The following is a 71,225-nucleotide window of genomic DNA, read 5'->3' on the forward strand; positions in this document are numbered from 1 at the left end:
ATAAGTCTTCCGCTATGTAATAAATACTCTGATGTTTTGTGACATTTATCTCTATACACTCTGTTATTATATATGTTGTCTTCTTGGCGCATGTATGAGATGCACCTGGCTTTGTCCCTTAAAGCCGGGTGTGACAAACCAGGCCACCTTCGTGTGGGTTGTTGTTGGTTTCCTTCGGCACTTCCCAGATAGCTACCAATGGCCATACCCTGTAGGCCACGTGCTCTTGAACTAAGTCCCTAGTCCCGATGAATGAGCAAACTATGGCGAAGGCCCTCTGGCATTCTTCGGCTGCTTCATCCATTTCCACCTTCGGTTTCCGGAGGCCGAAACGCTGCCAGATAGGGCGCATTATGATATCTTTAATATCTTCTCGTGCTTTCAAATCGTTCTTCACATAGAACCATTCCTTCATCCAGTCTCCAGGCCATCTCTTTCGAAAGGTTGGCACGGGACAGCTTGACCCAGATCGAGCATCGAAGCTATAACAGCCAAAATTGTTATGATATTGTTCTTTACCCCAGGGTTTCGTCTCATATAACAGCTCATGCATATTGCAGAAACTTTTTGCATTTGGCTCCAAACCTTGGCTCTTCACGGCCCATACGAAGATTCCCATCCTTATGATTGCTTCGGGGGTAATTTAATGAAGGCAGATTTCAAATATCTTCAAAACTTCAACCACGAAACTGCTTAGAGGAAATCGAAGCCCAACTTTGAAGAAGCTTCGGAAGATCACGACTTCATTTTCCTCAGGAGTAGGACAAGTCTTCTCTCCTTCGTCAGCCCTCACAATAGACAAATCCTGAAAGTATCTACCTCTCATATTGGCAAGATGGCTTTGTTTATTGGTTGATTTTCCAAAAACCGCATGGCTTGGCCGCCAGGGTCGATCTTCCGAGTCTTCCCCCCCACTTTCGGCATCATAATTGTCACTATCACCAGTATCTTCAGATAAACCTTCCAAAGTTTCCCTTGTAATCTTTTCTGTTTTTGTCTTTGATATTGATTCAAGAAAGCCAAGATTCTTCTCCTCAAGAAGGCTCAGCTTTGTTTCAGCAACAGCTTTCTTATCTTCAGACATCTTCGGAAACACTAAAAACCGCTTTTAAAAGCCGAAGCTTAAAAAACTTACAAATTAAGCAAGTCTTGTTGCGCAGGAGCTACATAACTGAGTAATCAAAAGCAGATGGCAAAGAAAGCGTACCAAATGACATTGCGGTGTGCTCTTATTTATACATCTGGCGTATTGAGAACAGGAGGGCCCCGCTTGACATTGACTGTTTCTATTCTAGCAAGAGGAAGGTGTTTTTTCGGACCTTCGGCTTAGGGCCTTCGTCCATATCGCAATCTGAATTTATTATTCTAACAAATTAATATTGCGAGGGGCTACTGTTGGGGGCCTTCGGCTTCCGAAGGTCCTCAAAAACATGATTTGACAATGTTTCTGGAGTATAATACATGAGCAGGTACCTTCGGACACGAACCCTTCGGACAAGTCAAAATTGATGTATGAAGAAACATAAAGAGAACGAAGGATGGAATAGAGCCGAAGCTGTGCGCAAAGAAGCTTCGGCATGATGGCAGAAAAGAGGAAACCGACTTAAAGAGGAAAAGACTATTTAGACCCCGATAGATTACTATAGAGTTATTATCAAAAGCAAAGGGCCTGGATGTAATCTTACATGGGCTACGACCCGTGCCTATAAATAGGTGAACAGTACTCTCGTACTGTTCACGCTGACTTGGCATTTGCTTTTGCATCACGCTTGTACTTTTACCTTCTTTCAAGTCAAAGGTATTTTTGTAACCCAACGTCATTCTTATTCTTCTATAACAATAAAATAAAAATGAGTTGATAATAATACATAACTATTCATGTTATCTTTTATATTCCATGTAATTCCCTTTTCATTATGATATGTAATGTTTATGAAGGTGTATCCTTCATAACCTTCGTCCTAAAATCATTATATCTCAAGGGAAATAATGCTTCGAAGGACGAAGGACTTTAACGTTTAACATTTTTTGTGTTACCTTGTTCTTAACTCTTAGCATTTGAGAACAAGTCCCCAACAGATGTGATTACAACAGATTTGAACTAAAAATATGATTTTGACCCATAAATTGAACTAATTGCAATCATCTAAATATCATTTACAATAATCTGAATTAAACAGATCCATACAACCGAACAGCAACATATTTAAACTAAAAATATGATTTTGATCCTACAAACCCTGATCCATTTGACAGCAACAACTTGAGAAGAGAAGAAACATATACAGAAACATAAACAGAAAACAGAATTAAACAGAAATTCAAGGTATATGAACAGAAACATAAACCCTCATATAGACATATTTCTGTGAATTAAAACCCTCATATACAGACAATTATGAGAAGAAATTCATATGCTTTGACATCTATTACTGTGAATTAAAACCCTCATATACAGTAATCACATCTATTTGACAGCAACAGACATATTTGACCCTTGAGTCAAGGTATATGAACAGAAACATAAACAGAAAACAGTGATTTCAGAAACAACTTGAGAAGAGAAGAAAGAACATAAACTGCATAAACAGAATTAAACAGAAATTCAATAGCGCAAACACTGCAGAATTACATTAACTGAAACTGACTCAATAGCGCATTAAACAGAAATTCAGTGCCACTAGACTCTTCAATGTAAGTTGGCTGTTTCATTAAACAGAAACTGCTGTAAAATACCATGAGACCTGAAACAGAAACTGAAACAGTAACACCAATTTCTCATGAAAAGTGTTTGCCTCAGAAATTATTATCAATTAAATCACTTGATCAACTAATGAGAGTAATACAATAGATTGCCTCAGTTTTGTATGAATAAACACATCATTTGACCATACATGGGAGAACATAGGGCAGGTGGAGAAATCTGATTAAAGGATAGAGTATGTTTGGTTGCCTGACCCAAGAAGAAAACTAAGAGCAAGGAAAACAAAGTAGTAAGTCAACATCCCATGAATGGTCATCAGTCAAATATATTTCATCACAGGCAAAATTCACAAAATGAGCAAGGAAAACAAAGCAACAAGTCATACTCCCTTGATTGATCATCATTATAAAACATATCATCATAGGCAAGTAAAGGCAACAGTTCAATATAAAATCATCACAGATAGGTAGAAAAGTCTCAGAATTATTAATTATCATCCACAGTTCCAGATTCAGTGCCATAGGCATAGAGCAAAGTATTAGGCATAGATCAAAGTACTACGCATAGAGCAAGGTATTAGGCATCATAGGCATAAGACTGGTCTGCTCAAATCTTTGCAAGGTGCTGCCTTAGCCAAAGCACACAGTGTTTAGGCTCCATCTTCACAAAGCCATCACCTTGCCTTTTGTTGTCCAATAGGTAGGTAAGGCAAGTCATCAACTCCTCATCAGTGAAACCTGGAATACTCATGCAAATTTGATACAGATCAGGGTGGACATCTGTGGTCTGGACTACAACAGGTGCTTGGACAGCTTCAGCCAATTTGTTCACAGCTCCAGTAAGCCCTGTCATAATCCCCAACTCTTCATCACTGAGTCTCCTTTTCTTTCCATATGATCCATAGGAACTACCAGCACCAGCACCACTATGAGAAGGGCTGGCACCAGCAGAACCAGAAGCAGTAGTACCAACAAGACATGGTTCTTCAGATGCACCAGCACCTTCAGTGACATCCGAGATGGTGCCAAGGGGCTCATTTGAGGCCATGGCATACTTGCCAGTAGCCTGCCCAGCTCCAAATATAATTTGCATCTGCACATAGTTTTCAATTGCCACATTGGGGAATTCAGCATCCTTTGGGTTGTCTTTTGTATGGCCCAGCAGATGTTCATCATCAAGGATGATTGTAAATGTATTCTCATCCCAATGAGCACCGCTTAGGTCCTTGAGCCTACAAACCCTGATCCATTTCTGACGCCACTTCCTCAAAGGATTGTAGACCTGGGTTCCTGTGACTTCTTGGCCACTGAATTCAGTTAGTGCCTTGGCAACAGAGTTGACATGGACCTCCTTGAACCCTTTATCCGTTTTTACTCCTTGCCCAACCAAGTCTGCAAACTTCCTCAGGATAAAGCCTGACATCACAGGGGTTCAGCGCATGGCAGTCCTTGAGGTACTACCAGCAGCAACTTGCTCAACTTCCATAGTCTATATAAAATTGAAGTCAAAAGAAGAGGTAATGAAATGGCATCATAGCATCATATCTAAGAATCCAGTTGTGAAGGATGGTGCATGCTAACACAAGCTTAACTTGTGTCAGATATGGATGAAAAGGCTTGTTGTATAGAATCTTGAATCTATTCTTCAAGGCACCGAAAGCTCTCTCAATTGTTACTCGGAGGGAAGAATGCCTTAGATTGAAGAGTTCTCTTGGATTGAGTGGATGATTTCCTCCACCAAATTCTCTTAGATGATATCTTGTGCTACGGTAAGGAGGTAGAAATCCAGGTCTAACAGCATAACCAGCGTCAACTAAATATAATTTTCCTAGTTCAAAGAATTCTAGTTAGTTTGATTGTGAAGTAATTTAAAATCATATTCAAACATGTCATGGAATTACCTGGTGGCACAATGAGGCCATCAGATCTTTCCAATGGATCTGATAGAATCAAGGCATCATGAGCTGAACCTTCCTAGCCAGCAAGAACATAGGTAAATCTCAAATCAAAATCAACAGCTGCTAGAACATTTTGTGTCGTTGTGTGCTTTCTACCCATAAAGGCTGCTCTCATTGAACTAGGAACCCTAGCCAATACATGTGTGCCATCAATGGCACCAACGCAATCCTAAATGTTAAAGTTAAAATGATTAAAACAAAGACAATACTAACAGATTTCAATTAAATGGTTAATGTGCAATCCTAAATGGAATGGAAAGTACCTTGAAGTACGGGTACCATCTTCTACTAACATGAATTTTGGGATGGACAGAGGTGGAAGGAGGGGTGATCATCTCAGTGCGTAGCTCACCAATTGCACTTAACACCTCGTGAAAATATCTACTGATAGTCTCAGTAGATCTTCGGAAGGTGAATTTGAGAACTCTAAACCTTTGATTATGACCAACAACATGTAGAAACATTGCAACTTGTTCTTCTATAGAACTGTGAATACTATCCCTTAGCAAGTGTCGAGACCGAAACAAAGCACAAAGCTCAAAGAAAAGGACCTTAGACATTCTAAGCAGCTCCACACATTGGATATCATCAGATTCATAGATAAATCTAAGATTTGCCTGCCTCTCAATGTCCCTTTGAAACATTGGACCATATGTGACGCGAGGATGAAAGAGTCTACGTGTAAGGCATGCAAACAGCCAACAAGATATAGCAACAACCAATGTCGATGCTCTCAACTTCAGCAAATGACGATTTGGACCCAACATATCTGAATAAATAAGATAAGGGAATTGTTGAATGAGAAAAAATTGTACTCTGCTTAGATTGAAAAAAAAACAAGCCAGGGTTGCTACATCTAATGATGTTCCTCCAAACTGGCTTGGTAACATCACTGAAAAATTGCAGTCTGCTCAGATTGAACCAAAAAACATCACTGAGAAATTGAGATCTGCTCAGATTGAACCAAAAAACATCACTGAAAAATTGTGGTCTACTCAGGTTGAAAAAAAACATCACTAAGAAATTGTGGTCTACTCAGATTGAAAAAACATCACTGAAAAATTGTGGTCTGCTCAAATGTACAGAAAACATCACTGAAAACTGGTCCTAAGCTCAGACTTTACATAATTTCATCACTGAAAAAATGGTCAGAATATAAAGAAGAGAATTATGGAGGTAGCAGCATAATATAATGCATTAACTACCTGCATAGTATAAAAAGAAGATAGTTATGGAGGTAGCTGCATAATATAATGCATTAATCCATTAAATTAAACAAGACAAGAGGCTACAGAGAGGGAGAAGAAAGGAGGAACAAAAGGTAAGATTGTTGTAAGGGAAGAGGAAAACAAGAATAGATGAAGGTAAGAGGGGGAGAAGAAAAGAGGAACAACTAGCTACTTAATATAATAGACAGATTATGCTAGTTGCATAATCCATTAAATTAAACAAGACAAGCATGACAAACATGTTAAATTCAGTTAAGTCAATAAATAAACACATCACTGAAAAGTTCAGTTAAGTTCAGTTAAGTTCAGTTATAATTGAACAACATGCTACTTAATATAATATTGAAAAGTTCAGTTAAGTTCAGTTAAGTTCAGTTATAATTGAAAAGTTCAGTTATAATTGAACAACATGCTACTTAATATAATATTGAAAAGTTCAGTTAAGTTCAGTTATTATTGAAAAGTTCAGTTATAATTGAACAACATGCTACTTAAAATAATATTGAAAAGTTCAGTTAAGTTCAGGTAGTCAAGAATATTGAAAGCACATCACTGAAAAGTTCAGTTAAGCACATCAGTAAAAAATTCTATTGATTGCAGATATAAAGAAAGCACATCACTAAAAAGTTTAGTTAAACATGCTCAAATGGCTTTCTTACAGTACTGACAGAACCTTAAAACATCACTGATGAATCATACATTGTCAAAAGGGTATGTTTCCTATTTATTCTGTAAACAGATCTAGACAAGAATTTAACGAGGAATACTAATCAGATATACTAATCAAATATATAAACAAAGACAAGAGTTTGGTACTAGACAACAGATCAGCAAGGCAAGTATACTAATCAGATATATAAACAAAGACAAGAACTTTACGACAAACGAGAAGATCACAGATCAGTAATCGAGGGAACTAGGAGGACAAACGAGAAGAGAAGATCTAGAAGGGTACTAACCTCAGAAGAGGGAGACGACACAGCTAGGGTTCACTCGCAGCTGAGAACCGATCGAGGTCGTAGGAGAGCGATCTAACCTGAGAAGAGGGAGACCACACGGCTAGGGTTCGCTCGCAGCTGAGAACAGATCGAGGTCGTAGGAGAGCGATCCTTGCGAAGCAGATGAAATCAAATGAGAAGATAAAGCAGATGAAAGTAGATGAGCAGCCAAGAAAGGGGCTAACCTTGCGAAGTAGATGAAAGTAGATCGACAGATCGACAGATCGAGCTCGTCCGCGGGCGCGGTGTCGTCACCACGGGTGGAGAGAGATGACGGCGGCGAGCCCGTGAGCACGGTGACTGCGAGTGAACCCGAGAGGCGAGAGCGAGTGAACCCTAGAGAGAGGCGAGAGCCGCGGCGGCGGCGGCGAGTGGCGAGAGAACCCGAGAGGAGAGTGGCGAGAGGAGATAACCCTAGAGCCGCGGCGGCGGCTGCGAGTGGTCTGAAGACGAGAGCGAGAGGAGAGTGGCGAGAGGAGAGAACCCTAGAGCCACGGCGGCCAGACTCACTTGCGAAGCAACTTCTCCGCGTTCGAAATGGGTCTGGTCGTGCGCTCGCTTGAGACAGGCTTGTGCGCTGGGCCAAGCAACGAAACATTGAGACATTATTTCAAATGGGCCTAGTTGTGCCCTGGGCCAGGCAACCAAACATACCCTTTGTGTCTCCTTTTTCCACCTAACAATTGACTAGGATAATGCCCGTGCGTTGCAACGGCACACGATCATATTTAATAAGTAACTTCAATAATTCATTTAGACGAAGAGTTTACCTTATGTGTATTTCACTTGCATACATGGGAGTCCGTGAATTAGTACATGACATCACGATCACGATAGTGGCTTCGATCACTGTGCTCGCGTTCTAGCTCTCTCACAATTTAATAGGCAAGTGTATTAGCATATAGTACACAGAAATTGTAAAGGGAGCACTACAACAAGTATCTGCCTGTAACTATGTCATTGTCTCCACAGATGGTAATGAAGTAAGTGATTTCATACATGACATTTAACTTTTGGGCAAAATAACATGATATAAACATTCGCAAAGTTAACAGAACTTGTTAACAAGCATGATCAGAGACCAGAACTTGCTTTCCAAAATGCAGGCCACAGTTAAACATGAGTCATAGTAGTAGGTGACAGTTTCAGCTGTCCAAGACCAGAACCAACTGATATCCAAGTCCAGAACCAAGACTAACTTCTACAAACATTTAGAATAAAACTGGGTTGCTACAAACATTTATACTAAAAACGAGAACACACATTTGGAGTGAACCCAATGGTATCCAAGTACAGAACCACACATTTTGAGTGAACCAACTGCTGTTGCATGGCACAGGATCACACATTTCAGATTTCAGGAACCAAATTGCAGTTGTACATGGCTTGGATCTTCTTCTTTGGAGTTATCTTTTTCACAGCTCTCCTTAATTTCCTAGGTGGGGACAGTGTTGAAACAACCTATGTTGCACATTCCACCGGTGGCACAAGTTCATTCACAGGAGGCACTGGTACAATTTCAAGTGAGGAAGATGGAATGCTAACAAGCTGCTGTGAGGAAGAATCCACACTTACTTGGGGCTGCTCAGCAAATGGCTCAGGCTCTTTTGGAAACCACTTTTTAGTCATGCATCTTGATGTACCAAAATGTTTGTAAGAAACTGCATCAAATCAGTGTTCATAAGAAACATAATTTCTCTAGTGTAGGTCAAACATAAACTGCAAGGTATGATTTCATATCACTTGGGAAATGTACCAAATGCTCCCAATGGAACATCAACATGATCATGTTAAACTGCATCAAGTACATGTTATCTATTATTTTAGTGAAAATCTGAACAACACACAGAAGAAACATGGGTGAACTTTTGCTAGCCAAGCTATACAGAAGCTTATTTGATCATGTCAAAAGAAAAGAGAAGAAAGATAAAGATAAGTTATATGTACCTACTGTGTACTATGCAGACAGTATATAAAAGTAGAAAAGATCGCTAACCAATCATTTTACCCCACAGCTAAGCTAACTGCTTGAAGTAGCGGCGGTGGTGGTCGAGCGTGGGCTGAGGCGGCAGCAATGGCTAGGAATCAGATAAATAATTAAGATTGATAATGTTATTGTGTAATTACTACAGACCTCTAAATTGGTCATGTTATATATATAAAGAGAAAGAGAGTTTCGGTATTCTCACCTCGAGAAGTTTCTTAGACAGTTTCAGTATTCTCACCTCAAGATTGTGAACAGGTTCACCCCTGTCTCCCTCTCTAATACCAGGCACCAACAATAGCTTGCAGCCCATCCGTTCTCAATACTGCTAGCAGCAATAGCAGCCCATCACCAAGGAAAAAATATTCAACAAACAAAGCAATACAATAATTGTGCAACGGATAAAATCTTTCAGTTAAATTTTGAATAATATCTTTTGAACAAACACAGTCTAGCGCAGATGAGCAGTCTGCTGACCTGATTGTGCCTCATTGCCATGCTTGCTTGAGATGTTATTATGTCGTGGTGCTGCATGGTAAGGATCCATGGATGCATGTTGACAGAGATGTGTGGTGCTGAAACAATAATCACTATTAAAAGTCAATCTAGCTATAGCTACACAGCATGTTGTATGCATGTGGGTGAATAAATGGAACAGCAAGAGCTCCTAATTTTATCCTCATCAAGAAGTTCTTCCAATGTGAAATTTTCTTTGTTCAGAATTGTATCCACCTGAAAAAAGCACTAAGTTAGCACAGTTAAGAACCTCTCTTTAACAATAAATGAGGAAGAAAAAAACGCAAGGCCTCCATGGTTGAAGCTATTTGCAGTGACTACTGAAAGAATAAGAATGATTCACGTTGACAGTGGTCAAGTTTGGAAATCACTTCAAAAAAGAAATTAATTTCAGATACATATCAAATTGTACACAAAAATAGCACTGAAACTAAATTACATATGTCACATCATTTTTAGCCCCCTGATGTACCATAAAGGTAAAGAATAAAATTAACAATTTGGTTGGTCGTTGACATGATTTTCAGTTGGATCATACGGTCTGCTTTGTATTCACAGTGACAACATCCTGATCTAAATAAGGAAGTATCCACCATAAGAACTACTATTTCACATTGTGTAATTGGAAACGCATGGGCTTAGAGAAACATAGCATTCTCCAGGATGATAGATTGTACATGTATGGTAACAAAGCTTATGAATGACTGAATGAACACAATTTTCTAAACATGAGGCAAACCTGTTTGTGATTGATTGCAAGAGTGAAGAGAGCTGCAGCGACGAGCTCATTCCTCGACAGAACACCAGCAATTGCTCCAAGCGTCTTGACCCTGATGGCCGACTCCGTGTTGATGGCCACGCTGTCCTCGGCGTGCACGTCGCGGATGCCGCCCGACATCTCGCTGTCCAGCGCGATCATAGCGCTCGTGGGGGAGACGCAGGTCAGCCTCCGGATGACGATGTGCTGGTTCGGCATGTTGAACCTGATGTCGTACTCGTCCCACTCGCTCTTCACGGCCACACAGTCGTCGCCGGAGACGATGTAGCTGTCCTCGATCTTGACACGCGAGGAAGACTCTGCACACACGCACATGCAATGAAATTTAGAATCAGAAACATGTGCTTCTCACTTAGCGTCAAAGGAACATGGCTGGAAGCTGACTGGTCTAGCTACCCGGGTCAATTCCATCGGTGTTAGGCGAATTCACCGGCACGAGAATTGTGACGCCACTGATGGTCACATTGTTGCGCAAAATAGTGGCATGACATGTGAGATTCACCGCTGACTGAAACAATGATCATAAACCACCATGGGAACAGATGATCAGTGACTTTAGGCTTTCAGAGCTGAGAGTGAGATCCATACGTGCAATAGGTAGGGTGGAGGTTCCAGTACGGCGCGTCGACAAAGGTGACATTGGAGATGATGATGTTGTCAGAGTAGAGGAGCTCGAGGAGGTGGTCGCGGATGAACAGGAGCAGTAGTGGGCCTCGTGTTCATTTTATGTTTGAGCGACAAATTGACTAACATATCGCAGGCTACTAAAGAACAGTTGCAGCAACAAATTCGCTTGAAAACTTACCTTGGCCTGAGAAGCTGTGGTAGCCGTCGTTGCGTTGCAGCGAACCCCCGACGGTGTCCTGCCGTCCGGTCCGGGTCAATGTTCATATTTTTGCAACGGCATAGTCTCGTATTGTCATTTAACAAAGGAAAACCATTGAAACATTAGACAACATAAAAACTGATATACACATTCAGGCATGTTGAAACACTCAAGCTGGTACACGCAACGCAGAAATTCACGCAACACAGGTACCATCCACGCAACACTGACAACATAATAACTGATAAACAAATGAAATATTCAGGCATGTTGAATCACAAGATGTGAACATATCTAGCACATGTTTAAGTGCGTGGCTAGAATGTTGTATGGAACATCGATTCTACTTATCTTAAAGTATTGACTGATAATGACATTTGATTAGTAAGTTCTTTTTTGTCTTGACTGAATATTTTTGAAGGGCAAATGTACAGACATAATTTAAGGGCAAATGTTAATTCCAGCAACACACTGTCACACACACACACAATGCAGTTTGGTCATCTACAGATTTTGACAATGTTGTGAAAGAGCACGCAAAACTTTATTGTTTGTGACCCAGACTTGGAACCACAGGATTGAATACCTTGTCCGTCATCACTCCATGATCTCAACCACAGCTCGTCCTACGATCTTGCCATGATTGAGATCCTCATAGGCGCCATTCGCCTCCTCGAATTTGCATTTCCTTGATATGGTGTTCTGGAGATTGAAGGCACCACTCTCCGCGAGCTTCACTATCTGATGAAGGTCTTGCCTGGCCCTTGCGCCATATGAGCCAATGATTTTCACCTGGTTCCAAATAAACATAAGCGGATGGACAAGGAACCACAATACAGAAGGATGAACAAGGAATCAATTGCATACCTGTCGTCGGACAAGATGGGTTATATCAACCTCTCCCATTACGTTTGTTGCAGCAAGCCCGATCATAACAGCTTTGCCTCCATCACGCACACTCTTGGCGCACTGGGAAAATGTTAACGCCTTACCAAGTGCCTCTATAGCCACATCTACACCCCTACCATCAGTAATTTCCTGTGAACAGCAAGGCATTCACATCTAAATAGTATCAATGCATAGCTGGAAAGTTCCATATGCACATTTTGACACAACCCACTTGAAGAAAAAGAAAAACAAGATAAGCAATAGCAGGACTTGTAATGAAGTAGATATATAGAATTACTTTCTGAACTTCATTGATAGATTACAAACTTTGGTAGTCTCAGACATACCTTTATCCTTTCAACTGCATCATCATTTGCTGCATTTACAGTGTGGGTGGCTCCAAGTGTTGTAGCATTCTGGAGCTTCTCATCAAGGACATCCACCGCAATGACTTGGGAAGCTCCAAAGGCTTTTGCTATCTGTAAACAGTTGCAAATAAAAGAACTGCTTTTTTAAGATACAAGTAAGAGGGAAGAAGAAGGGTCATGTTTGTTTGTGCATTCATAGTCCCAAAAAAATGGAGAAAAGAAATATCCTCAAATTTATCAGACATCAGCTGACCTTGACCCAACCCCTCCAACTCCAATCACAGCTACCGAATCACTAGGCCGCATTTCAGCAGCATGCCTTAGGGCACCATACGAGGTAAACACTACACATCCTAAAATTTCTGATTCTGTATATGGCAGTGAGTCAGGAAGAACTGCTAGCGCATTGGCTGGGACAACACAATACTCTGCAAGCCCTCCCATACTATACATGTACACTGGTTTCCCTGCAGATGGAGAATTTTCAGGTTACTTGAAGCAATTATATTGTGGTGTTCTCGTAAAAAAATATTGTGGTGTTACTGATGATGATGCATGATGTGGATCTGTTTCCTCAGGTTACCATTGCCCCTTAGAAACAGTCGTGTCTCGCCATCATAGAGTGTCCCCTTGGCACGATTATACATGAAGAAAGACTCGCACAGATCTTCTTGGCCCTGTATCAAATCAATGGGCATGAGCGTAACAAGCAAGAAAAGCACAGAAATATATGTCGTAATTCAACGAAGTTGCTCTACCTTAACGCGGTAGAAGCAGTTCCCACATGGCATTATGAAGGCGCCGACGTAGTCCAAAATCTTAAAAGCATAATGAAAAATATTAGTAATTCTTGTACACCGGTTACAGAAGGCATGCCAAGTCATAATTGCAGAAGAACAGATCACATATTCACATTTTAATATAAAGTTACAAGCAATGGCCAAATTCGCATCTCTAAGCCAAGATTATTGAGTTGTTTTCCCATTTACTTCGAAGCAGTTGTAAATTTGACTGTAAACTGAAACAATGGGACTAAAAGGTATTTTTCTCTCTAAAAAGTACACACATAAAAAAGAGATGAGTAACATAACATAACACATCGTAGTATTTGACAGTAGCTCAAGGAATCTTGGACACCTGAAATCCAAAAAGCACAAGAACAAATCTACAGATAACAAAACGAAAAAGCAACCCCATTCACCAATGCGAACAGAAACATTCCATTCTATCTACATGTCAATGCACTTCAGAGGGCACCAGGCGAACCTTTCTCGGCGTGGCGATTGCAGGTTTCACGGTGAAGACGGGGATGCGAAAAACGCGACGTGGTTACCTGACTGAGGAGAGGGGAGGAGGTGACCTCGGATCCGGAGGACGCGGTGGAGGTGGACGGCGAGGTGTCGGGGTCGGGGGAGCCGAGGAGGACAGCGAGGAGGAGGACGCATGCGAGAGCGAGGAGGAGGGAGAGCAAGAGGCGCACCCACCATGACCGCTGCTGCCACCGGCGCTTGAACGACGGTCGCCGCCTCAGCGGGCCGCGCTCTCGCCGGCAGGGCGAGAGGGGATGCGGCGCGGGATTGCGAGAAGAGGATCCATGTACAGAGCGGTAGTGGGCTGCACGGTAGGGGCGTAGCGGGGGATTCGCCGCGGGTGTAGCGGGGGATTAGCCGCGGGCGGTTGGGGAATCGCGGCGGGGGGGGGGGGGGGGGCGAAGGGAATCTCGCGGCAGGGGCAGGCGGGCGGACGCGTTATCCGCGGGCGGGGGCAGTCTACACTGCCCTCTTAATAGTTAGTAGAGATATATAGAGCTAGACACAGTTTTCTCGGCCACCGCCAGTTCGTCGTCTCACCAGATCGGTCGCACTGTTCTCTAGATATGTGGTCGTCCTCTCGCATGGCGTGCTGACCCGGGTTGCGGGTGCCCTCATCTACGGCAAGCGTCGCTGGCGGACTCTGCAAAGTCGCGTTCGTCGCGTGCTGTCCCGACGGCGGCAAGGTGTGTCCCGTATTCGACGACACCATCAACTGTGCATCTCGTCAGCGCTTCTCTGCAGCAGTGGGTAGTAATTTGTTGTGCACAACTCCCAAGCAAGGAAGGCTACTGTAGATCATTGATGTTTGTGCTAATTTCTCACGCAAGGAGTAGGAGCAATTAATTTTTGTTCGCTCTCTACATTATCTCGGATTTTTTATTTCAGATTATAAATGTCAACTAAAATTGATATTCCGAAGTTTGATGACAAAATCAGTTTTGCTATTTGGCAAATTCAGATAAAGACTGTTCTTATCGAGTTATGTTTACGAAAAGCGTTACAACTGTGACCTTGACTGATGATAATTGGGAGGATCTTGATGAAAAAAACTTTGTCCGCCTTGCAACTTAGTTTATCTCTCAGTTTATCTCTTGATGTTCTGCGTGAAGTAATGAATGCGAAATCTGCGGCAGAATTATGGAAGAAATTAGAGGAGCTATATATGACCAAAAGTCTTGCTAATAAGCTCCGTCTCAAAGAGCGCATTTATACTATCTATATGGCGGAAGGTACATCTATTCAGTCACATCTTAATGAATTTAATTCAATTATTGTGGATCTTGAGAGCCTTGATGTGAAGATAGATGATGAAGATAAGGCAATTTTGTTGGTAGTCTCATTGCCCACTTCTTTTAAGCATTTTAAGGAAATTATTCTTTATGGTAATTATACTTCACTGTCCTTTGAGAATGTTAAGTCAAATTTGTTGTCTAAAAAAAATTTGATGTTGATTCTCGTTCTGAACCCAAAGGTGAAGGTTTAATTGTTCAGGGATCTGAAGATCATAAATCCAACCTTTATTGTCGTTATTGCAGAAAAAAATACTCATCATATTTCTCAATGTCCCAAGGTGAGAAATAAAGAGGAGAGAAAGAAAAAAATTGGATAAGTCTTTTGTTGAAGCCAGTTTTGTGGAAACTTTGGATAGTGGAGAAACTTTATTTGTTGCCTCTGTTGAAAAATGTTCTTCTTGGGTTCTCGATTCCGCTTGCACTTTTCATATTTGTTCGCATAGAGATTGGTTTTCTGATTATGTTCAGTCTCATGCTGGTGAGGTTGTTATTGGAGATGGATCCACATGTGAGATTATTGGAATCGACTCTATTTATATCCAAATTCATGATGACAGTATTAAGAAACTTATCGATGTCCATTTTGTTCCAAAATTGAAGAGAAATTTTATTTCTTTGAGCACTTTAGAAGCAAAGGGATTCAATTTTGCTGCTATTGATGGTGTTCTTAAGGTTTCTCGTGGCAACCGTATTATCTTAAAGAGCAACTGTTTGAATAATCTCTATTACTTGCAATGTTCAACAATTTATGTTGAAGTTGTTTCTATTGTGTTCCAAAAGAGAGGTTATTTTGATGATACAAAGTCGTGCTCCAGTTTCAAGTCTAATGATTTCTTAGACTTGATTGATATTCAAATTTAGCATCCTAGTGGTGTTTAGGGAAACAGCTTTATAGATTTAGCGTCATGGGGAGATTTGTTGGATAAGATCATGTGACTCTATCTCTATCTTCTTTGCCTATATAAATACCCTATATAAATAGGCCCCTTTATACCTGTACTTGAACAACATATAATAGATTTGTTTTTCTGTGGGTTTTTTCTCCTCCATATTAGGGGAGTTTTTTCCATATTAAACTCGATGTCTCCTACATGTGATCCTAACAAGTACCATCATATATATATATACTACTTATTAAGAGTGTAATAGTAGTCTGTCGTTCTGCCGTTCTGCCATCCTGCAATCTCAACCGTCCATTCCATTGTTCTGCAATTTCAATCGTTCGATCCCCCCACCGCCGCCAGTCGTCCGATCCCACCGCCCCATCCCCGCCCCGGAGGTTGGAGATGCGAGGGATGGCCCCTGCCCCGGTGCCCCCACCCCCGTTACCCTCGTCTGATCCTCTTGCTCCCCCGCAGTCTCCGATCCGCCCGGCTTCACCAAATCCACCCCTCCCCACGCAACAGCCACCGACCGTGTTCGCCGCCCCACCTCCCCGCCTGGTGTCCGTGTTGCTCGCCGCCCTGGAAGGGACGCGTCCACAAGAGGCAAGGTTGTGCCCCCGCCCGCCCCCGCGCAACCGCTGCCATCCATCTCCCTCTCTGCCCTGCGTCCGCGATGCTCGCCACGTCCGCCGCTCCCCGGTCCCCGACGCTCGCTTCCCCGGCCATCGTGGTGGAGCCCCCCTCCCACCCTGTGTTGATGGCAAAGTTGTACGTGCAGGTGGTGCCGCCCCCCGGATCTAAACAGGAACACTGAGTAGTTCATGTACCCCGAGGTCTGGACCGCCTACATCATCTTCTTTTGCTGGATCCTCGCTCTCTCCGTCTTTGGGTGCGCCCCCAACATTGGCATGGATGCTCGTTAACCTTGGCCAATTTGCAGTACGTACAATGGCATTCTCTCGCTCCTTGCTTGTCTTACTGTCTGCCATGTTACTTGCTCCCCTTGCTATCGTTGGTTCGTTCGTGTGCAGAGGCTGGAATGGGGTTTCAGCTGTTCCTATTAATGTTAGCATGAGGAGCATCTTACTGAAGCGGCTCCATGTTTGGTCGTCTACATCATGAGGGATTGAGGGCTAAGTTCTGATGCTTGTGTTGGATGGGATTACATACCTTTACACTTAAATGCATTTCACCTATTTTGGCATGTTAATAACTTTGGGATTTCTAAACTATTAAACAATGAAGAAGGTAAATAATCCTTACTGCCTGAGACCTTATGGGCCGGTTTGGTGAGAAGGGAATTGGAGATCCCCTCCAATTCTCTTGTCACCAAACCAGCCCAATATATGGTTAATTATGATCCCGTGTGTATAGAAATGTGCATCCCTATTCAAACTCAAAAATTTATGAGGAAACTGGATGGCTGTCTAGGTTACTACATGTCTAGAAGATATTTAATAGTGTTAAAAAAAACATTGGTGTGACCTCTTCATCTTGTTGCAATTATGTATGACAAATGCAATGATACTATGACAGGGACCGCAAAAGAAACGTCATAAAAATGTTTGTTTGAATGATGCAATGAATTTTACAACTTACTCTTCTTCGAAGACACTTATTTGCTTCACAAAACATTTGTTCCTGCAAATTGAATAAGTGAAGTTGCTTGAGTGAAGTCACCAATATTATTTTTGTTAAATCATGAAGAGTAGCATACTTTTTTCTGAAGTTCTGTCAGTTGATCAACCATGTGTTGTGTCTACAGGAGAAAAAGAGAAGGAAAAGAACTGGGTCAGAACATATACTCAGAAAGAGGCTACATGCACTGATGCACCGTTTTTATAAACTTGACTCCCCACGAACTCATATTATCATAGTCTAGCAGAAAAGGATTGTAGGGAAGAAATCAGAGAGCAGTGACATATATGAAAACTAGCGGCACAGTTTTACAAAAGGGAGAACTTAAATATTCCATGTACTTCTTCATATAAAACAGGAAATACAATTCGTTTATGGTGTTAGCACTTTTCAGTACCCTTGTAGATCTTATGTGCTTCAAGGACGAATCGAGCTGCTTCTCCAGGTGCTCCAGCTCTTTTATGCCTAATGACTCGAGATCTTCGCCAAGCAAGTTCCTGAGGATTGTTGGTAAAGCATTCGAACTTTTAATTGGTTATCAAAATAAGAATCCATCTATCTTTGATTACACTGAAAGAAATGCATTGAGCTAAGTCCCCCATTTTATACCTTTTTAAAATAAAAATATATGATGCAGACTTGAAATGTTATACAGACGACATATTCAGGCAATACTAGAAATCTTCATTTTCACATGTACTAATTATGTGTAAATAAAATGGTAGCATCAGTTTACTATAACCTGCATGCATGTTAGTTTCAGAATGTAGCACATTCCACATTTCATTTCTTTTTTATATTGCATAGTTACGATATATAGTTCTACACAATAATGGTCGTTCCAGAGAGACATAATTAAGTAGTTTGTATGGTATATTTGAAAGGACGACAATCATATCGGCAAAATATATTTGAACGTTTTGGTATTCCTAGCTTTGCACTATTTCAATTTAAATACAATGTTGCTTCATGAACTTACTGGTTTGAGATGAATAAATAAGCCATGCTATTTTGTTTTAAGCATGTTTTCCCAAAACAAAGCACATTCAAACATAAATTGCTATTTTTAAGTATGTACAGAAATAACAAATTTATCTTAATTGTATAACAGAACTCACCTTTGAGTCCCCTGTAAATTATCAACACGTGCCTTCAGTTTGAGGTACTCATTGCGGCTACTTTTCAGTTGCTGAAAAAATGTCATTATGTATGTTTAGCATAAACAGGAATGCCTTGTTCAACAAACTATATTGAGATCATAATGATGATCTATATATTAGGCCTCATAATTGTCGCTAGAAAAACATAATTTAAAATGTAACAGAAGAATAATAGAGATGTTTATATATATTTCCTTGCTTGCAAAAGACCACACATGGTAGAACATTACCACATCAACAATTATGCTCACGCACACATAACAAGACAATTTTTGCTATTACATGGTAGCATATCCACTACATCAATTATGTTGCAATAACTTTTAAGGTGTGCTGAAGGCAGCGGCGTCGCGGGGGCTGCAGTAGGAGCTCGACACCGAGCGGGGTTCATTCCAATGAACAGGAAGCTCATTCCAATGTAGAGGTTATCAATGAGTAGAGTTCAGTTACTTAAATCATATAGATTAGGCAGCGGCGTCGCGGGGGCTGCAGTAGGAGCTCGACACCGAGCGGGGTTCATTCCAATGAACAGGAAGCTCATTCCAATGTAGAGGTTATCAATGAGTAGAGTTCAGTTACTTAAATCATATAGATTAGTAGTACTCTGCTTTGTAAACTTTGCTTCAAAGCCTGGTAATCCTTTGTGCATGGAGCTTTTACGTCTGAGAAACTGAGCCTACAAAGACTTGACTTCATTTGGCATGTTATGCTTGTGGCTAGCTGAATGAATTAGAATCTAGCCTTTTATGGTTTATGAGCAAGCGGTAGCTTAAGCACATAGTTGTATATCTTCCTGCTATTTCAAACTGAAGATGTTTGATGTGCTACACTTTGTGTTGGCATATATTTTCGGGTGCTAGCATTTGTGATTCTGCTGCAGTAAGACACGTGGTATGGGAGCTGGGCGCAAGCTCAAGACCCACAGAAGGAACCAGAGGTGGGCTGACAAAGCCTACAAGAAAAGCCATCTCGGCAACGAGTGGAAGAAACCCTTTGCTGGGTCATCTCACGCAAAGGGAATCGTCCTTGAGAAGATGTGAGCTCACGGAACAGTAGATTCCGTTTCTTCTGAACAACAGGCGAGTTAACCAATACCTGACATGCACTACTTTGTTTCATTTGCAGCGGCATTGAGGCTAAGCAGCCTAACTCTGCTATCCGTAAGTGCGCTCGTGTCTAGCTGGTGAAGAACGGAAGAAGATTGCTGCCTTTGTGCCAAACGATGGTTGCCTGAACTACATCGAGGAGAACGTAAGTTCTATTTCTCCAGCTCATAGGACTCTTCACCATGGGCAACTCTATTTATCCAGATCATACGACTTTTCACCTTGGGTAACTGATGGTTGTTCCTGCCTGTTGTTCGCTGCTAATTGTCGCCACACTCCATCTCTCTGCATAGGCATATTTGTTAACCACGATGTTGTTCACTAAAGAAAGAAGGATAACTAATGAAACATACAAATGGTATGCCACTGGCACTAATAGTTTCATATATGCCTATGCATTTTTTACAGACTTTGTGTGAGAATATTATTCTCACTTTCTTTGCTTTCTGTTTTTACTCATATATATGCAAACTGGAGTGGAATCTTTGATGCACACCTCTTTCGCCTCAGATTTAAAAATTACTGTTTTTAATCATTTTGCGAGGAAAACTTTAGATTTAAAACGCTCCAATTCTGCCCTAATTTACTTTCTGCTGAGAGATTGCTTCAGCTTCATTGATTGCAATTACACGCTGCTCTAATTTACTTTCATTAAGAGAATATCTGGCAAAATGGACTAGAGCCCATTCAGCGAGTTCCCTATCACTGTTTTGAATTTGATTAGCTTGATGCGTATGTTGAAGTCCTTTGCTTTCTGAACCATAGCAGTAATGGTCTGCAGTAAACACTATTAGATATTTCTTTCTATGTGTTTTAAATATAAATATGAAAACATTACTTTTCTAGCTTTTACGACACTAGCCCACCGTACAATACAATTATGACTAACCACTTGATATAGGTTAGTTGCTCCAACAAATTGACAAGTATAAAAGGAAGGTAGATGATTCTTTTGTGAAGAAAAAATAGTAAGCACAAACTTGTTCCATACTTATTCATTATCATAATATTTTTTGGCTGAGAGAATTTAAAAATATCGAGGCTTCGAGCGTATCCGAAGGTCAACATGGACAATGCTAGACCTGATCAAGCGATCGTAGACCCCAGTCCCAGCCAACTGTCAGGATATATATTAGTTTGTTTCGGAGCTCAGGTTGCAAACATCTAAATTAAATTCTCTTTGTTAACCACCAGTACAATTGTAGTCACATGGGCTGCCCAGGGCGCACTAACCATCAGTACAAATTTTGTGGGTAAAGAGGAAACTAGGCTCGGATCATCCCTGAAGGACAGCAAAACCGGAAGCGCTGGCAACCACCTCCCATAACTAATTGGTCGTTGCTTTCTTCTCTACTACTCTATATGTTGATATCGAGGGCGTCCACAGTCACCATGGCTCCGCCCTCGCCCCTCACCCCCCGCCCCCCAATCTCGCAGCGGCGCCCGCCCCCGACATCCTCGCCTCCGCCTCGCTCTCCGTGAATGGAAGGCGCCATTCAGGGATCCTCTGCTTCCGCCTCCGACATCCTCGGGCTCGCCCCGCTCAAACTCGATGAAAGGCGCCATTCCATGCCCTCGCCCCTCGCCGGCAATCCAGGGCTGCCATCCTCCCCCGCTAATCGTCGCGGCATCCATGGCGCCGCCCTCGCCCTCCCGCGCAGATCCCCCATTCCTATGCCCCCTCCCTCGCGTCTCGATGGAATCCCTGCGGCACCCTCTGGTAAGGCAACCAACCACGCCACGACACCCTTTTGTTCGAGAATCTGCTTGCCTATGTCGTCGTCATGGCTTTGTTCCTCCTCGCGACTGATTCATCGGTCTCAGTTATCTCTTTTGTGTAATTGGTTTCAGTGCCGGTTCCATTGAGTTTTGATGGAGGAGTTGGTAGGTTGTTGTGACTGGTTGTTGGAGAGCAGGAGCCAGAATGAGGAGAATTTCAGCCAATTTTAGCGGAACCGTAAAACCCATCCGGAGAATTTTTCCTGCGCCTCCTATGGTTAGGAGTTGTGGCTGGACAGTGTCTCCCTACGCTCTAGAGTTTTAGTGCAGTTTTACCTGTTTTCAGTCAATTTTGATCAAGTTCAGGGGAAGTACCAATTTGGGAGTGCTAGCTGCTGCTGCTGCGGGTTCCTTGGTGGCAGATGAGTTGCTCCAACTCCAAAGTGGACAATGAGGCGCTCCAAGGACAGGAGGCATCTCATGAAGCAGCTGGTGCACCGCCGCCCTGAACTTGCAGCTGTGCACATTGCATACTTGCACGCCGTCCGCAACACAGGAGCCACTCTCCGACAATTTGTGGAGCTGGAGTCTGCATTGTCACAGCAGCCTCCCGTAGACCTTGTGGCGCCGCCCTCGCCTACTCCACAGCCTCCTCCTCCTGAACTCTCGGTGACATCCTCATTGCAACCCTCGCCATGCCCCCCGCCGCCTATCCCTTTTAGTTCAGTAACCGCCATAAGAAAGATGGAGAAGAGGGATGATGAGCTCCCACCACCACCTCTGGTTTTGAGTTCCATGGAGGTGATTTTACTGATGATGACGACACCAGCAGCTGCTCAACTCCTCTACCACCACCCCTGCCACCCGTCATTGTTTGGGAGGACTTGGATCCCTACAATGTGCGCCCCTTGAGTTTCCCATCTCCATTTGTTGATAGGAATGATAAAGAAGTGGCCTCGCATGTGACCATGGACAATGATCCTGAAGTAGACACAGAATCTGATGGAGAGGAGGATGAAAGCATGCTTGGCAATAATGATGGCATTGTGGATAGGGTCCATGTGAATCCAGGCAAGGGTAGGGCTCTGGGTGATGGCAACTCTTCAACGGTGAGCTGGGTGACAAAGGATTCAGACTCTATGGCAGTGCCTTGGAGGAGTAAAAAGTCGCTTGTAGAGATTGTTAAGGAGATTGATGAGTACTTCTTGAAAGCAGCAGTAAGTGGGAATGACGTTGTGATTTTTTTGGACTCTGCTGGTGGGCGGCCTGATGCCTTATAGGTAGAGGCAAAGAAAGGTAATACGTGCTCATGTACTATCATTATGTACATATTTTTGATATGTCAATCGATAACCTCTGCTCTAGAATCTTTTTTCTTTGGAGGTGTCGTGTCAATGCTCTTTCGGAGAAGTCCACAAGTCACCAAGCAAAGCAGTCTGATATTTGGTGTATGAAAATGTTCTATGTCGTAGAAAATGAAATTGATGACAAGATATCCAGGCATCAAGTTAATTGAAGTACGAATAGCACCCATCAATGTTTCGGAACTCAACATTGTTGTCAATAATTCCAAATATTCGTCGAACAATAAAGAGGCCATAAAATGAGCCATGTACTCCATCAAGGACCTCAACTTCGAATGCCCTCACAGCATAGGGCGGCAACAATTATTGTTTCTACATCTCAATATATTTTACCATAATATGTTTACCCGTAGCAACGCACGGATATACACCTAGCAATTTATTATAGCAATGGTCTTACTTTTCTAGGTAGCTGTTTTGTGTAACAGCCGGAGGCGCAGAGGGAGGAGGGACCAAATAGGAGCGGAGGGGAAGGCATGCGGTATGATTGATGAGTCGGTGAGCGCATTTTCTATCTCTTAAATAAGCATCATCAGCATTATGAGATGGGGTTGAACTAATCATGGTTCTCGTTGCATAACTTCCTTTTTTGAGTTTTGCTTATGCAGCTACTCAAAATCTTGAGCTCATGTACAACTATTTGAAGGAGCTATTGAAGGAGCTGAAGTGCAAAACTGCTCTACAGGTTGTGGAAAAATCTCTACACAGTGTTGCTGTCATCCTGGCCTTCGCCTTCGCCGGTGGCCTGTACGCGTACACACGCTCACGGGGCTCATTTCCAAAAGCTGGGAGTCGTATGCTAATACTGGTGTCTTTGCGAAGCAGGTAACAACGACTCTTGCCTCCTGGCGTGTTTTCCCGTGGAGAACTTGGCTGCTGTTGTACCGTATACTGCTGATTTGTGCCATTACATATGTATATTTCTCTTGGATTGGGATTAGGATTCATATTCAATTAATCTATGCATTTCTTAGTAGGCGCTTGGACTTGACATGCAATTTTGGGCTGGGGTTGGTAGTATTTTCTGGTGCTGTTTGCTGATTAGGAGCAAAAAAAATCTTGTTCTTTATGTTATAAGACGACTAACCAACACGCCATTTGTTTTTTAAAACTTTTTATGCTTTGGGAATCCTATAAGCCACTCCACGAACTTGGTGGGGCAAGTGCACCGTGGGTTTGTATTGTCCACATGATTTGTTTGGCTCAAGTTTCGGTATGGTGGCACTGTCGTCTCATTTTTTTACTTCTGGTTTTTCTTGAGAGGGTTCATCAAACAGTGAAAGTAGTAAAAAGGACTCAAGCATGTTTAATTTAATATAAGTGACAACGTTTGGTAGCCTACGCCTGACAAAAGGACAATTACATTATTTTTTAAGGAATCTATTGACCTCATTATTTTCAGTCGACTATAGATAAACTATGCATATTAATTCTAGGCACAATTACAATTGTGATACTTATATAGCCTATCAATTGTGGCACAATTAGGGGTGGTAATGGATCACAACCTGAAAGACTCTTCACAATAAGTTAGGGTCCTTAACTAATTTTAGTTAAAAAATGATTATAAATAGAGCTTGATCCTAATCCAATTCGATTCTTAAATTTTATAGTGTAAAATCTAGAGCCCATTACCACTCCTGGGCATAGTACTTTATAAAAATTAATCATGTAACTTTGTAATTTGCGGGTAAAATACGATAACGGGGAACATACGTAGTGTTCGAATGGTAGCACATTCAGTTCTTCTTGCTCCACATTCTCTTTTATCGTAACAAGATAGCTCTATATTTCGAAAATGTATTGGTTCAAGGAACTAGAAAAGTTATATGTTTTTGTGACAGTCTGAGTTGTCTCTCATAGCTACAATAACTTTTAGGATCAGCATCTTTGATGAGTGATAAAATGTGTCAGTTGTCAGTGGTCATTGGTGCTTAACTGAGTTACCACCTAACATTTTATCTATGTATATGCTTTGTGATAGCATTGGACTTTTTTTTCCTTATTGGCACAATCGTTTTTGACTTGTTCTGATTTTCTTTTTTCTGTCGGCTTGCAGTGCCTCAAGATTCTGAAGGTTTCTGTCAACCTGACATGCACCACGGAATGGAGGTTCGTCTTGGTTTGTCCAAGGGACCTATCTGCCCTAGCTTCAGTTGAGGCAGTGAATGTAGTTCTACGGTTCTGTCGCACGTTGATGCACCTTAGTCCAGTACACTCGGATCAATAAAAGACCACATTAGGATGGTGAAACGGTGAAAACTGATGGCTTGCATATGTTCAGAGTGTTATGTTGTAATGAACGCATATTGCGAAGCATCGCAGTTGAGCTTCAGGATCTCTGCAGCTGCAGGTGGCTTTCTCCGTACTCGAATTAGAGTTAGCTGTGAATTGCAATCCTTTTGTTATTTTTCTCTAACTTGTATGGAGGAAAGCAATCTATAGGAATTTTTAAAGAAAATTGATGAGATTAAATCCTGCGTTTTCAAATTTCTGTAGGAATGAATCCTTTAAAAAAAATCTTTGTTCCAGATGGGCCTGTAGGCTTCAATCGAAGTTACAGTCAGTGAAGCGAGATTGGTCTTCTCTTCCCTTCCTCCCTCAGGTTCGACCTCTCTCAGCCCACTCAGACCATCCTTTCCACTCGGAAAGAAAGCATCTAGCCCGCCCTTGTCTCATTCTCTTATCTCTAGCAAACATGACACCGGCGTTGACAGTCCCGGCACATCTACTTCAATAATAACTAGGTCGTGCGTTGCAACAGGATCATATAATACCAATATATATAACATGGAATGACAGGTTAACTTTGCAGCCTTAATAAGAAGTAGAGATTTTACCAATGAAATTACACGGAGCCCAAAAGAGTAAAATTTGTTGAAATTATATGGAGAAGGGGGTCACATATGGACGATGTGCATATAAAGGTGATTAGAGATGAAGCGGGATACACATTTGAATGGTAACCTAACAACATGCTTTTACTGATCTGTATTTCGATACAATACAAAATATTGCTCTTTGAACATGATAGATTTCAGTTTGTGATCTTACATTTGTCGCCCCAGCATCTACGGAGTCAACATGAATGTATTTCTTATTCCTTTTCCCCCACATGGTGTTGTAGATCAATGAATCGCTCATCACCTTTTGATGGTTGCATGTCAGATAACAACGAGGCTTCCTGTTCAACCATGTCGAGGACGCAAGGGACAACATGTAGATATGCGTTATTTTTCAAACCTTCTAGATGTGTGTTATTTTTTCATGCTTCTTTATAGAGCTCCATCTTGATCGTCTCTATTGTGTATATAAGAAATCTATGTAGATTCAAATGGTATGTAACAACATGTCTTTGTAGATATGTGACATTGTTGGCCACAAAAGGTTTCAGAGTCTCGGCGCTGTACCCCCTTCGCTGCCACTGATGCAGGCTAGGGAGACATGTCGAGGGAAGGTGTGGCGGCACGGGGACTAGCAACAAGGAGAGCCCGCGACCAGCTTGGACCTGACACTAGACTTCGACAGGGAGGCGAAGAAGCCCCACGAGGAGAGCAAGCTGATGTTGAGTTCGGCGGGGGAGGACCCAGACAATGGAGACGCATGTGAGTAGCTAAAATATCACCAATGTCTTCTCTTCTGGAATAGCGGCATCAACATTGCTCTGGTCTTCAACAAAACCAACTTTCAGTTCGAGCTTGTTATACTTTGTTGTATAATTAACAAGTCTATTCCACATTCCTTGTAATCTGTTCAACTCAATCGTCAGTATCTCACAATCGAGTTATTATGTCAGATTTCTGTTGGAACATCACAAGTTGTCCGGGTCACATGCTAAAAGTCTGGAGGCATGTATACTGTATGGTTATTATGTGTTTGCTTCCAATAAACATGTTGTACATATTAGTTGAAAGGTAAATTTCAGGTGAAAAAGTAATTTTACAACACATAAACTAGGTATTTGGTGCATGGCTGAGTTTTGTCAGTAATTACCTATGTAGGACACTAAACCTTCATCTATTCCAGGCAACTCTTCAGCTTACGAGATTCTTTCTTGTTATATAAACTAGGTATATGCTCGTGCGTTGCAACGGAGGGACACTTGTACATGGATATATTATTGTTTAGTGATACTATCAAGAATCAACATAACAATCATAACAAGTGAGATGATCCAGGTAATTAGTGACAAATATCAGCCATACACCAAATAACAAGTGAGTTTGGTGCTTTCTATCTCAACTACAATGGTTCAATATTTTCCCAGCATCTTATCTTCCCCATCCATATCTTCTTTACTACACAGTTAGATCCTTTAATATTTGGTGCGTGGCTGATTTGTATAACTAATTATCTAGATCAACTCACTTGTTATGATTGTTGAGTTGATTCTTGATAGCATCACTAAACAATGACATATCCGTGTACAAGTATCCCCCATTGTAACGCACGGACATATACCTAATATATATATATATATATATATATATATATATATATATATATATATATATATATATATATATATATATATATATATACTAGGTGAATGCCCGTGCGTTGCAACGGAAACATATAATATCAAAATAACTTATGTACAAATGTGTGTTATATTGTTGTGAGAAAACGTTTCGTAATCGATTTATGGTAATCGATTTATGATCCAGACATATATAAATTGTTATTTTAATCTAGCTATTCAACACTACACAGTATTATACGGACTTCTATATGATTTTAATAATGTCATGTCAATTGCATCATTTAAATGTTAAGACTATCATAAAAAACTACAAACTTATACAAATCTTCAGAAAATATTTAGGTGCCTTGAAACGATATACAAAATATTCGACAAATGTTAGTGTACAACGATTACATACATTGATCACTCTCCTGCTTACTGGATTCACATTGCAATATATATCATCGACGCTAGCCAAATGTTCGGCCAACAACGATAGCCGGTTACGACATTACACCCGACATCAAAGAAGCTTGGAGTAGCAGAGGATTCAAGAGCAACAACAAAGCAATTTGGTTTATTGTATTCGAAGTTAAACTTATGTTTTATGTGTTTGTTTGACATTTTGAGTGATTGACACATTAGAATTTTATACTTTTCTAGCAGGTATGGGTAATCCGACGGATAAATTTACCTACGCGCGAGTACGAGTATAGGTAAGATTATATACCCGCGACCTTATACGGATAACTCGATGGATAGAATTTTTTTGACAGGTACGGATATGGGATGATACTATCCGACTGGTACATACCCGTTACCATCTCTAAGTAGAAGTTAGTTGTACCAAATTGACTACTGCTGGGCCGAGAATTGAAATGTATCAGGCACATATCACCTGCTCGCCGTAGCCTAGCAGACGTTTGGCTGATAGGACCGTGGCGTCGTTTCATTTCCTTTTTGTTTTCTTTGATCACGTTCTGAACATAAGCATATCTTGGGTTTATCACCTTTTTAGCTTCAGATGACACTTTTGAGCGAATGATTTACTCAGTGGAACTAAACCACCGAAGACAGCACAACCACTTAAGGACTTGTTCGGTTTGAAATGAAGTAGTAAGATCTGGGGAGATTAAATCCATTTATATATATATAAATTTATATAGAACGGGATCTAATCACCTTCAATCTCTCTCAATCTACTTCTAACCAAACAAGTGTAAAGGTTTAGGGTAGAGTAGAACACTTGCTATGTCTAGAGCACCTGTAAAAACGGGAAAAAAATTATATTGGTATCATCTTATGACCTTGAATACTCCTTGGCTCATCCCACAAATTAAGGTGGTGTTTGATTCACCGAAAAACAGATTTACAAAAGGTAGTGAAGACTAATACTTTTGTTTGGTTGAGCTCTTTCAGGTACTATCCACTATAATTACAGACAGTAACCATTACCATCTGTAAGAGATCCTATTACCAATCCTGTTACAAGGCCCGAACCAAACAACACTTAATATAAGTATGACAGACTCGTTCCCGCGGCTACTTCTTTGTCTAGCAATTCCTGCACATACTCAATAGCTTTAAGGATTTATTTCTCATATCTAACAGTTTTCAAACCGAAATAGTGGAATAAATCATTCAAACCGCATGTGTTAGTAGTATCGAAACAAAGCAATTAGCTATACAGAATTTAGAAGGAAACTGTTCTTCATTTTCCTTTATTTGGATGTGTAGTGTACATAACAACAGTTTGACACCATAGGACATTGGTTCTATCAGGCTACCCTCCTCTGATCAGCCATTTTCAAGATCACGAAACTTCTCAGTAAGCCATAGGACTGAGTTTGGAAAAATGTGATTTTCTAACCCACGGCAATGGTACAAAATTTACACATGAAAATAAGAACTTCTAGCAAAAAGGCAAATAAAGAAATCACAAGAAGGTTTGTCACGGCAGTAGGAACAAAAACAAGCGGCGGCGCCGGCTATCTGGAGAAGAGATTGAAGGCCCCGCAGAACAACGACTTGCTCTTGCTCCCCATCCCCGGACAGCCACCCATCTTCTTCTTCCCCGGACCTTGTCGTCGTCCGTGTTCGCCCTCTCCCACTCCCAGAACGGTCACCGACGCCCACCGCTCGCAGTGCTCCAGTTCGTACAGCGCCAGAGTGTGGCCGAGCCTGTCGTATTCTTGCGCTCGCCACAAATAAGATGAATCAAGCAGATCGTGCTTAACCGGGGAAGATATGAGCCAGAGCCCTGTACCTTGAACTCGCAGGCCATGCCGAGTCCCCGCAGGAACTTGACCCCGTCTCGCCCTTCCTGGACCGGGATCAGCGAGTCGGCCCCAGTGGATCCGCGCTTGGGGGAGCACAGGGGGGGTGCGCAGGGGATCGCGGAGCAGAGGTAACGGAGGGCGCGATGGGGGCGTTGATGGCGGCGCGGATGATGGGCGGCGTGTCAGGGGCGTTGTGTTGCCGTACAGAGACTCGGCCACACTCTCGGCATAGGGGATCGCGGAGCAGAGGTGAGGCGGGCAGGCGAACCTGATGCCTGCTCGGCACAGAGGAGGAAGCCGCCCCAGAGGCCTGCAGAGCCATCCCCTCCACTGGGCCCAAACTCGCCGAGACCCTCGCCTCACCTCTGCCGCCGAAGGCGACGGCTCCTGCCGCCCTTGCGCAGGCATCTTGGCGTCCATCATCAGGAGCGCCGCGGGTTCCTCGCCGCGGCGTGCCGCCGTCCGCACCGCCGTCCACCTGACGCGCCACTCCCCTGGCCCGATCGCCCCGTTCCAACCGCTCAGGTCGACCCCGAACAGGAACAGCCCCGCGGAATTCTCGATGTGGGCGGCCTTGTCCGCGGCTACCAGGAAGGACAGCGTGCTGTCGCCGCCGGCCGTGACGACGTCGACGGCGAACGAGACGTCCGCGAGGGCGAGGCGCGGGGCAGGGAGCGCGCGGCAGCGGACGGACGCGGAGCGGAACAGCTTGAACAGGCGTCGGTGGGGTGAGGAGGAGCACCGCCGGTCGCTGTCGGTGTCGGGGAGGAGGCCCAGCGCGGAGGGGAAGTGCTACGCGCAGAGCCGCGCCCAGAGGTCGTCCGCGGCGAAGGCGGTATGCCACGAGGTGGACACACAAGACGCCGCCGCGAGGGATGCGGCGTCGAGGAACGGCGCGACGAGGTGGAGCGCCTCCCACGGGGGTGGCGACGGATCCGGCCGTTGCGCCGTTGATGGTGCGGCCGCGAGATGGAAGTGGGATCCGGCCGTTGCGCGAACTGGATGCGGCCGTTGCGGGATGGAAGAACTGGATTGCGCCGCGGAATGGAATTGGGATGCGGCCGCATCTCGCGGGAGGGACTGGATTGATTCTTGCGGCGTTAATGGTGCGGGAGCGGGATGCGGGAGGGAGGTGGATTGATTCTTGCGGCGTTAATGGTGCGGGAGCGGGATGCGGGAGGGAGGCGGCCGCGGGCGGGGCGGGTTGCGGGAGGCAGAACGTGCACCACCCCACGGGTGTGCACGCCTACGGTAGAATCATAATAGTAGTATATATATATATATATATATATATATAAGCATACCTTTCCAGAAAGAAAACGGCAGCAGCATTGGCATTAAAAAATATTTTTGGAGCCATATAATATAATTGTCTATGTTCGTCTGAATTGCATTGCATGTATGTACCTTCGTCCTGTGAATGAGATTCATTGTTCGGAGCTTCGATGGCAATGCATCATAGCATTGGGTTGAATAACATGATCGTACCTGAATGGCCTAGTGTGAATTGAATAACATGCATTACAGTCCGGGTTTTTTTTGAAAATAGGCACAATTCTGAACCAGAATGATTACACGCAGACAGCCAGGGCCAGCGAGAGAGGGAAAATTGAATTGGTCGATCACCCGTGGATGTTCTGAATATAATAGTTTTTGCCTAACAGTGTCTGGTGCACATGAAAGCTTAATGCATATGGTGCATATATTAAATCATCATTATCCATTTGAGATTTAACGTCTCATGTTGATTATTGCAATTTACAAATAACACATTCCACCACTACACTCCACCACGTCGGAAGGTGTGCTTAGCAAAATATATCAAACAACTAATGACGTTAGATCTAAAATGAGTGATGCTGATTTAATATGTGCATCATGTACACTAAACTTCTATGTGCACCAGATATGTTAAGATACTGATCCTGATCGTATCTGAAGACAAAATAATACTCCTGCATATTGGATAGATCTGGATGAGTTGTCTGATGCCATTTACATACAAGTGTGAAGGGGCGCCTTTTGTTGTTGATCAACGTACCGTCAGTTTTACGCTGGCCTCTTCGACATCAGTTCTGCACTATCGTGATTGTTTTCAGAGACGTATTGTTATTCTGATTTCTAAGTTTGACCAACTTCCGTGGTGGACTTCTTAGTTCTCAACCAAAATATTGGAGTTTTTAAAACTTTTATGTCATAAATAGTTTCTAGGAACTAATTTTATTCCATTTTAGTCCTTATATTGTCAACTACTGTTTTAGTTTCTGTATTTAGCGATTTAGAGACTAAAATACAATAAAATGAAGTTTTTCGTATTTGGCAATATAGGGACTAAAATAAAATAAAATGGAAGGACTAAAAACTAGTCACTACAAACAAAACACCCCCTTAATCTATGCTTCTATACGATTATAAATTGTCGGAGTCATACCTAATTATCTTTCGATAATGATTAAAGATGCTGAATAATTAGTTAAACGACCTAAAAGACCATGGAAACAATATGCCAACAATTGTTCGATAGTGTTTATACGATATAGGTCACATGATCGAAAGCTGAAGTTAAAGGCATTGGAAGCACGAAGATTTAGATAGGTTTGGACTCTCGATGCGAGATAATACCATATGTTATGTTTATGACGATGTTTATTGTTATGCAACATGAACTGATTATCTATCTTCATGTGGTTCATCTCTCCCTCCTTTTATAGTTTAAGAAGGGGCAACAGTTACACAGTACAATCGAGTCAGTTATCACTTACCAAGTCCACGACGAATCGAGTCGGTGAGTGAGTTGTACATGAATCAAACTCTATCTTTATAGGTGTATTCTTCCTTATCTTTAGGACCTAACCATATTGATTTGGATGCTAGCCATATCTTTCCCATGTTTATGCTTCTGGATTTCTTCTGAAAATAGGTCCCCTTCTCTTGATGTCCAAGGCCCTAGGCTCTCGGCTGAGCCCAAAAATCTATCCTTACAAGTCCTTCTCATTAAGTTTTATCTGGGTATCTCTATTATACATTATTGACAATAGCCACATAAGTCTTATATGATTGAGTCATTGAATCAGGCATATAAGACTCTTCTCTTGAATCTTCTTAAATACCTTGAATTATCTACGTCTGAGGTCACCTAGAGGGGGTGAATAGGTGATCCTGCAAAATTGACACTAAAAACACAAACTTGGTCTAAAAGTGAGAGTATAGTGCAAAACTAAACCAAGTTTGAGTAGGGAGAAAGGTCCTCTTCACTTGATTGCTATTTCAAGATGTAAATTAAACTAAGAACAATATCACAAGAATAGAGAGAACTTAGGAAGAGATAAAATCACAAGAAAGTAAATGAACACAAGAGAGACGATTTTTTCTCGTGGTTCGGTCAAGCCTAAAATGCTTGCCTACTCCATTTTTTGGTATCCCAATGGACAAGGGTTGCTTTCAACCCCTCTCAAGTGATCACGTAGATCGAACTTAAGTGTCATGGTCTTCCTTATCAATATTAATCCCTTTCGCAAGGAATCTCCATAGTTTTGAGTCTCTTGCAACCTTACACAAAATCGGAGTTACAACTCAAAAAGCACAAGGGAGATGTAGAACACAAACAAGAGCAGCAACACAACGCTTAGAAAGGTGATCACAGAATCACACACAAGAATCACAAGAACAACATCGAAACGACACTCAGATCTCGCTAGAATCACTATATGGCATTGTGGCAAAGTGTTAGAGAGTTGAGTAGCTCTTGGGTGCTTGGGTACTAAATGAGGTCGCCATAGGGGTCCTTTTATAGCCCCTAAAGGCCCAAAGCCACTGCTCCTTAATTAGAATAACATGACAAAAATCAGCTCTATCTATGGGCACCGGATAAGGTCCACGTGCCCCGAGTCTAGATACTGATTGGTGGTTTCCTGATCTGGTGGGCATCGGACCGGTTGAAAGTCGCCTAGAGGGGGGTGAATAGGGCGAATCTGAAATTTATAAACTTAAGCACAACTACAAGCCGGGTTAGCGTTAGAAATATAAACGAGTCTGAGAGAGAGAGCGGAAAACAAATCGCAAGCAAATAAAGAGTATGACACAAGGATTTGTTTTACCGAGGTTTGGTTGTTGCAAACCTACTCCCCGTTGAGGTGGTCACAAAGACCGGGTCTCTTTCAACCCTTTCCCTCTCTCAAATGGTCACTTAGACCGAGTGAGCTTCTCTTCTCAATCAAATGGAACACAAAGTTCCCGCAAGGACCACCACACAATTGGTGTCTCTTGCCTCGGTTACAATTGAGATTGATCACAAGAAAGAATGAGAAAGAAGAAGCAATCCAAGCGCAAGAGCTCAAATGAACACAAGTGTCGCTCTCTCTAGTCACTATTTGATTTGGAGTGATTCCGGACTTGGGAGAGGATTTGATCTCTTTGGTTGTGTCTAGAATTGAATGCTATAGCTCTTGTAATGTGTTGGAAGGTGGAAAACTTGGATGCAATTGAAGTGGGGTGGTTGGGGTATTTATAGCCCCAACCACCAAAAGTGGCCGTTGGTAGGCTGTCTGTCGCATGGTGCACCGGACAGTCTGGTGCACCACCGGACACTGTCCGATGCGCCAGCCACATCAGCAGGCTGTTAGGGTTCGACCGTTGGAGCTCTGACAGGTAGGGCCTCTGGGCTGTCCGGTGGTGCACCGGACAGGTCCTGTAGACAGTCCGGTGCGCCGTCTGGCGCTGCTCTGACTCTGGCGCGCACTGTAGCGCATTGAATGCGTTTGTAGTCGGCCGTTGGCGCGAAGTAGCTGTTGCTCCGCTGGCACACCGGACAGTCCGGTGTGTCACCGGACACTGTCCGGTGCTTCACCGGACAGTCCGGTGAATTATAGCGGAGCTGCCTCCCATTTTCCCGAAGGTGGCAAGTTCAGCTTCGAGTTCCCTGGTGCACCGGACACTGTCCGGTGGCTCACCGAACAGTCCGGTGCGCCAGACTAGGGTGCCCTTTGGGATGTCTTTTGCTCTCTTAATTTGAACCCATCTTTGGTCTTTTTATTGGCTTGTTGTGAACCTTTGGCACCTATAAAACTTATAGACTAGAGCAAACTAGTAATTCCAATTATTTGTGTTGGGCAATTCAACCACCAAAATTAATTAGGAAAAAGGTGTAAGCCTAATTCCCTTTCAATCTCCCCCTTTTTGGTGATTGATGCCAACACAAACCAAAGCAAATATAGAAGTGCATAATTTAACCAGTTTGCAAAATGTAAGTGCAAAGGTTACTAAGAATTGAACCAATAAATTCTCATAAGATATGCATGGATTGTTTCTTTATTTTTAACATTTTGGACCACACTTGCACCACATGTTTTGTTTTTGTAAATTGTTTTGTAAATTCTTTTCAAAGCCCTTTTGCAAATAGTCAAAGGTAAATGAGTAAGATTTTGAGAAGCATTTTCAAGATTTGAAATTTTCTCCCCCTGTTTCAAATGCTTTTGCTTTGACTAAACAAAACTCCCCCTTAGTGAAATCCTCCTCTTAGTGTTCAAGAGGGTTTTGCAATTTTCGAAGATACTACTTTCTCCCCCTTTTGAACACAATAAGATATTAATTTTGAAATCTTTATTTTAAAATTAGGTGGTGGTGCGGTCCTTTTGCTTTGGGCTAATACTTTCTCCCCCTTTGGCATGAATCGCCAAAAACGGATACTTGAGTGAAATATAAGCCCTTTCTATAACTACTTGCTCCCCCTTTGGCAAACAAAATGTAAGTGAAGATTATACCAAAGACGGAGAGCAGAGCGGAGCGACGGTGAAGGATGAGTAACTTGATGGAGTGGAGTGGAAGCCTTTGTTTTCGCCGAAGACTCCGTTTCCCTTTCAATCTATGACTTGGTTTGAAATACACTTGAAAACACTTTAGTCATAGCATATAAAAGAGATATGATCAAAGGTATATTAATGAGCTATGTGTGCAAAACATCAAAAGGAATTCCTAGAATCAAGAATATTTAGCTCATGCCTAAGTTTGGTAAATGTTTGTTCATCTAATGGTTTGGTAAAGATATCGGCTAATTGTTCTTTGGTGTTAATATATGCAATCTCGATATCCCCCTTTTGTTGGTGATCCCTTAAGAAATGATACCGAATGGCTATGTGTTTAGTGCGGCTATGTTCAACGGGATTATCCGCCATGCGGATTGCACTCTCATTATCACATAGAAGAGGAACTTTGGTTAATTTGTAACCATAGTCCCTAAGGGTTTGCCTCATCCAAAGCAATTGCGCGCAACAGTGGCCTGCGGCAATATACTCGGCTTTGGCGGTAGAAAGAGCTACGGAATTTTGCTTCTTTGAAGCCCAAGACACCAGAGACCTTCCCAAGAACTGGCAAGTCCCCGATGTGCTCTTTCTATTAATTTTACACCCTGCCCAATCGGCATCCGAATAACCAATTAAATCAAATGTGGATCCCTTAGGGTACCAAAGCCCAAACTTAGGAGTATAAGCTAAGTATCTCAAGATTCATTTTACGGCCGTAAGGTGAGATTCCTTAGGGTCAGCTTGGAATCTTGCACACATACATACGGAAAGCATAATGTCCGGTCGTGAAGCACATAAATAGAGTAAGGAACCTATCATCGACCGGTATACCTTTTGATCTACGGATTTACCTCCCGTGTCGAGGTCGAGATGCCCATTGGTTCACATGGGTGTCTTGATGGGCTTGGCATCCTTCATCCCAAACTTGTTTAGAATGTCTTGAATATACTTCATTTGGCTAATGAAGGTGCCCTCTTGGAGTTGCTTCACTTGAAATCCCAAGAAGTACTTCAACTCCCCCATCATAGACATCTCGAATTTCTGTGTCATGATCCTACTAAATTCCTCACATGTAGATTCGTTAGTAGACCCAAATATAATATCATCAACGTAAATTTGGCATACAAACAAATCATTGTCAAGAGTTTTAGTAAATAAAGTAGGATCGGCCTTTCCGACTTTGAAGCCATTAGTGATAAGAAAATCTCTTAGGCATTCATACCATGCTCTTGGGGCTTGCTTGAGCCCATAAAGCGCCTTAGAGAGTTTATATACGTGATTGGGATACTCACTATCTTCGAAGCCGGGAGGTTGCTCAACATAGACCTCTTCCTTGATTGGTCCATTGAGGAAGGCACTTTTCACGTCCATTTGGTAAAGCTTAAAGCCATGGTAAGTAGCATAGGCAAGTAAAATGCGAATTGATTCTAGCCTAGCTACGGGTGCATAGGTTTCACCGAAATCCAAACCTTCGACTTGTGAATATCCCTTGGCCACAAGTCAGGCTTTGTTCCTTGTCACCACACCATGCTCATCTTGCTTGTTGCGGAAGACCCACTTGGTTCCTACAACATTTTGATTAGGACATGGAACTAAATGCCATACCTCGTTCCTAGTGAAGTTGTTGAGCTCCTCTTGCATCGCCACCACCCAATCCGAATCTTGAAGTGCTTCCTCTACCTTGTGTGGCTCAATAGAGGAAACAAAAGAATAATGTTCACAAAAATGAGCAACACGAGATCGAGTAGTTACCCCCTTTTGAATATCGCCGAGGATGGTGTTAACGGGGTGATCTCGTTGGATTGCTTGGTGGACTCTTGGGTGTGGCGGCCTTGGAACTTGTTCATCTTCCTCATCTTGATCATGGGCATCTCCCCCTTTACCATTGCTCTCCTCTTGAGGTGGCTCAACTTCTTGATCTTTTCCTTCATCATCTTGAGCCTCATCCTCATTTTGAGTTGGTGGAGATGCTTGTGTGGAGGAAGATGGTTGATCTTGTGCTTGAATGGGCTCTTCGAATTCCTTAGGACACACATCCCCAAAGGACATGTTCCTTAGCGCGACGCACGGAGCCTCTTCATCATCTAATTCATCAAGATCAACTTGCTCTACTTGAGAGCCGTTAGTCTCATCAAACACAATGTCACAAGAAACTTCAACTAGTCCAGAGGACTTGTTAAAGACTCTATATGCCCTTGTGTTTGAATCATATCCTAGTAAAAAGCCTTCTACAGCCTTAGGAGCAAATTTAGATTTTCTACCTCTCTTAACAAGAATAAAACATTTGCTACCAAAGACTCTAAAATATGAAACATTGGGCTTTTTACCGGTTAGGAGTTCATACGATGTCTTCTTGAGGATTCGATGTAGATACAATCGATTGATGGCGTAGCACGCAGTGTTGACCGCCTCGGCCCAAAACCGATTCGAAGTCTTGTACTCATCAAGCATGGTTCTTGCCATGTCCAATAGAGTTCGATTCTTCCTCTCCACTACACCATTTTGTTGTGGCGTGTAGGGAGAAGAGAACTCATGCTTGATGCCCTCCTCCTCAAGGAAGCTTTCGATTTGAGAGTTCTTGAACTCCGTCCCATTGTCGCTTCTAATCTTTTTGATCCTCAAGCCGAACTCATTTTGAGCCCGTCTCAAGAATCCCTTTAAGGTCTCTTGGGTATGAGATTTTTCATGTAAAAAGAATACCCAAGTGAAGCGAGAATAATCATCCATAATAACTAGACAGTACTTACTCCCGCCGATGCTTATGTAAGCAATCGGGCCGAATAGGTCCATGTGTAGGAGCTCGAGTGGCCTGTTAGTCGTCATGATGTTCTTATATGGATGATGAACACCAACTTGCTTCCCTGCCTGACATGCGCTACAGATCCTGTCTTTCTCAAAATGAACATTTGTTAGTCCTAGAATGTGTTCTCCCTTTAGAAGCTTGTGAAGATTCTTCATTCCAACATGTGCTAGTCGGCGATGCCAGAGCCAGCCCATGTTAGTCTTAGCAATTAAGCAAGTGTCGAGTTCAGCTCTATCAAAATCTACTAAGTATAGCTGACCCTTTAACACTCCCTTAAATGCTATTGAATCATCACTTCTTCTAAAGACAGTAACACTTGTATCTGTAAAAAGACAGTTGTAGCCCATTTTACATAATTGTGAAACTGAAAGCAAGTTATAATCTAAAGAATCTACAAGAAAAACATTTGAAATGGAGTGGTTAGGAGATATAGAAATTTTACCCAATCCTTTGACCAAACCTTGATTTCCATCCTCGAATGTGATAGCTCGTTCGGGATCTTGGTTTTTCTCGTAGGAGGAGAACATCTTCTTCTCCCCTGTCATGTGGTTTGTGCACCCGCTATCGATGATCCAACTTGAGCCCCCGGATGCATAAACCTACAAAACAAATTTAGTTCTTGATTTTAGGTACCCAAACGGTTTTGGGTCCTTTGACATTAGATACAAGAACTTTGGGTACCCAAACACAGGTCTTTGATCCCTTGTGTTTGCCCCCAACATACTTGGCAACTACCTTGCCAGATTTGTTAGTTAGAACATAAGATGCATCAAAAGTTTTAAATGAAATGTTATGATCATTTGATGCAGCAGGAGTTTTTTTAGGCAATCTAGCATGGGTCGATTGCCTAGAACTAGATGTCTCACCCTTATACATAAAAGCATGATTAGGGCCAGAGTGAGACTTCCTAGAATGAATTCTCCTAATTTTGCTCTCGGGTTAACCGGCAGGGTACAAAATGTAACCCTCGTTATCCTGAGGCATGAGAGCTTTGCCCTTTACAAAGTTAGACAATCTTTTAGGAGGGGCATTAAGTTTGACATTGTCCCCCTTTTGGAAGCCAATGCCATCCTTGATGCCAGGACGTCTCCCACTATAGAGCATGCTTCTAGCAAATTTAAATTTTTCATTTTCTAAGTCATGCTCATTTATTTTGGCATTAAGTTGAGCTATGTGATCATTTTGTTTCTTAATTAAAGCTAGGTGATCATGAATAACATCAACATTAATGTCTCTACATCTAGTGCAAATGGAAACATGCTCAACAGTAGATGTAGAAGGTTTGCAAGAATTAATTTCAACAATCTTAGCACGTAAAATGTCATTCTTATCTCTAAGATCGGATATGGAAGCATTGCAAACATCTAATTCTTTAGCCTTAGCAATTAATTTTTCATTTTCATTTCTAAGGCTAGCAAGAGAAACATTCAATTCTTCAATCTTAGCAAGTAATTTATCATTATCATCTCTAAGATTACAAATTGAATCATCACCAACATTTGAATCAACTTTAGGAATTAATCTAGCATTCTCATTTTTAAGGTTGGCAATAATATCATGGCAAGTGCTTAGCTCACTAGATAATTTTTCACATTTTTCTACTTCTAGAGCGTAAGCATTTTTAACCTTAACATGCTTCTTATTTTCCTTAATTAGGAAGTCCTCTTGGGAGTCCAAGAGTTCATCCTTTTCATGAATAGCACTAATTAATTCATTCAATTTTTCCTTTTGTTGCATGTTTAGGTTGGCAAAAAGGGTGCGCAAATTATCCTCCTCATCACTAGCATTATCTTCATCACTAAAGGATGCATATTTAGTGGAGGATTTTGATTTTACCTTCTTCTTTTTGCCGTCCTTTGCCATGAGGCACTTGTGGCCGACGTTGGGGAAAAGGAGGCCCTTGGTGACGGCGATGTTGGCGCCGTCCTCGTCGGAGGAGGAGTCAGTGGAGCTCTCGTCGGAGTCCCACTCCCGGCAAACATGGGCATCACCGCCCTTCTTGTAATATCTCTTCTTTTCTCTCCTCTTTCCCTTCTTGTCGTCGCCCCTGTCACTATCACTAGATAATGGACATTTAGCAATGAAATGACCGGGCTTACCACACTTGTAGCACACCTTCTTGGAACGGGGCTTGTAATCTTTCCCTTCCTTTGTTTGAGGATTTGACGGAAGCTCTTGATGATGAGCGCCATCTCCTCATTGTTGAGCTTGGAGGCGTCGATGGGGATTCTACTTGGAGTAGAATCATCTTTCTTCTCCTCCGTTGCTTTGAATGCAACGGGTTGTGCTTCGGGCGTGGAGGAGTCACCTTGCTCGATGATCTTTTTGGAGCCTTTGATCATTAGCTCAAAGCTCACAAATTTTCCTATCACTTCCTCGGGAGACATTAGTGTATATCTAGGATCACCACGTATTAATTGAACTTGCGTAGGGTTAAGAAAGACGAGTGATCTAAGAATAACCTTGACCATTTCATGGTCATCCCATTTTTTGCTCCCAAGGTTGCGCACTTGGTTCACCAAGGTCTTGAGCCGGTTGTACATTTCTTGTGGCTCCTCTCCCTGGCGAAGCCGAAAGCGACCGAGCTCCCCCTCGATCGTTTCCCGCTTGGTGATTTTGGTCACCTCGTCTCCTTCGTGCGCGGTCTTGAGTACGTCCCAAATCTCTTTGGCACTCTTCAATCCTTGCACCTTGTTATACTCCTCTCGACTTAGAGAGGCGAGGAGTATAGTGGTGGCTTGAGAGTTGAAGTGCCGGATTTGGGCGACCTCGTCCGAATCATAGTCTTCATCCCCCGGTGATGGTACCTGTACTCCAATTTCAACAACATCCCAAATGCTAGTGTGGAGTGAGGTTAGATGATGCCTCATTTTATCACTCCACATATTATAATCTTCACCATCAAACATAGGTGGTTTGCCTAATGGAACGGAAAGTAATGGAGTACATTTGGAAATGCGAGGGTAGTGTAGGGGGATCTTACTAAACTTCTTGCGCTCATGGCTCTTAGAAGTTACGGACGGCGTGTCGGAGCCGGAGGTGGATGGCGACGAAGAGTCAGTCTCGTAGTAGACCACCTTCCTCATCTTCTTTTTCTTGTCACCGCTCCGACGCGACTTGTTGTGTGAAGGGGATCCCTTCACCTTGTTGGCGGACTCTCCTGATGGAGCCTTCCCATGGCTTGTGGCGGACTTCTCGCCGGTCCCGATCTCCCTCTTGGCGGATGCTCCCGACATCACTTTGAGTGGTTAGACTCTAATGAAGCACCAGGCTCTGATACCAATTGAAAGTCGCCTAGAGGGGGGGGTGAATAGGGCGAATCTGAAATTTATAAACTTAAGCACAACTACAAGTCGGGTTAGCGTTAGAAATATAAACGAGTCCGAGAGAGAGAGCGGAAAACAAATCGCAAGCAAATAAAGAGTATGACACAAGGATTTGTTTTACCGAGGTTCGGTTGTTGCAAACCTACTCCCCGTTGAGGTGGTCACAAAGACCGGGTCTCTTTCAACCCTTTCCCTCTCTCAAATGGTCACTTAGACCGAGTGAGCTTCTCTTCTCAATCAAATGGAACACAAAGTTCCCGCAAGGACCACCACATAATTGGTGTCTCTTGCCTCGGTTACAATTGAGATTGATCACAAGAAAGAATGAGAAAGAAGAAGCAATCCAAGCGCAAGAGCTCAAATGAACACAAGTGTCGCTCTCTCTAGTCACTATTTGATTTGGAGTGATTCCGGACTTGGGAGAGGATTTGATCTCTTTGGTTGTGTCTAGAATCGAATGCTATAGCTCTTGTAATGTGTTGGAAGGAGGAAAACTTGGATGCAATTGAATGTGGGGTGGTTGGGGTATTTATAGCCCCAACCACCAAAAGTGGTTGTTGGTAGGCTGTCTGTCGCATGGCGTACCGGACAGTCCGGTGCGCCAGCCACGTCAGCAGGCCGTTAGGGTTCGACCGTTGGAGCTCTGACAGGTGGGGCCTCTGGGTTGTCCAGTGGTGCACCGGACAGGTCCTGTAGATAGTCCGGTGCGCCGTCTGGCGCTGCTCTGACTCTGGCGCGCACTATAGCGCATTGAATGCGTTTGCAGTCGACCGTTGGCGCGAAGTAGCCGTTGCTCCGCTGGCACACCGGACAGTCCGGTGAATTATAGCGGAGCTGCCTCCCATTTTCTCGAAGGTGGCAAGTTTAGCTTCGAGTTCCCTGGTGCACCGGACACTGTCCTGTGGCTCACCGGACAGTCCGGTGCGCCAGACCAGGGTGTCTTTGGGATGTCTTTTGCTCTCTTAATTTGAACCCATCTTTGGTCTTTTTATTGGCTTGTTGTGAACCTTTGGCACCTTTAAAACTTATAGACTAGAGCAAACTAGTTAGTCCAATTATTTGTGTTGGGCAATTCAACCACCAAAATTAATTAGGAAAAATGTGTAAGCCTAATTCCCTTTCACCGGTCCGGTGCACCACCGGACCAGGCGCCACGTCAACTAGCCGTTGACTCGCCCGTGCGCCCGCGATGTAACCATTGGAGGGCGATTCGGTGAATTTTATGATAAATTCTGGAGATCGCCGAGTTGAGCCGTACAGGCAGTTCGGTGCACACGGACCCAGTCCGGCACAACTTAGCCTCTTTTGAGTCTAAGTTCTCCAATCTTTTTGGACTATTTTGGGAGCTTCCCTACGACTTAGACAAACATAGTGAGCACATAATCCAATTGACTAAGTGTGGGAAACTCACCTCTCTGCCATAGTTTCTCTAGGATTTACAATATGTCTCAAACCAAGTCCAAAATGTACCTTTTGCTACAAAAAAAGTTAGAGTCTAAATGCAAGTGCTAGAAACATTGTAATAGGCCTATGCAACTTATTCGAACACTCAAACCTAATGTTTACACTATTTTATCCAAAGTTGCACTTTTGGCCTCCAGTTTAGCTCATTTGGACTTAGTTCCATCAATTTGCCTTCTAGTGAACACGTGCTCATACTCATATCAAACTAGTTAGTCCAAGGTGGTGTGTTAGACACTTACACCAAAACAGGTAGAAATTATTATCTAGCACATTCCCCTTTCAATGTCAGAGTTAGCCAAGTCTCCAACTCTATCATACAGTTGTAACAACCCGTCCACTCCTGAATCGGTGGTACTTACTCCTGAGAGCCCTCTAGGATCATATATCATCCACACAGACCATCACGAGTCTTTTGTGTGCACTTTGTCCTCACTCATGTGCACCCGAAAAGACTTCTCGATCGCCCACCCATCCCAAGATTGCTCTAGGCCAAGCATGCTTAACCCCGAGGTTTATTTTGAGACACGATTCCTAAAAAGAAGATGAACCTTGTTGGTATAAATACTCTAGTAATTCTATTAAGTCTTGTGCTATGATATCACCATCCACCGGGGCCAGGATATCACATCAGTCCTCGAGTCTATAAACTCAACTCACTGTTTAGGACATATTGGTCACTCGCTTTTGACTCCTGAAAGATCAAAAGCAAGGAAACACAAAAAATCAAGTCAAAGCTTCTCTCCTCAACTAATCTTCTTTGAGAAGATTAGTTTATAGGGAGAAGGAAATGAAAATGATTTAAAGACAATTATAAGTAGGGTGAAAAGGATATAATGATTCACTCATCTCAATCATCCACTATTTTATTTGACTTCTCTCTTATATTACAAAATATTTACAATCGTACCTTCGGCTTTGCAAAGGGGCAATGCGAAGGTAAGATAGAAAAGATAACTTCAAAAGCAGACGAGATAGCTCTTTTCCACCAAAAAGCATCCTAATGTATGGCACTGTTCCTCTATTTATAGTTGTCAAGTACAACTTTGTATGGGATTACAAACATGCCCACAAGGCTATACAGTTGAACTAGTGAATCCATGGAGGGTAATACAATTATTTTTCTCCACTCGCTCCGCCAATTGGGTCTTTTGGATTTCTCACCTTCTTCTCTGCTTCATTCTTTGTTGTGTGTAGGCCGAAGCTTTCTCCTTCGACTCTGGTTGAAGTAATGCCTTTTACAAAGACGAAGCTTTTGGCTTCGTCTCCTCTTCGGACGTCATTTTGGACGAAGATGCATCTCCTTACTTTATATAATTGCTCGAAGCGTGCTAGGATGTTGACTATGCTGCTTCAAAGACCTTCGACAACAAAGGCCTTCCCCAACAGTAGCCCATCGTGGAATAAGGTTGTTTTCATAACGAGCTCATGGCACGGAACATGACAAAATTAAATAGCTTTGAAGTGAAAAATGTGCATTTTACGGTCCACTAGATAGTTAGAAGGTGACATTGCGGCTTCTCGACTTCCACGCCCTAGACCTATATAACAATGGAGAGGTGGAATGGAGCGGTTCAGCACTTACTGCCCCCGCACCCACCCACTGCCGCTTTTTTCTCCACCTCCAAAGCTTTCGGCCGACTGCTGTGCTTGGAGCGAACTTCGAGAGAGCTTTCTTGGATGGCTAGGATCCACACAACTACTAGGTTAGCCACTCCCACATCTTTGGAGGCTCTTTAGAGAGACAAGGTTCCTTCGGATACTGCATCGACTTCGCAAGTCATGAGGGCTTCTAGAGCTTCAAATTTGAAAGAGGATGTAGGAATGATTTCTAAGGTTGAAGAAGAAGAATACGAAGGTAGGCCGACGAAGCCCAGTTATATCGAGATAGGTTGACCCACTTTGAAGGCTGGAGATTTGAAGGCTTTGAAAGAGCTTGGATATTTTGGTGATGAGATCAACGTTCGTCTTGCTAGTGACGAGACGACCCCAAAGTCAAAGAGTAATGAGGTTGTTGTCTTCAGAAGTTTCTTCCGAGCTGGCCTTTAGATGCCAATGTACAAGATGATTGTGAATGTTTTGAAGAAGTTTGAGATATACATGCATCAGCTGACTCCTAATGCTATTGTTAGGCTTAGTGTTTTCATATGGGTTGTATGAAGATAAGGCGTACGCACTAAAGCAGATGCTATTTGCCGAGCGCACGAGTTGCATTATTAGATAAAGGCTAGATCTTTAGACAACCTTCATAACAACTTTGGTAGTTACAGCTTCGCCTACCAGAAGGACTCTACTAGTCATGTTCTTGCCTATAGTGATTGGAGGAAGGAATTGTATTATGCTAAAGTGAACTTTAAGGAGTGAGAGGACTTCAAGCATATAGTGATGAGTCCTCTAAAGGTTAGCTTCAGTTTGAAAAGGCCAAACTGCATAATGCATGGGGATACAAAGGGCTTCAGGATCTATATGTTTTTTGTTGCTGCATTCGAAGATGCAGGCTGAAAGTGTATCTCACACCATGTTGGGGGGAAATGCCCTCATTAATTTTGGGAAGCTTTTACAAAATGTTACAAGATTGGCCCCAATAAAAAACCTTACCCCCTTTAAGGAAAAAATGGTACCAGATTTGAAAACGAAAACCCAGATGAGACTACACATAGTATCTTCGAAGCTCATCTGCAATCTAGGATCTAGGAATTTTGTTTCCCTACATATCTCTCAGCTTGTAAGACCCTGGTCTGTTTGAGGCTGAAACCAAATAGGGACCTTCCCACTTTGCCTGAAGTTTGCCTGCTGTGTCTGGGTTGGCGACCCTTTGGAGCACCAAGTGTCCTAGTGCTATGTTCTTCAGCTTTACTTTTCTATTTTGCCACTTTACTATTTCAACTTGGTATTTTCTTATGTGCTTGATAGCTTCAAGTCTTGATTCCTCTATTGTGTCTTCGGAACTTTATCATTGTTTTCGTTGCCAACCAATGCCATGGTCCTTGCTAACCCTAGCTTTAGCTCTTCTTGAGCCATTGCTTCATCTCCAAAGAGGAGTTTGAACAGGGTGAATCCTATAGACCTTGATTTGAAGTGTTATGATTCCATAATACTTTAATAAGCTCTTCGGGCCATTTTCCCTTAGGCGGAGAATTATATCATTTGCCCTTTCAACTAATCCATTGGACTTCAGACGTCTAACTGAAGCAAAGTGTATGTTGGTACCCACTTGGGTGCAAAATGCCCTAAACACTTCAGAGTCAAACTGCGTGCCATTGTCAACTGTTAAAGACTTCAGGACTCTGAATCAAAAGATCATATTTTCCAAAAGAATTTCTAGATTGTTGACAAAGTTATTGTGGCTAGGAGTGGGCATTTTAAAACCAAAAACCGAACCCGAGCCCAAACCCGAACCGAACCCGAATAGACCGAATTGTCGGTCTATTCGGGTTTTCGGGTTCGGGTTCGGTTCCTATATGTGCTATATTTCGGGGTATGGGTTCGGGTTCGGTTCCTATCCTTTAAAACCCGAATAGACCTAATAACCCGAAATATAAAAAGCTCTTAATATGTGATGGTATTATTATATGATTTATGAACTTATTAGTTAGAAATAATGATATCATCTTAACGATAGCATATATATCTTTGTATACTAATTTTTATAGTCACTTGTTGTAGTAATAGTACTTTCAATTAATTATTCATTGTATATATTTTAACAAAATATACTAGTCTCTCTACAATTCGGGTCTATTCGATGGACCGAATAGACCAAACCGAAATTGTGAGTCTATTCGAGTTTGGTTCCTAAAATATTTTTGAAAATTTCGGTTCTCATTTTTCACGAACTCGAAATTTCACAAACCCGAATAGACCGAACTGAATTACCCTAATTGTCGACGTTTCGACCCCGGGGGGGTCCCTGGACCGACGAGTAAATTGTCGCCGCGTGCCCCAGCCCAGATGGGTCGGCGCGAGACGGAGCGCGAAGGGGGGAAACCAGTGGGAGAAAGGCGTAAAAGGGGAAACCCGCGACCTTCGTGTTGTCCCGCACCCAGGTCGGGTGCGCTTGCAGTAGGGGGTTACAAGCGTCCGCGTGGGAGGGAGCGAGAGGCTTGCACACGCCGTCCCGTCCTCTCCGCGTGGCCAACCTTCTCGCACGAGTGTCCTGGACCTTCCTTTTATAGGCGTAAGGAGAGGGCCCAGGTGTACAATAGGAGATGTAGCAGGGTGCTAACGTGTCTAGCAGAGAGGAGCTAGTGCCCTAAGTACATGCCGTTGTGGCAGCCGGAGAGGTTTTGGCACCCTGTTCATGTGATGTCGTGGCCGTCGGAGGAGCGCTAGAGCCTTGCGGAAGGACAGCTGTCGGGGCTGTCGAGTCCTTGCTGACGTCTCCATGCTTCCGTAAGGGGCTGAGAGCCGTCGTCGTCACGGAGCACGTGGGGCGCCATCATTACTTGTTTGCCGGGGCGAGCCAGATGGGACGCTGGTCTTGTTCCCCGTGGCCTGAGCTAGCTAGGGGTAGGGTAATGATGCCCCCCTGTGACGTGGTCGGTACGAGCCCTGGGTCGGGCGAGGCGGAGGCTCCTCCGAGGTCGAGGTCGAGTCTGTCTTCCGTGGTCGAGGTCGAGTCCGAGCCCCGGGTCGGGCGAGGCGGAGACCGTCGTCTTCCGGGGCCGAGGCCGAGTTCGAGCCCTGGGGTCGGGCGAGGCGGAGTTCGTCGTCTTCCGGGGCCAAGCCCGAGTCCAAGCCCTGGGGTCGGGCGAGGCAGAGTTCGTCGTCTTTTGGGGCCGAGCCCGAGTCCGAGCCCTGGGGTCAGGCGAGGCGGAGTTTGTCATCTTCCAGGGCCGAGCCCGAGTCCGAGCCCTGGGGTCGGGCGAGGCAGAGACTGTCGTCTTCCGGGGCCGAGGCCGAGTCCAAGCCCTGGGGTCGGGCGAGGCGGAGTTCGTCGTCTTCCGGGGCCGAGCCCGAGTCCGAGCCTTGGGGTCGGGCGAGGCGGAGTTCGTCGTCTTTCGGGGCCAAGCCCGAGTCCGAGCCCTGGGGTTGGGCGAGGCGGAGTTCGTCGTCTTCCGGGGCCGAGCCTGAGTCCGAGCCCTGTGGTTGGGCGAGGCGGAGTTCGTCGTCTTCCGGGGCCAAGCCCGAGTTCGAGCCCCGGGGTCGGGCAAGGCGGAGCTTCCTATGGCGCCCGAGGCCGGGCTTGGCCGCTGTCAGCCTCACTCTGTCGAGTGGCACAGCAGTCGGAGCGACGCGGGCGGCGCTGTCTTCTTGTCAGGCTGGTTAGTGGAGCGGCGAAGTGACTGCGGTCACTTCGGCTCAGTCGACTGAAGGGCGTGCGTCAGGATAAGGTGTCAGGCTACCTTTGCATTAAATGCTCCTACGATACGGTCGATCGGTGTGGCGATGCGGCCAAGGTTGCTTCTTGGCGAACACTGGGCCTCGGGCGAGCCGAAGGTGTGTCCGTTGCTTGAGGGGGCCCTCGGGCGAGACGTGAATCCTCCGGGGTCGGCTGCCCTTGCCCGAGGCTGGGCTTGGGCGAGGCGAGATCGTGTCCCTTGAGCGGACCGAGCCTTGACTTAATCGCACCCATCAGGCCTTTGCAGCTTTGTGCTGATGGGGGTTACCAGCTGAGATTAGGAGTCTTGGGGGTACCCCTAATTATGGTCCCCGGCAGTAGCCCTCGAGCCTCAAAGGGAGTGTTAATACTCGCTTGGAGGCTTTTGTCGCACTTTTTTGCAAGGGGACCTGCCTTTCTCGGTTGCGTTTCATTCCGGTGGGTGCGCGCGAGCGCACCCGCCGGGTGTAGCCCCCGAGGCCTCGGAGGAGTGGTTTGACTCCTTCGAGGTCTTAATGCGTTTCGCGATGCTTCGGCCGGTCTGGTTGTTCCCTCATGCGAACTGGCCGTAGCCCGGGTGCACAGTCGAGTCCCAAGTTCTCGGGCTGGTATGTTGACGTTGTCAACGGTTTGGCCGGAGCCGGGTTTGCGAGAGCAGCCCCCAAGCCCCCGCACAGAGCGAGAGGACGGTCAAGGACAGACTCGACTTTTTTACATACGCCATTGCGTCGCCTTTCCGCAAGGAGGAGGGGGGGAAAGCGCCATGTTGCCCTCGGAGGGCGCCGAACATGGTGTCTCCAATGAGTTGCTAACGGGTAATCCGAGTGGACGCCTATGCCCCATTTGTTAGGGGTCGGCTAGTGGCCCGGAGGCGCGCTCCAAAAGTACCTGTGGGTGATTTGCCGGACCTGGTCCCCTTTTGACGGGGTCCGAGGGCTCGATGCCTCCCTCTGGTGGGATTCCGTTACAAAATCGTTCCCGTCGGTCTCAGAAATGTCCTAGGGTACCTCGGGAGCGTAGCCCGAGCCTTGGTTATGTATCGAACGTACCCAGGGTCATCCATCGCTCTACGTCTGAGGCGGCTGTCGAACCCTTCGGGGGTCAGCCTATGAACCCCTGATCAGTAATGGGCGCGGAGCCCGAGTGGCCTGAGGCGGCCGTTGAACCCTTTTGAGGGCCCGACCTTCGAACCTCTGACCAATAGTGGGCGCGGAGCCCGAGTGCTCTGAGGCGGCTATTGAACCCTTCCGAGGGGCCAGCTTTCGAACCTCTGATCAGTAGGGGGCTCGGGGCCCGTTTCCTTCGCGGAGAAGGATCCCTTTCGGGGTATCCCCTTTCCCGGTCCCTGTCGTAAGAGAGAGAAAGAGGAAGAGGAAAAGGATATGAAATCGAATGACGTGGTGCACCTTTTTTTGACACGGTCATTATGGCGGAGGTGAAGCGTCGCCTGCTTCGCCCGCCAAAGGTGCCGCCCGTCCTGCCGTAGAGTTAATGCGACAGGACGAGTGGTTCACAGGGCGGCCGTTGCGCGTGCGCGAGCCGTTCGAGGAACGGGCGTCTTGCTTTGAGTTTTGAATCTTGCAGCGGGTTCGGGCGAAGTGTTGAATGGGTCTCGCCTGGGCCTTTATATATTCGGGAGAGGGGCTGGTGACGGTTCTTTACTCAGCTGCTCGCCTCCCGCTTAGGTTTTTGCAACCCGAGGGAATAGCCAGAGAAAGGAAACCGCGCACCCAGTTCCTTCCGCCGCCACCTCTTCTTCTTGGTGATGGCCGACCGGGTGACCATTGTTCCGCCGCGCGATCCGTGGCCTTTCTCCACCGTCACGGCGGATGACCTGGAGGCCCTTGTTGCTGATGGTTTGCTTCGCCCTCTCTCCGGTGACTCGCAGCCGGAGTGGATGGCCCCTTCGAGCGGAGCCGCCCCGTCCCGCCGCCGGGTTATGTCGTGAGCTTCGTCTCCTTTCACGAGCGGGGGTTCGGAGTGCCGGCAAGCCGTTTTATGCGGGCGATTCTGCATGTCTACGGGGTGGAGCTGCACAACCTCAGTCCCAACTCCATCTCGCAAGCCGCCATCTTTGCGGCGGTTTGTGAAGGATACTTGGGGATTGACCCTCACTGGGACCTGTGGACCCATCTCTTCTCCACGGAGCTTTTTGCCTCGCCGACAGGGGAAAGAAGGGTCCGCATGGCGGTGCGGGCCAGTGGCTGCATCCTCCAGCTGAGGCAGGCGCGGGCGCTGCAGTACATCCCCGCCGTCCTCGCGTCCTCGAACAAAGGGTGGTAGCGCCGGTGGTTCTATCTCTGAAATGACGACGGGAGGCTCCCGTCGTTTTCTCAGCGAGTGGTGACCGCCGCCGCCGATAACTGGCGCTACGGGACCCCGCGTGACAGACAAAAGAATCTCCAGCCCCTTCTAAAGGCCTTGGAGGAGCTACGGAAAGGAGGGCTCACCGCCGCGGGGGTGGTTGCCGCCATTCATCGCTGGAGGGTGCTCCCTTTGACGGAGCGGCGGCTGCCGCTTTGGGAGATGACACCGGGGGTCGACTTGGAGGGTTTGCGGATGTCCTCGGATCCCCTTTCCGTCGACGACCTCCACAGGCGGGTAGCCGTCACTTTGGGGAAGCCGGACGCCGGCGCCCTCTCCCTGCTCTTGATGCGTCCCGATCACGGGTGTGTGTCCCTGGTGAGTGTCCACTCCTTCTTTCTTCTTGTGTCGGTTGCCCTTGGTCCTCATAGTCGAGACTCTTCGTCCGCCTCCAGGAGGTAGGGGCTCACAAGCCTTTCCCGCCACCGGTCCCGGAGGACGCGGTGGACCGAGCTGCGCGGAGGGTCGCCGCGGAGTAGAGGAAGGAGAAGAAGGACGCAAAGAAGGCTCGGGCCCACGAGCGGACGCGGGCACGAGGCGCCTTGGAAAGGCTCCATCGTCGGCAGGAGAGGGACGGACTCCCGAGGGAGCCATCGCCGGAGACGCCTGACGATGACGACGACGATGAAGACGATGATGAAGACGACGACATGGCTGCCCGTCTCGGCCTCAGCCCGGATCTCAGGCTAGGCCAGGGATCGTCAAGCCAGCCCCCGAGCGGGCTGGTGCCGTCGGTATCCGGGGCTGGGACGTCGGGGTCCCGGTCCGAAGAGCGGGGGCAGACCGAGGGGGTACTTGACCCCTCGGCCGAGGTGGTTGAGGTGACCCCGGGGAGTCAGGCCGAGCTGCCTGTTCCCCGAGAACCGTTGCCCATGCCGACTGCACAGGAGGGCGATGCTCAGGTCGTCGTGGCTGCGTCTGGGCAGTCCGTCCCTCGGGTGCCTAGGGCACCAAAGGCGAGGATGGCACCGAAGCTGGCAGCGGGGCAGACCTCGATGGTACCTTCGGGGATCGAGGTTCGAGAGACCTCCCCACAGGCATGATTGATCATGGCCCGGAGTGGGTAAGTATCTTAGGATATCTTCGTCCTGGCTCCTCCTTCGTATGTCCCGACCCTGATTTTCCTTTTCTCCTTAGCAAGCGGAGGCACGGTTCGACCAATCTGGCTCCCCGGAAGGTCCTCAAGACGGCGTCGGCTTCCGCAGCTAGTGCCGCGCCGGGCCTCGTCGGCCAGCTGACCTCCTCGCAAGACGCCCCACAGCGGGGGGGCTCAGGCGACACCAGTTGCCGTGGGGCGAGCTCCCGAGGCTGACTCTTCTGTCGAGGCGACCGTCGCGATGGGGGAGGCTGCTGGCGCAGTCGTGGCCTCGGGCCCACCAGACATGCTGCCGGCGCTGGCTGCTACCGAGGCCGTTGCCGTTCTGGCCATGGAGCCACCCGTCACCGCTGATGCTGAGATGGTCGAGGCGTCGCTACTTGGTGCCTCGGAGGAGGGGGGCGCGGGACCGCGACCCGTCCCGTCGAGCGGCAGCCTTGTCCCCGCGCGACGCAGTTCCGAGGGGCGGCGCCAGTTGCTTCGGTTCCGGACCCGTGGGGCCTCGGATCCCCTCTTCGTTCTTGACGATGAGCGGGAGGAGCAGTCTTGGGACAGGCTTCGTGAGTGCGCCGAGGCAACAGTGGGGTCGCTCCGGTCGACCTTGGAGGTCCTTTGCAGGGACGTTCCCAAGATCCTCCAGGTAATGATTTCAGGCATACCTTTCTCGTGATCAAGGCGTTCTTTGTGACGCCCTGCTTCCTTCCCTCAGGATCTGACGGATCTGAGCGCCGCCAAGTCGTCGTTCATCCGCCGCGAGGTTGATGTCTGGGGTTCGCTGTGGTCCCTGAGGACCACGCTTGCCAGGGCTACCGTGCGCCTCTCCCAACAGAGCGCCAAGGTGGCGGACCTTCGGTTGCTCTGTGTCGATCTGGGAGCAGAGGCAGCAGCGGCACGCGCAGAGGCGCAGCGGCGGCAGTCGGAGCTTGACCAGGTCACCGGCGAGTGGGACTAATCTTAGGGTCGGGCCGCCGAGGCCGAAAGCCGGGCCGAGGCTCTTGGAGTCCAGTTAGCCGAGGCGTCTGCTCGGGTCGGATCCCTTGCAGCAGACCTGGCTGTGGCCCAAGCCACATCCTCGGAGCAGCGTGCCCGAGCCGGAGGTATGTCTTGGTTGTTTTAAGTTTTTGTTTCAGCTCGGTTCCTCAACTTGTGTTTGAGGTCTTCTGCTTTGGCTGTTCGCAGAGCTCGAGTCTGCCCTTGATAAGTCCACCAAGGCGCTTGCTCAGGCGGCCGAGCAGAGCGAGGCTGACCACGCGGCCATGTCCGAGGCCATCTCGGCCTTCTGCCGGGTCTTTGGCTTCGACGACGTCCCCTCGGGAAGCTCCCCTCAAAGTCGCCTGCAGGCCTTGGGTGACCATGCGCGTGGCAGACTCCGTGAGGCGCTGCATCACGGCGTCAGGCGGGCCTTCGCCGTGCTTGCTTCCCACTATGTCGTGGATCTGGAGCGGGTCAGAGAGGGGTATTGCCTCCCCGACGAAGATGAAGCCGCCCTGGCCGAAGTCCAGAGGCTCTACGCGGCCGCCGCGGGCCCAAGCGCGGTGCTGGCAACCACCTTCGAGGCAGAGATCCTCCCGCTTGCGCCATCGTCCGAGGCCGGGGCGGATCTTGCCGAAGGTGGGGATGAAGCCGAGGGCGCGGCTCCTTCTCCGGGCGACGCCTGACTCTGCCGGAGCACCTTTCTTTGAATGCATATGTGTCTTTTGCGGCCGCCGAGGCCCGAACACTTTATTATCGTAATATAAGGTTGTTCTTCTTTTCCTTCCGTTTTGCGTATCCGGACCCGTTCGTCAGTAGCAGGGTTGCTTGCCCAAGTAAGAGTCATTTTTCGTGGTAGGTGACGAGTGAGGTATCCGTATCCCAGAGGCGTAGGAGTCCCTCGGCTCGGTCGGCCTTGCCACTTACATGCGCCCTTATTCGTTTCTTGGGGTCCTGTTACTGATATAGCCGGGAGATGCGAAAGCCTTCTTGATGGAAGACTTTTTTCGAGGAAAATTTTGACAAGAGGGGGTTCCCCTCTTCTAGCCCCCGAGGGAGGGTCGGGCTTTGCCGAGGCAAGGCTGACCCTTCCTTGATGGTTAGACTTTGTATGTGAATGAGGTGTATGAACAACTTGAAAGCATCTTAAGGGTAGAAGCGACGTAGCTGTCGGATGTTCCAAGCGTTGCTGTAGACCTCGCCTTGACTGTTTGCCAGCTTGTACTTCCCAGGCTTCAGAACCTTGGCGATGACGAACGGCCCTTCCCAGGGGGGCGTGAGCTTGTGCCGCCCTCGGGCGTCTTGTCGCAGCCGAAGCACAAAGTCGCCCACCTGGAGGTCTCGGGACCGAACCCCTCGGGCGTGGTAGCGTCGCAGGGACTGCTGATACCGCGCCGAGTGTAGTAAGGCCATGTCCCGAGCCTCTTCTAGCTGGTCCAGTGAGTCTTCTTGGTTTGTCCGATTGCTTTGGTCGTCGTAGGCCCTCGCCCTCGGGGAACCGTATTCTAAGTCTGTGGGCAAGATGGCCTCGGCCCCATAGACTAGAAAGAACGGTGTGAAGCCCGTGGCTCGGCTTGGCGTTGTCCTCAGACTCCAGACCACCGAGGGGAGCTCCTTCATCCATCGCTTGCTGAACTTGTTGAGGTTGTTGTAGATCCGTGGCTTGAGTCCTTGTAGAATCATGCCGTTGGCACGCTCTACTTGCTCATTCGTCATGGGGTGAGCCACGGTGGCCCAGTCCACCCGGATGTGGTGATCCTTGCAGAAGTCCAGGAACTTTCTTCCGGTGAACTGGGTGCCGTTGTCGATGATGATGGAGTTCAGGACCCTAAAACGATGGATGATGTTGGTGAAGAATGTCACCGCCTGTTCGGACCTGATGCTGTTCAGGGGCCGAACCTCGATCCACTTGGAGAATTTATCGATGGCGACCAGGAGGTGCGTGTAGCCCCCGGGTGCCTTCTGCAAGGGGCCGACGAGGTCTAGACCCCATACAGTAAACGGCCAGGTGATGGGTATCGTCTGCAGAGCCTGGGCGGGCAGGTGAGTCTGCCTTGCGTAGAATTGACACCCTTGGCAGGTACGAACAATTCTAGTGGCGTCGGCCACCACGGTCGGCCAGTAGAAACCTTGTCGGAAGGCGTTTCCAACAAGGGCTCGGGGTGCTGCGTGATGACCGCAAGCCCCCGAGTGTATTTCTTGTAAGAGCTCCTGGCCTTCGGCGATGGATATGCATCTCTGGAGGATGCCTGAGGGGCTGCAGTGGTAGAGCTCCTTCTCGTCCCCCAGCAAGACAAACGACTTGGTGCACCGCGCCAATCGCCGAGCTTCGGCTCGATCGAGGGGTAGCTCTCCTCGGTGGAGATATTGCAGGTACAGGGTCTGCCAGTTTCGATTAGGCGTGACCCCGCTCCGCTCTCCCTCGACGCGCAGCGCCTCACCTTCGGGGGCCGAGGGTGCCTCGAGCTAGGCCGAGGCCTTCTCGGGCTCGGGCGTGTCGTCGGTCTTGATTGAGGGCTGGTGTAGGTCTCGGGAGAAGACGTCCGGGGGAACCGTTGTTCGCCCCGAGGCTATCTTAGCTAGCTCGTCCGCAGTCTTGTTGTATCGTCGGGCGATGTGGTTGAGCTCGAGCCCGTAGAACTTGTCCTCCAGGCGCCGAACCTCATCGCATTAGGCTTCCATCTTCGGGTCGCGGCAGTGGGAGTTCTTCATGACTTGGTCAATGACGAGCTGCGAGTCACCGCGAGCGTCGAGGCGTCGGACCCCTAGCTCGATGGCGATGCGCAACCCGTTGACCAGAGCCTCGTACTCGGCCACATTGTTGGACGCCGGGAAATGGAGGCGTAGCACGTAGCGTAGGTGCTTCCCGAGGGGCGTGATGAAGAGCAAGCCTGCGCCTGCCCCTGTCTTCATCAGCGACCCGTCGAAAAACATGGTCCAGAGTTCCGGTTGGATCGGAGCCGTTGGGAGCTGGGTGTCGACCCATTCAGCCACAAAGTCCGCCAAGACTTGGGACTTGATGGCCTTCCGAGGGGCGAACGTGATTGTCTCGCCCATGATTTCCACCGCCCACTTCGCAATCCTACCCGAGGCCTCTCGGCACCGGATGATCTCCCCCAGGGGGAAGGACGACACCACAGTCACTGGATGAGACTCGAAGTAGTGTCGCAACTTCCACCGCGTCAGGATCACCGCGTACAGCAGCTTCTGAATTTGTGGGTAGCGGATCTTGGTCTCGGACAGTACCTCACTGATTGTTGGGGACTTGTTCTCAAATGCTATGAATTGAAAACAAGGCAACATAAAATGTTAAATATTAAAACCCTTCGTCCGCTGAAGCATTATTTCCGTGAGGATTTAATGAGCTTCGGACGAAGGTTAAAGATGATGAACTACGAAGGTCTCACCTTCGTAGTTAGAAGTAAAATAACGCAGAATAAAATATAAAACATTAAAGAATATTAAGAATACCTCATTTTATCATATAAACTGAGATATTAAAACATGATGTTTGATTGCATTTATACCTTTGCCTTGACAGAGAGCAATAATTCCAGAGTAATGCGTTAGCAGTTACAAGATTGCGTGAACAGTAAAGGAATATTGTTCACTATTTATAGGCACAGGACACAGCCTGTGAGGAATTACAATCATGCCCCTCATAAAAGTTTACAACAATGACTTAGACCCTTATGGACTAAAAGGTCATTCTATCTTTAAGTCGGTTCGACCCTTCATCTTCGTATATGCTATAATACCGAAGCTTCATGAATGGTACCTTCGGCATCACGTACGAGCAGCTTCAGCCGAAGCCGTTTCTTTCCACAGGACCTTCGGCGACGAAGCATGGTCCCAACAGTAGCCCCTTCGCGGTGCTAGATCGTTTTTCGTAACGAGCTTGATCCGTGAAAAAAGTCTCTTAGGCTTCAGGAAGCCGAAGGTCCGAAAAACACCTTCCCTGAGCTGGTTGTCGAGAAACGATACAGTTTCCGAGCGCGGAACGGTCCCACCATGCAGGTTCACTTTTTGGTTTTTGCGGCCCACCGTGCAGTGGGTGCGAGCGACTGTTTTCCCGGTGTAAAAATCCTGACGATTCACCTTCTTACCTGCAACACTATATAAACAGACAGGTAGGTGTGAAGTTACCACAGCATTCATTGCTATTGCACTGTTTTGCTGCCAAAAATTTAACCATAGCTGAATCTTGACTTTCGCATTCAAACGAAGCTCCAGTTTAGTCTCTGCTTCGTCAGAAGAAGAGCTTCGGAAAAAAGGTTATTAATTTCCAAGGAATTTTTAAGAAATTCAAAATCAAATGGCCAGAGTGCGCTCTACTGCTAGAGTTGAGCGTGATGGAGATGAGGCCGAAGCTGCTGAAACTGTTCCGATTTCTGAAGCGATGAGGCGCTCCAGGCTAGTTACAGCAGAGGACACACCTGCTGCCGAAGCAACACAAGCCGATGTTGAAGAAGTTGGTTCTGAGGATGAGTTCAGCTGCGGGGTACCAACTAAACCTAGCCATTTGGACTTTGGAAAGTCCACTATCTCTGAAGCTGACCTTCCAAAAATGGTGAAGCTAGGCTACTTCAGCGAAGCAAAAAGGAGCTGGTTCGTTTTGGCGGAGAGGAGACTACTCCAAAGCCAGAAAAGAATGAGGTAGTAGTGTTCAAAAGCTTCTTTAAAGCAGGATTAAGATTTCCTTTGAATGGGATGATTGCTGATGTTTTGAAGAAATTTGGGGTTTACCTTCATCAGCTGACCCCTAACGCCATTGTTAGATTAAGTGTTTATATTTGGGCCCTTCGTAGTCAAGGAGTGGAACCGTTCGGCGAAGGTTTCTGCCGAGTCCATGAACTACACTACCAGACTAAAGCCAGAGGAGATGGTCTTCATGAGAATTTTGGATGTTACAACTTTGCTTATCGCAAGACTACGAAGTATCCATTGATAAGCTACCGAAGCAAATGGCCAGCCGGATGGAAATCTGAGTGGTTTTATGTTAAAGTTGATAAAGATGAAGATAAATTGGTCTAGAGTCCACTAGAGCTAACCTTCGGAGAAACGAGGCCCCGATGCAACATGATAAGGGGAGCCCGAGCCAAATTGCTATGGCTGAATTTCGCGTGATTTCAGATCACATTGGCACTAGAGACTTGGTGCAGGAATTTCTGGCTTTTAAAGTGTTCCCAACAATGAGGGATTGGGAGATGCCGAAGCTGGAGGGAGAAAAGAAAAAGGGAGAACTTATTCGATTGCCTTCTTATTACAAGTTTAAGAAACACTTAAAAAAACCCTGCCAGGAGTGGTTGGACACAATCGAGATTATGTGCAACGATATCCTCGGAAATTATTCTAAGAAGGAAGATCAGTTGATGACAGCAGCCTTCGGCAGTCGCCCCAAACGAAGATTGAATCGGGTGCTAGATGCCTTGAATTTTGAGTATCCTGATTATGAGCAACTGGGCGGAGACGCCGAAGGCCCGAAGAGAAAAAGAATTGCCAGTGCCCTTGACAAGGAAAGCACCAAATTGGCCAAAAAGGAGCAAGAAATTTCCAAAAAACTGAGCCCAGAGCCGAAGGTACCGGAGCCGAAGCCACCAGAGCCGAAGTCGGGACCACCGAAGATTCTAACCTGGAAACCACACTTGATGTTATTGACAATATACTTCTGAAAATGGCTGAAGAAGAAGTTGTTGTGGCTGCGGTGAACACGTCTACTGAAAAAGGAAAAGAGCAGGTTGAAGACATTTTGGAGGAAGGAAATTTTAACTTTCAAGATTTACTTGGACAAGAGTTAACAGGCGCTGAAAAAGAAGAGCTGAAGAAATATGCCATATCCTATGGATATAAACTAGGGTCTCTGCTATTTGGTGGGGTCAATGAAGGGAAGCTAAGATGCCTTCGGAATCGCACCGAGGCCAAAGTTGTTAGGACCTTCTCCAAAAGCGTTGGCCTGCCGAAGATAGAAGCGGACCTTTGCAGGTACCAGCGACAACATATCGCCGGTAGCTTGCTCTATGCTAATTTTAAGGTAAAAAATATTACTATTATTGTATTATTATTATTATTATTATTTAGGTCGTTTTCTGACGAAGGTTGTTTTAGCAGAGTATACTACTAAGTAAAGTGCTAAAAATGCAACAAGATCTTGAAGAGGAGAAAAACAAAGGTATCATCAAAGATTTAGAAGACAAAGTTGAAAATTACGAAGCTGCTCTTAAGAAGAAGGACTTCGTCATTCAAGACCTTGAAATCATAGCTAAAGAACACGAAGCTGCCTTAGAAAAGAAAGACTTCGTTATTCATTCTATGGAAGGCTCACTGGCCGAGGTCCAGGCCGAAAATGACAGGTTAAACAATGAATTACTCAAAAAGTCAGAAAAATCTGAGCAGGAAAAGGACAACCTGGAAACAAGTCTCAAGACTGAGATCGAAAAGAATTCAAATTTGCAAAAGTCATTAAAGGAGCTTCAGGAGAAATGCCTAAATTCGGCAGCCGATGCGTGCAACGGCTGAAGGATGTGTTTCACTCTATCGAAGCCAGCTCTGATAAATTTACACCTTCAGCTGAAAACCTGCCCAGCACCTTGGAATATATTGAAGGCGAGGTTGATGCACTTGACAAAGTTATTGCTGGGCATGCTGACTTCTGTGCCCTGTTAGCTTCTCGAGGCACAGCTACCGCTTTCCTGAAGGCTGGCTGTACGCACGGAAAAATTGTAAATAGGCCCAACTTCAGCTTGTCACCAGCAGATTTGGTTGACATCCCGAGCCTAGCCCGAAGCATTGGAAACAGATTTATGACCCAGATTTGGGTAAATGGCGGGCGAAAAATGGCTGGTGACGAAGCTCGAAGCCACCTTAAGCCGGTGAGAAACTTATATTTGTTACTTTTACCTTTTCCTTGAAATTTGCACCTTTCTTATTCTGCTTTTTAATATGTGCAGGATGACGAAGCTGAAGAATGACGAGCTGAAGCTTAACAGTTGCTATAAAAGACTTTCCTGCAAAAAATTCTGGAGAAATTTTTGTAATATAACTGTAGAAAAAACTTATGTAAATTTGTACATACCTTATAATATATCTTGTCTCCTTTATCTGTGTACAATCTGCTTTGCTGTGAACGAAACTTCACTTTTGAGCCGAAGGCGAAAAACACCTTCCCTTCTTTTCGTACACAACGAAGCATGAAAATTTCCTCTTTCTTAGAAGCTTTTTTCTCATAGCCGAAGCATCTGTCTTTTTTGTGTGGTATGATGATGATGATTCTATATATGTCTAAATGAATGTTTATGAATGCAAATGACATGATGTAATGTATCATGCAAATGAATATCAGAATATATATTCAAAACCATAATCATAGCCCTTCATCCCCTTGGGAATGATTCAAATCTTTTTGCCGTTTACTTTTCGGCTTCACCGTTTACTTTTCGGTGTATCAGCGCAGACTTTTCGCTGTAAGCCTCCCTTAGAAGCTTCTTCGCCTTTTACTTTCGGCGGAATCAGCGTTTATTTTTCGCTGTAAGCCTCCCTTAGGAGCTTCTTCGCCTTTTACTTTCGGCGGAATCAGCGTTTATTTTTCGCTGTAAGCCTCCCTTAGGAGCTTCTTCGCCTTTTACTTTTGGCGGAATCAGCGTTTATTTTTCGCTGTAAGCTCTGCATTCCCTTAGGAACGACTTTTGAGCTTCTCCCTGTTTTCTTTTCTTTTTCCTTTGCATTTACATTTACATTTTTGGGGGATATCACTCTTATAGAATTGAAATAAGGAAAAGAAAAATTACATGTTGTGGCCCCATTAAAAACCTTTCTCCCCCTTTGGAAAGGAAAAGGGTGCCTCAAAGAAGAATAGTGTCGGCGTTTCGAGACCGGGGGGTCCCTGGACCGACAAGTGAAATGTCGCCGCGTGCCCCAGCCCAGATGGGTCGGCGCGAGACGGAGCGCGAAGGGGGAGGCAGCCGGAGACGGGCGTGAGAGAGGTGGAAATCCCGCGGCCTTCGTGTTCGTCCTGCGCCCAGGTCGGGTGCGATTGCAGTAGGGGGTTACAAGCGTCCACGTGGGAGGGGGAGCGAGCGGCCTCACGCGAGCGCCTGTCCCGTCCTCTTCCCCGCGCGGCCAACCTTCTCTAAGAGGGCCCTGGACCTTCCTTTTATAGGCGCAAGGAGAGGATCCAGGTGTACAATGGGGGTGTAGCAGAGTGCTAACGTGTCTAGCGGAGGAGAGCTAGCGCCCTAAGTACATGCCATCGTGGCAGCCGGAGAGGTTTTGGCACCCGGTTCGTGTGATGTCGTGGCCGTCGGAGGAGCGCTGGAGCCTGGCGGAAGGATAGCTGTCGGGGCTGTCGAGTCCTTGCTGACGTCCTCTTGCTTCCGTAAGGGGGCTGAGAGCCGCCGTCGTCATAGAGCGTGCGGGGCGCCATCATTACTTGTCTGGCGGAGCAAGCCAGATGGGACGCCGGTCTTGTTCCCCGTAGCCTGAGTCAGCTTGGGGTAGGGTAATGATGGCGCCTCCTGTTGACGTGGCCGGTCCGTGGTGCCCTAGGTCGGGCGATGTGGAGGCTCCTCCGAGGTCGAGGTCGAGTCTGTCTTCCGTGGCCGAGGTCGAGTCCGAGCCCCTGGGTCGGGCGAGGCGGAGACCGTCGTCTTCCGGGGCCGAGGCCGAGTCCGAGCCCTGGGGTCGGGCGAGGCGGAGTTCGTCGTCTTCAGGGGCCGAGCCCGAGTCCTAGCCCTGGGGTCAGGCGAGGCGGAGTTTGTCGTCTTCCGGGGCCGAGCCCGAGTCCGAGCCCTGGGGTCGGGCAAGGCGGAGACCGTCGTCTTCTGGAGCCGAGCCCGAGTCCGAGCCCTGGGGTCGGGCAAGGCGGAGACCGTCGTCTTCTGGGGCCGAGGCCGAGTCCGAGCCCTGGGGTCGGGCGAGGCGGAGTTCATCGTCTTCCGGGGCCAAGCCCGAGTCCGAGCCCTGGGGTCGAGCGAGGCGGAGTTCGTCGTCTTCCAGGGCCGAGCCCGAGTCTGAGCCCTGGGGTCGGGCGAGGCGGAGTTCGTCGTCTTCTGGGGCTGAGCCCGAGTCCGAGCCCCGGGGTCGGGCGAGGCGGAGCTTCCTATGGCGCTCGAGGCCGGGCTTGGCCGCTGTCAGCCTCACTCTGTCGAGTGGCACAGCAGTCGGAGCGACGTGGGCGGCATTGTCTTCTTGTTAGGCTGGTCAGTGGAGCGGCGAAGTGACTGCAGTCACTTCAGCTCAGTCGACTGAAGGGCATGCGTCAGGATAATGTGTCAGGCCACCTTTGCATTAAATGCTCCTGCGATACGGTCGGTCGGTGTGGCGATGCGGCCAAGGTTGCTTCTTGGCGAAGACTGGGCCTCGGGCGAGCCGAAGGTGTGTCCGTTGCTTGAGGGGGCCCTCGGGCGAGACGTGAATCCTCCGGGGTCGGCTGCCCTTGCCCGAGGCTGGGCTTGGGCGAGGCGAGATTGTGTCCCTTGAGCGGACCGAGCCTTGACTTAATCGCACCCATCAGGCCTTTGCAGCTTTGTGCTGATGGGGGTTACCAACTGAGATTAGGAGTCTTGGGGGTACCCCTAATTATGGTCCCCGACACTAATTGTTGGCGTTTCGGACCCGCGAGGACCATCAACTGACTAGTGAATTTGTTGCTGCGTGCCCCTGCCCAGATGGGTTGAGGCAAGATGGAACACAAGCAGGGGGAATGAGGCTTATATTATCTTGCACCGGGGTGCTCGTAGTAGGGGTTACAAGCGTCACGAGAGAGAGAGGGAGAGAGGGAGAGAGAGAGAGAGTTTGGTATTGCGGTGAGGTGCCTGAGCTGGCCTCCGCCGCGTCTCTCCTACTCTCTCTGCCTCCGCTCGTCTACGTCGTGCCCGTCTGTCTGTGCCTTTTTCCCGTCATTGTGTGCCTGTTGTCCCTGTGCCTTAGGAAGGCCCTGGACATCCCCTTTTATAGATACAAGGAGATGCCCAGCTGTACAATGGGGTGTAGCTATGTTCTAACGTGGCTGGCAGGGAAGTGTCTTGAGGCCTATATAGGTACTAACGTGGCCGTCGGAGAAGTGTCTTGGGCCCCGTAGAAGCATAGCTGGCGGTGCGTCATGGATGTTGCTGACGTTCCCTTGCTTCCGTAGGAGGTTGGGAGCAATCCGACGTCATGGGCGCACGCGGGGAACCATCATTGCCTGTTACCGGAGTAACCTTAGATGGGACACCGGTCTTATTCCTTCGTAGCCTGAGGCAGCTAGCTAGGAGTAGGGTAATGATGTATCCCCTGTAGCGTAGTCGATCCGAGGCTGAGGTCGGGCGAGGCGGAGACCTTCTCCCGAGGCCGAGGCTGAGGCCGAGGCCTGAGGTCGGGCAAGGCGGAGCTCCCTATTGCGCCCGAGGCCAAACTCGTGGGAGATCGTGACTCAGTTTTACCCTGGTGGTTGGCACAGTAGTCGGAACGAGATGAATAGTGTTGTTTTCCTGTTAGAACGGTCAGTAAAGAGGCGAAGTGACTGCGGTCACTTCGACCTTGCTGACTAAGGCGCGCGTGTCAGGATAAGGTGTCATGCGATCCCCGCATTAAATGCGCCTGCGATACGGTCGGTTGGTAAGCCGATTTGGGCGAGGTTGCTGCAAGACAAAGTCTGCCCGAGCTGGGCTTCGGGCGAGCCAAGGGTGCGTCTGCTGACTGAGGGGACCCTCGGGCGAGGCATGAATCCGTCCGGGACTAATGTCCTTGCCCGAGGTTGGGCTCAAACGAGGTCATGTCCCCTGGTAGACGAGGCCTGCGCTTTATCAATCGTTTATGGTTTGTTCTGAAGACGTTTTCTGGCCAGATTAAGGAGCATTGGGGGTACCCCTAATTACGGTCCCCGACAGTAGCCCCTGAGCCTCGAAGGGAGTGTTGGTACTCGCTTGGAGGTTCTGCCGGATTTTTTGCAAGGGGACCGGCTCTTCTTGGTTATATTTTGTTCCGGTGGGTGCGCGCGAGCGCACCCGCCGGGTGTAGCCCCCGAGGCCTTGGAGGAGTGGTTTGACTCCTCTGAGGTCTTAATTCTTTTTGCGATGCCTCGGTCGGCCTTGTTGTTCCCTGATGCGGCCTGGCCGTAGCCCGTGTGCACGGTCAAGCTCCGAGTTTTTACGCTGGTTTGTTGACGTGGTCAATAGTTTGGTCGTAGCCTGGTGCGAGAGCAGCCCCCGAGCCTCTGCACGGAGCGAGAGGACGATCAAGGATCGTCTCTACTTTTATTATACGCCCCTTCGTCGCCTTTCCGCAAGGAGGAAGGGGGGAAAGCGCCGTGTTACCCTCGGAGGGCACCAAACATGGTGTTTCCAGTGAGTTGCTAACGGGTGATTCGAGTGGACGCCCAAGCCCCGTTCGATAAGGGTCGACTAGTGGCCCAGAGGCGCGCTCCAAAAGTACCTGCAGGTGATTTGCTGGACCTGGACCCATTCGATAGGGTCCGAGGGCTCGGTGCCTCCCTCTGGTGGGATTCCATTACAAATCGTTCCCGCTGGTCTCGGAAATGTCCTAGGATACCTCGGGAGCGTAGCCCGAGCCTCGGCCATGTAACGGACGTACCCAGGGTCATCCCTGACTCTGCGTACTCTAGGCGGCTAACGAACCCTTCCGAGGGGCCAGCCTTCAAACCCCTGATCAGTAAAGGGCTCAGAGCCCGAGTGCTCTAGGGCGGTCTCCGTACCCCGGAGGGCGCAACCTTCGAACCCCTGATCAGTAGGAGGGCTCGGGGCCCGTTTCCTTCGCTGAGAAGGATCCTTTTTCGAAATATCCCCTTAACCAGTCCCTGTGGCAAGAGAGAGAGAGAGAGGAAAAGAAAAAGGATATGAATTTAAATAATGTGGCACACCTTTCTTGACGCGGTCATCATGACGGAGGTGAAACGGCGCCCGCTTCGCCTGCCGGAGGTGTCGCTTGCCCTGCCAAGGAGTTAATGCGACGGGACGGGCAATTCGCGGGGCGTCTGTTGCACGTGCGCGAGTCGTTCGAGGAACAGAACACGGGTGTGTCGTCTTTCCTTTGTGGGAGAGGGCTCCCCTGCCGTTTTAGGAGAGGATGCAAGCCTGTAGGTGATTGGACCGTTGCTTCCGCGCGCCCGTTGCTGCAATTGCTGTCGGCCCGCCTTCGGTCATATCGACTGTCGTGCCTATCCCCGCGACTGAGTGACCCGTGATCGTCGCACCTAATTGGCACTGTTGGGTCACTCGCAGGGTTGCCTCGAGTCGCGGCACTGGTTCTGCAGTCGAGAAGACGCGGCATTGGCGCAAGTGGCGGTGCGGTTTCCTTGCACGTAGTAACCGGTGCGCTGGTTACATGACATGTGGGTCGGGCCTCCATGCTGGACCGCTAGATGCGACGAAGCCGAAAGGGTGCACAACCGTGGTGCGGTTGCATGCTTCCTGCATGGCGGTCCGCCCTTTCGACCGTTGGTTTCGGCGAGGATGAGGGAATGCTTATAACCGCGGGACGGTTACATGCTTTGCGTGCGGCGGTCTACCCTTTCGACCGCTGGTTTCGGCGAGGATGAGGGGATGCTTATAACCGCGGGGCGGTTACATGCCTCGCGTGCGGCGGTTTGCCTTCTTTGCGTTTCGGGTTAGCTCGCATGACGTGTGGGACCCAGCCCCCGTGTCGCAGGGTGGGAACCCTAGAGCACGTCGGTGGAGACTTTGCCCGCGACGCTTGGGGGTGCAAGTGAGGAGATCTACCTTTAAAAAGGGATCGACCCCCCGAGCGGTAGCCATGCCTTTACACTCCTTGCATTCATCGCGTCTTTCCACCTTCCAAGCCCCCAGATGGGGTGCACCTGTGTTGCCTTCTTCTTGCTGCTGTTGGAGGAGCGCGACCTCGTGGGGGTTGGCGCTCTCCAGTCGTCGCTCGGCTTCAAGGATTTTCATCATGCAGCCTGGCTGCAGTCCCTCACCAATGGTCATCTGTAGGGATGATCACCAGCCTTGTGGTGGGGAGAAGCAAGCCGGGCGGTGGCCTCTGCCCCGCCCTCAGCTTCAAGGATGTTCATCATCCGGGCTGGGGAGGAGGGCGCGTCGAGTTGGGTCCTGCCTCCCGCATGGGTCGGTGACCCACTTCTTCCTCCAGCATTCGGGGGAGAAGGGCATCCTCCAACCCTGCGGAGGAGATGTCCTCCATCTATGCGGGGGAAGGCGAACTACTGCTGCCTGGTCAGGGTGTAGATGTCCGTCCTCCACCCGGGCGACGGTCGTGTCGTGCGCAGGTGGCTGCTGTCGCCGGTGCTGAAGTGGTGGCCGCCGCTGGTGAGGCTTCCCACCGCAGCGGTTGCCTCCGCCGACGAGACCGTTAGTGCCACCTGCGCTCCGGACCTCCGGCTCTTTGGCTTTAATGGTTGGTTCTCGTCCCCTGTGAGGGGACGTGAACGAGGGCCTTTCAGCAGTAGCGTTTGCCCTGAGGCCATCGCTACTGCTGTCTAGCCGCCCGAGGCGGAGGTCGTTGTCGCGCTGCTAGTGTTGTGGTCACCGCTGAGCCACCTGGAGTTTGTTATCCCGCAGGCCTTCTGGTGTGGAGGTTGTTCATTCCTGCGGGAATGGAGCCGGAGTCCCGTTTGTAATGGTACCTTCTTGAGAGCAAGATGTAACTGCTTCAAGTACTAAGACATCTGCCGTAGGTCGGGAACACCACCGAGGGCGCTGCCGACGTCTAAGTCTAGGTACCATTGTTACCCCAAGTACGTGTGTTTGTTCTTTGTGGCTGCTGACGCCTGAACATTTGGGTATAAAGCCGTGTTTCTTTCCTCTTGTTTCGAGCATTAGGACTTGTTCGTCGGTAGCAGAATCATTTATCCGAGCATGAGCTACCCTTCGTGGAAGGTGACGAGTGAGGTATCCATATCCCGGAGGCATAGGAGTCCCTCGGCTCGGTCGGCCTTGCCGTTCAAGGTCTCTCTCACTCGTCATTAGGATTCCGTTATCGACGCAGTCGAAAGGCACGAAAGTCGTTTTGGCGGAAAACGTTTCCGAGGAAAAATTTGACGCAGAGGGGGCTTCCCCCTTTCTAGACCCGAGGCGACCGCTCGGGCCGGGACCCTTGCGAAGGGCCTGGCTGTGGTCGTCGGGTCTGCCCGGTCTACTCGAGCCATGGCCTCACAGCAGCATGTCCGGGCCGAAGGTATGTTTTGCCTGCTCTGTGACTTTGTTTATGTCTCCATTCTTCTTCTTGCGTCTGAAGAATGTTGTCCTGCTGTCTGCAGGGTTCAAGACGGCTCTTAACGAGTCTGTCAAGAACTGCAAGGCGCTCGCCCAGGCGGCTGAGCAGAAGGAGGCCGACCATGTGGCCATGGCTGAGGCCATCTCGGCTTTCTGCCAGGCCTTTGGCCTCGACGACGTCCCCTCGGGTAGCTCCCCTCAGAGTCATCTACAGGCCTTGGGCGGCCATGTGCGCAGCAGACTCCGTGAGGCGCTACACCATGGTGTTAGGCGGGCCTTCGTCGTGCTCGCTTCCCACTATGACATGGATCTGGAGCGGGTCAGCGAGGGGTACTACTTACCCGACGAAGAGGAGGCTGCCTTAGCCGAGGTCCAAAGGCTTGACGCGGCTATCGAGGGCCCAAGCACGGCGCTGGCTTCCTCCTTTGAGGTGGAGATCCTTCCGCCTGTGTTGCCGTCTGAGGCCGGGCCGGATTCTGCCGAGGGTGAAAACGACGCCGAGGGTGCCGCTCCTCCACCTGCCGATGTTTGAGCCTGCAGGAACAGTTTGTTTTAAGTATGCTTATGTGTTTTGTGGCCGCTGAGGCCTAAGCATTTTAATTGTCGGATTATAAAGTTGCGTTTTCTTTCCTCTCGTTCTGTGCGTTAGGACTTGTTCGGTAGCGGAATCACTTATCCGAGCGTGAGTTACTTTTCGCAAAAGGTGATGAGTGAGGTATCCGTATCCCGGAGGCGTAGGAGTTCCTAGGCTTGGTCGGCCTTGCCGCTTACGTGTTCTCTCGTCGTTTTTAGGATTCCGATATCGATATAGTCGAAAAGCACGAAAAGTCATTTTGGTAGAAAACTTTTGGAGCGTTCGGACTTGTTCGGTAGCAGAATCGCTTATCCGAGCGTGAGCTACCTTTCGCGGAAGGTGATGAGTGAGGTATCCGTATCTCGGAGGCGTAGGAGTCCCTCGGCTCGGCCGGCCTTGCCGCTCAAGGTCTCTCTTGCTCGTCTTTAGGATTCTGTTATCGATGCAGTCGAAAAGCGCGAAAGACGTTCTGGTAAAAGACTTTTCCGAGGAAAATTTTGGCGCAGAGGGGGTTCCCCCCTTCTAGCCCCCGAGGGAGGGTCGGGCTTTGTCGAGGCAAGGCTGATCCTTCCTTGATGGTTAGACTTTATTTATGCATGTAAAGAGAGCGAGGTACATGAACGACTTGAAACATTTTAAGGGTAAAAGCGACGTAGTTGTTCGATGTTCCAAACGTTGATGTAGACCTCGCCTTGATCGTTGGCCAGCTTGTATGTCCCGGGCTTCAAAATCTTGGCGATGATGAACGGCCCTTCCTAGGGAGGAGTAAGCTTGTGGCGTCCTCGGGCGTCTTGTCGCAGCCGAAGTACCAAGTCTCCCACTTGGAAGTCTCGGGGCCGAACCCTTCGGGCGTGGTAGCGTCGCAGAGACTGCTGATACCGCGCCGAGTGTAGTAAGGCCACGTCCCGAGCCTCTTCCAGCTGGTCCAATGAATCCTCTCGGCTGGTCTGGTTGCTTCGGTCGTCGTAAGCCTTTGTCCTCGGGGAACCGTATTCCAAGTCTGTGGGTAAGATGGCCTCGGCCCCATAGATTAGGAAAAACGGCGAGAAGCCCGTGGCTCGGCTTGGCGTCGTCCTTAGACTCCAAACCATCGAGGGTAGTTCTTTTATCCACCGCTTGCCAAACTTGTTGAGGTTGTTGTAGATCCTCGGTTTTAGTCCCTGCAAAATCATACCGTTGGCGCGCTCCATCTGCCCATTTGTCAATGGGTGAGCTACGACAACCCAATCCACACGGATGTGGTCGTCTTCGCAGAAGTCCAGGAACTTCTTCCCAGTGAACTGCGTGCCATTGTCGGTGATGATGGAGTTCGGGACCCCAAAGCGATGGATGATATTTGTGAAGAACACCACCGCCTGCTCGGACCCGATGCTGGTTAAAGGTTGGACCTCGATCCCTTGGAGAATTTGTCGATGGCGACCAGCAGGTGCTTGAAGCCCCCGGGTGCCTTCTGCAAGGGACCGACGAGGTCCAGACCCCATACGGCAAACGGCCAAGTGACGGGTATTGTCTGTAGGGCTTGAGCGGGCAGGTGCGTCTGTTTCGCATAGAATTGACACCCTTGACAGGAGCGTACAATCCTAGTGGCATCGGCCACCACGGTCGGCCAGTAGAAACCTTGTCGGAAAGCGTTTCCCACGAGGATCCGAGGTGCTGCATGGTGACCGCAAGCCCTCGAGTGTATTTCTTGTAACAGCTCTTGTCCTTGGGCAATGGATATGCATCGTTGGAGGATGCCCGAGGGGCTGCGGTGGTATAACTCTTTTTCATCACCCAGTAAAACGAACGACTTGGCGCGCTGAGCTAGTCGCCGAGCTTTGGCCTTATCGAGGGACAGCACTCCTCGGAGGAGATATTCTAGGTACGGGGTCTACCAGTTTTGGTTTGGCGCAACTCCGTTCTGTTCTCCCTCAACACGCAGGGCCTCACCCTCGGCGGCCAAGGGTACCTCGGGCTGGGCCAAGGTCTCCTTAGGTTTGGGCGTGTTGTCGAGTTTGACGGATGGTTGATATATGTCTCTGGAGAAGACGTCCGGGGGAACCGTCGTTCGCCCCGAGGCTATTTTTGCCAGCTCATCCGCGGTCTCGTTGTACCGTCGAGCAACATGGTTGAGGTCCAGCCCGTAGAACTTATCTTCCAAGCGCCGAACTTCGTCGCAATAGGCCTCCATTTTTTGATCGTGGTAGTGGGAGTTCTTTATAACTTGGTCAATGACGAGCTACGAGTCGCCCCGAGCGTCGAGGCGCCGAACCCCTAGCTCGACGGTGATGTGCAACCCATTAACCAAAGCCTCGTACTCGGCCATGTTGTTTGACGCCGGAAAATGGAGGCGCAGCACGTAGCGCACGTGTTTCCTGAGGGGTGAGATGAAGAGCAAGCCGGCACCTGCTCCTGTTTTCATCAGCGACCCATCGAAGTACATGGTCCAAAGTTTGGGCTGTATTGGAGCTGTCGGCAATTGGGTGTCGACCCATTCAGCTAGGAAGTCTGCCAAGACTTGAGATTTTATGGCCTTCCGAGGAGCGAATGAAAGTGTTTCGCCCATGAGTTCCACTGTCCATTTTGCTATCCTACCCGAGGCCTCTCGGCACTGGATGAGTGTCGCAACTTTCGTCGTGTCAGAATTACTGCGTACAGTAGCTTCTGGATTTGTGGGTAGCGGATCTTGGTCTCGGATAGCACCTCACTGATGAAGTAGACCGGCCTCTGGATGAGCAGTGCATGCCCCTCTTCTCGTCTCTCGACTACGATCACGGTGCTGACCACCTGAGTGGTTGCGGCTACATAAATCAAGAGGGCTTCTCCCTCACCGGGGGGCACCAAGATGTGTGCATTAGTAAGGAGTGCTTTACGGTTTCCGAGGGCTTCTTCGGCCTTGGTGGTCCAAGTGAAGCGCTCGGCCTTCCTTAAGAGGCGGTACAAGGGCAATCCTTTCTCGCTGAGGCGCGAGATGAAGCGGCTCAGAGCCGCAAGACATCCCATGACCCTTTGTACTCCTTTTAAATCTTTGATTGGCCCCATGTTGGTGATGGCCGCAATTTTCTCCGGGTTGGCCTCGATGCCTCGCTCGGAGACGATGAACCCTAGGAGCATGCCTCGGGGGACTCCGAAGACACACTTCTCAGGGTTGAGTTTTACTCCCTTTGCACGCAGGCACCCGAAAGTTACTTCGAGGTCGGAGAGGAGGTCAGAGGCTTTCCTTGTCTTGACAACGATGTCATCGACGTAAGCCTCGACCGTTCGTCCGATGTGCTCTCCGAACACATGGTTCATGCACCTTTGGTAGGTTGCACCTGCATTCCTCAAGCCAAATGGCATAGTAGTATAACAATACATGCCAAAGGGTGTGATGAAAGAAGTCACGAGCTGGTCGGATTCTTTCATCTTGATTTGGTGATAGCCTGAATAAGCGTCAAGGAAAGACAGGGTTTCGCACCCAGCGGTGGAGTCCACAATTTGATCGATGCGAGGCAGAGGGTAGGGAACCTTTGGACATGCTTTGTTTAAACCAGTGTAGTCTACGCACATCCTCCATTTCCCACCTTTTTTCTTTACAAGCACAGGGTTAGCTAACCATTCTGGATGGAATACCTCTTTGATGAACCCTGCAGCCATTAGCTTGTGGACCTCCTCGCCTATGGCCCTGCGCTTTTATTCATCAAAACAGCGCAGGGACTGCTTCACGGGTCGGGCACCGGCTCGGATGACTAGTGAGTGCTCGGCGACATCCCTCAATATGTCGGGCATGTCCGAGGGACTCCACGCAAAAAATTCGGCGTTTGCGCGGAGAAAGTCGACGAGCACTGCTTCCTATTTGGGGTCGAGCTCGGAGCTGATCCTGACTTTCTTGCCGGTGTCGT

At 47.3% G+C, this 71,225-nt stretch overlaps 2 protein-coding genes, 1 long non-coding RNA gene and 1 pseudogene across 3 annotated transcripts; 1 reads left to right on the top strand and 3 right to left on the bottom strand.

Annotated features, from left to right (window-relative positions):
- Nucleotides 1-11,446: 11,446 nt before the first annotated feature.
- On the bottom strand, nucleotides 11,447-14,144 carry LOC103631145 (alcohol dehydrogenase). Its single transcript, XM_020539982.1, has 8 exons — nucleotides 14,099-14,144; nucleotides 13,582-13,862; nucleotides 13,007-13,066; nucleotides 12,832-12,925; nucleotides 12,508-12,715; nucleotides 12,228-12,387; nucleotides 11,860-12,030; nucleotides 11,447-11,784 (listed from the first exon to the last, which is right to left on the bottom strand). Exons 1-8 carry the CDS (start codon nucleotides 14,142-14,144, stop codon nucleotides 11,590-11,592), a joined length of 1,215 nt encoding a protein of 404 aa, XP_020395571.1. The 3' UTR covers nucleotides 11,447-11,589.
- A 3,105-nt stretch (nucleotides 14,145-17,249) lies between these two features.
- On the bottom strand, nucleotides 17,250-18,624 carry LOC103629495 (MADS-box transcription factor 7). The gene is made up of 4 exons (XM_020539792.3): nucleotides 18,494-18,624; nucleotides 17,773-17,872; nucleotides 17,455-17,496; nucleotides 17,250-17,378 (listed from the first exon to the last, which is right to left on the bottom strand). The coding sequence occupies exons 1-4, from the start codon at nucleotides 18,577-18,579 to the stop codon at nucleotides 17,265-17,267; spliced, it is 342 nt and encodes a 113-aa protein (XP_020395381.1). The 5' UTR covers nucleotides 18,580-18,624; the 3' UTR covers nucleotides 17,250-17,264.
- A 2,442-nt stretch (nucleotides 18,625-21,066) lies between these two features.
- LOC103629494 (uncharacterized) lies at nucleotides 21,067-25,162 on the top strand. Its single transcript, XR_002263087.1, has 3 exons — nucleotides 21,067-23,222; nucleotides 23,333-23,549; nucleotides 24,784-25,162. It is a non-coding gene; the product is annotated as an uncharacterized lncRNA (long non-coding RNA).
- A 3,282-nt stretch (nucleotides 25,163-28,444) lies between these two features.
- LOC103631146 (uncharacterized) lies at nucleotides 28,445-30,828 on the bottom strand (annotated as a pseudogene).
- Nucleotides 30,829-71,225: the final 40,397 nt, after the last annotated feature.

The sequence above is a fragment of the Zea mays genome, chromosome 6, assembly GCF_902167145.1.
Source record: "Zea mays cultivar B73 chromosome 6, Zm-B73-REFERENCE-NAM-5.0, whole genome shotgun sequence".
Lineage (NCBI taxonomy): Eukaryota > Viridiplantae > Streptophyta > Magnoliopsida > Poales > Poaceae > Zea > Zea mays.

Bases quoted from the DNA above. Each gene is read 5' to 3' on its own strand.
- LOC103631145 (XM_020539982.1), bottom strand. From the start codon at position 14,144: ATGCGAGAGGACGACCACATATCTAGAGAACAGTGCGACCGATCTG. The intron at 12,388-12,507 runs GTCAAGGTCAGC...ATCTTAAAAAAG, and splicing joins ATTGGAGTTGGAGGGGTTGG to CAGTTCTTTTATTTGCAACT. The intron at 11,785-11,859 runs GTATGCAATTGA...ATTTGGAACCAG, and splicing joins CCCATCTTGTCCGACGACAG to GTGAAAATCATTGGCTCATA.
- LOC103629495 (XM_020539792.3), bottom strand. From the start codon at position 18,579: ATGACATTTTTTCAGCAACTGAAAAGTAGCCGCAATGAGTACCTCAAA. The intron at 17,497-17,772 runs GTACTGAAAAGT...TTTCTCCTGTAG, and splicing joins AGCACATAAGATCTACAAGG to ACACAACACATGGTTGATCA. The intron at 17,379-17,454 runs GTATGCTACTCT...TTCAATTTGCAG, and splicing joins TGACAGAACTTCAGAAAAAA to GAACAAATGTTTTGTGAAGC.